The sequence below is a fragment of the Callionymus lyra genome, chromosome 5 (genome assembly GCF_982586985.1).
Source record: "Callionymus lyra chromosome 5, fCalLyr1.hap1.1, whole genome shotgun sequence".
Lineage (NCBI taxonomy): Eukaryota > Metazoa > Chordata > Actinopteri > Syngnathiformes > Callionymidae > Callionymus > Callionymus lyra.
The window spans coordinates 23,451,926-23,505,944 of NC_141822.1; the positions used below are offsets into that span (position 1 = coordinate 23,451,926).

Below are 54,019 nucleotides of genomic sequence, written 5' to 3' on the forward strand. Positions count from 1 at the left end.
TGCTTTAGGGCAGGAAATAAACAAAACGTACAGTAATTCATCCTTCATCATATGACTTTTATAAAATAAAACGTATTGAAGTTTTTGTATGTCGTCTAACTTTTCTTTATGGCTTTACTATTTTCACTCTTAAATCTCACTTTCCTAGGTCTGACACTCGAACAAAATGTAAAAACAGAAGGATCCTTCAAAACCTCCATCGATTTCGACCCACAGAGAGCTTGGCAGGAAAGATCACTGCTTAAAATAGATAAATACATTTCCGGATCAAATTTGTATCATCATCATTTTTACATGGATGTTACAGTGACTGTTGCGATGGCGATGGCGCCCTCTGGCGGAGAGATGGAGTAAACCGTATGAAACGCGTTGACAAAAGACCAAACCGCAATAATGTTTAACATAATTTATATTTATTTTCTTTTGAACAAAATGTTAATAAATGTATTTATTTTACGTCCAAAAAAGATTCATGACTTGTGGGACGCAGTTTTATAAATAATTTCATCCAAGTCTTCTTGTAGAAAAAAAGAAAGTAAATTAGCAAACTAAAGCATCTCTAGTATGACAATATGACAACTTTATCACATTTTTTTCTCTATATTTGAACCCTTTTTCTCATTTCAAGCGTCATTTTGTACATTTTCTTTAAGACCTCTGCGTCTCATCTTTTGAACATCCAACTTAGTCCTACTCTTCGACTCACACCAGCTTCAGACAACCGAAAAATGCTGCAAAAACTCTCAAAAAACAGACAAAAACCAAGGATGCAAACGGAAAACACAGTGAGGTTCCAACAGTGGCAGAGTAGGAAGGGGAGGTCTGGGAGGGGCCAGGGCTTGCAATTTTTGGGATCGTCGGTACTTATTTACACAAGGAGGTGAGGTCGTGGGCGATGTTGGAAGTTGTCGGGTGGGGTTCATCTGCATAGATCCACAGAACACAAGAGATCATAGATACAAGAGTGGCCCCAATACATCCGCAGCTGCTGTCTTCAAGGGAACGAAAATGACACATTACCAGGATAGATGGACTCCAGGGACAATGGACGGCCAATGCAACATGATGTGAAGTTGTGATGACATCATATTCTTTCAACAACTATTTAAAGGAAATACTATTTTAACTCAGATGATGAGAGCAGTGATCCTCAAACAAGGATGACCCTTGAACCGTGATGTTGTGACCGAAGTACTGTTTTAGGCAGAATCATCATGCTTGTAAATTGAAAAAAAAAAAAATGTCCAAATTTTCTCCAGAGTCATGTGTCAAGATGCTTTTTAAAGTTTATTTTAAAAAAAAGTAGTGGTTTTGGCAGGCCGTGCCATTTTTTTTACTAAACTATCTGAAGGACTTGAAAACAAAGCCAAAATGAATCCAGTCCACGTGAAAAAAAAAGTCCTCCTGCTGTCCTTCAGATGTTCTTCTAAAGTTTTCCTTTTGTTCAGTTGCACTTTGAAGCAACAACTGTGCAAACTAAAAGTTGAGAAATGTTCTTTTGAGAGGCATCCAAAATAAGATGTCTTTCGTATTGAGGTTTGGAAATAACCAGTTAGAGACTTGATAAAATATAAAGGACCAGACACTGCCATCTAGTGGGCTTGGAAAGTGAGGACACTATTGCTCCAGATTCTTTGTTTACTAATAACAGTATTATAGAGCAGATTTATACAAGTATTAAAACAGTATTAAATGTGTTTCACAATCACTTAATTAAACTGAATACGTTAGAGTACTTTAAGAAGCTGCCATGGATAATGTTGGAGATTCTGTCGTCAACCGGTACAATAATTTACTCAGTTAAATAAAGAGTAAAAACTTTGGAAATGGACGTGTTTTTGGATCACTGCTCTACAACGCCATGGAATGAACCAGTCAGATGATTCGGTTTTTTTCAGTTCACTTCAGGATAAAAGAAGAGGTTTGAGGGGGAGCGAGACCAACCCGTCCTAGTGCAACCGTGCAGTCTTCTAGCAGCAGACGGGGAAACGAACAAAAACTGAAAACTGAAAAGGATCAGCCCTTGAAACCACTGCCAACTGCACCAGGACGCCAACTCAGCCCTTTTCTCGCGTGGAAGTGACTGCGGTTCACCAGCTTATCGAAGGCCCAGTTTAGGAAATAGTCTACAGACGGATGAGCAGACTGACAACCTGCTTTTACTGTGAAGAAGAGACGCCTTTTTACTTCAATGCAACGCTCCACCTGCAGATCCCATCCTCAGGGCAGAGAGGCACTCCAGATCAGAGGTCTCATTTATCAACCAGCACAAATGTTTGTTGATCTATGAGAGAACGCAGGTGCGGCTGAGGGACACAGAGAGACTTGAACCTCTTCTGAGGGTCGCAGTATTACCTGTTTTACTCAAAGATTTTAATTTAATTAGGGATGTATACAATTATCATTACACTGATTTATCAAGTAATTTTTTGGAGGATACTTTAAACTCCAAGCTTGTAAAAAACTATATTATTCTTGTGTTGCAAATTAAACCTTCGGTCGCTAGATGGCAGCAGTCTTTGCATCCTCTGCAGCTAAATAAACAATTAAATCCAGCGAGATCCTGGTAATGACGGAATGAGGACGAGAGGATACAGTCAACTTCAGGAACTTTTAAAGCTTATTTTGGTGAATTTTGGTCTAAAAAAAAAAAATGAAAGTAGTTTTGACTGAATCGAGAAATTGTGCAACACCAGAGTAATCGGACAATACTACAAATACCGTAAATCGTTTTCCTAAAGTATCACAATATATCGTATTGTTGCCCCTGTATTATGACAAGAATTTGTATCGCCAGATTATTGCCAATACACACCCCTACATTTAATTAAGCTCATAACTTATCATGGCTTTATGTGTCATTATTTCTTTTGAGCTGATAAAAAATAAAATATTCCTACAAAAAATAAGCAATGAAATAAAAATAATTAATCTAAACTTGTGTTATTGACTTGATAAAATATTCCTGAACAATCATTGCAGGAAATTATGAAAAATAAATTTTGAACAACTTTTTGGAGGTACCTTATGATACTGAATTGAATTTGGTGGATAAATGAGACCCCGAACTTTGGTTTATTACTCCTTCATCTCGGCAGCAGGTTGCCTGGTATCACCTGCGCTTCCTCACAGCTCTGACTACACCGAACCATCTCCAGATCTGTGACTTCCCAGACGACATCTTGAGGTAAACTTAACCTTTCAGAAAGACTTCCTGTCTGTTCGTGCTACTCGGCATCTAAATCCCAAACACCTCTGCAGCTTCATCGCCTGCTTAATGGTCCAATAAGAGAGAAGAGAACGTGAGCCAGTCTCAGAGCACTTAAGGTCCTTAAATGTAGGCATGTACTGTTAGAAGGGGATAAGAAAACGCTGAACATGTGGAAACCACAAACATTTTGCCGAAAGAGACCTCGAGGGATGATGGACGGGCCTGACCAGCAACAGTACACATGAGGAAGGAGGGTTTGTCTGGGGTGACGGAGGGGGGAACACGGCTGATATGTCAAACAGATTCTGACACCTGGAAAAGAGAGTGGGATAAATCTAAAGGTAACAATGAGTGAGAGCGCAAACTGTAGTCAAGCTTCCCTCCAAACACACACTGAAACGCTGGGAAAGAGGGCCAGGGGGACAGGGGGGGGTCAGTGGGGACAAGTATGCTAGAAAACATGAGACGAAATAGAAATAAGGAGCAGATTTCAAGTGGCAAGAGGTCAATCCTTTTTAGAGGGGGAGTTTCAAACATCCCGGTTCTGTCTCATGTCCAAGTCCTAGCACCCAAAACCTGCCGCTCTCTCGGTTGGTCGACGGCTTATTGGCGGCAGGTAACGGAGGCCTTCTCCTGCAGGTCAGAGCCAGATGTGTCCCCGGCCGCCGTGACATTGTAAAAACGCCTCATCCTTTCCGTTACAACATCGATTTTCAACCCCCAAGGTTCACTCCTCGTTAGAAGCGCTTTCCTCCGGCGAGAAAATGGCAGCCACGCCGACCAAGGTAGAGTTATGGGAGGCTGAGATGATGATGACAGTGTGTAGAAGGACGAGGGCCAGCAGGCAGATCTTCAGTCGCCCGCTGCACAGTCTGGGGTTTGCAGCTGAGGTGACCGAAGCCCCTTCTGGCTGGCAGGAAGAAGCAGTCCTTTGTAGCGTCTCGCCTGAGGGGTTGTCCAATATGGAGTCCCATCGGACATCACAGCACTTGGCCTTGCTATCTGAAGAATGGTCTCCCAAGAGCCCTGAGAAGAAATACGTCACAATAGTTCAAATCCCTGAAATTTGCATTAAGCAATTCCTTATTACAGTAGAAACAAATAAATGTATATTTACCAAATAGGAAGTATAATAGTGATATTGTCTTTATCTCTGTGTTAGTCTTCCTTTACCAAAATAATTCATAATCCGTCTCTCATCTTATAGTAAACATTGACATCTTTGTACGTCACAATAATATAATAATAACATGAATAATGAAGGTTTATTTTTGAGCCCAACATTCTGTGGGCCACATAAAATGACTAAATGGGCAGGATTGGCCCCGTCTTTTAGTTTGACTCATGTTCGTTTCTAGTATAACTACTTTGAGTCTGACGCGTCCCCTTTTCTTCATGTATTAATTTACCTTATAAATATAAATTACTTACTTACTTACTTACTTGGACAAAAGGACATGGTATTGCAGTGTGTTCTTATTTATATTGGTGGTCAAAAGATTAATAAAACAATGGTAAGAAGAAGTAGTAACTTCCATCAGTGGCAGGAGTTGAAAACTTGTTTTTTTATTTTGGTTGACAATGACATATTTAGCATGTTAGCATATTGAAGCTAGCTACACTTAACTACTTAAATTGATCAAAAAATGAGAGTTGAATTCTACAATTTCTTGCTAATTTCATGCTTTTGTAAGGTTATTAGATCCCAGTGGGCCCAGCATTAAATGTGTTTCCTAAAATACTCTCAAAAGTAACAATAAAAACGTTTTCATCCGTGTGTTCAAACAATCGGATTTCATAAGATTTATTTCCTGGTTGTGTCTGCTGAGCTGTGATTGGACACTGGTTGTAGGTTCAGCTCAAGTATGTGTGCGTTTATCAAAATAACAAATACATGACAGACACACTATTTTAATGTTTTTTGGTGCGTTACAGAAGCGGTGATTTGTGTTGGTTATTATTTTATCAGGAAATGTTCTATGAGGAAAAAAGATAATCTGAATAATTATACATTGTTGTGCCCCTCAATTAATACAATAAAGGACTGGTTTCATACATATTCCTTAAGAGTTAACTCTTTATTTTGGAAAAATAAAACACATTCCTCCAGGAGAAGAAAACTCTCTGAGTAAATTGTTTTCGTTTGTTAAAGCGCTTTGTGACTCTGGTCTAGGAAGGCGCTTTACGAATTACCTTTACTTTACTTTACTTACATACTGTATTACTAATGTAAAATACAGAGCTGGGCTGTTCCCAACATCGCCACTAGATGTCATCAGAAAGCCTTCGGGAGGCTGTGAGACAACCACATGCAGCTTTAAACTTACATTCCCCTCGTAAGAATTGAAAAGTGTTAAACAATGTATACACATATGCTTAAAAATTCTTTAATAAGAGTACCTAAATGTTAAGTTATAAATTAATTATCATCATCATTATTATTATTTCGATTGTTCTTCTTAATTAGATTTCTCAACATCATATTCATCTCCAACACCGTTTAAGAACATCTTTGTTTTACTTATGAACTGGTTATTAACCAACTACCTGTGCAGATAAAGCTTGGGCTGCCTCCATGGATCAGGTCGTCATTGTCTGGCAGGATGAACGGACAGCTCTGCTGGACCTCCAGGCAGTACTGGTGGCACGGTACCTTCCTCCGACATGACTGCTGGGTGGTGGGGAAATACTGTGCACACAGCCAGGGCTTGTAGGCCGTCTGAGGAGGAGGAGGGGAGAGGATGGGTAAGTATTTCATTCACATAAAACATCCTTCTCAAATTGTCTTTTCGTTTTCTGTGAGGGATAACACATTATAGAGAACATGACATACGAGTTCAAAAGGCATGCATTTTGCAAACTAAATTGTCCTGTTAAATGTTGAATTGTAATTTAAAAAAATGTCTAATTGGGTCATTTATATATTCATATATATAATATATAGATGCATCTATTATTAGACAATTAATACATTCATAATTAACAGGTGTTTGCACAACACAAATAGTCATTAAGGAAAACATTAATCCAACAGATTGGTATTATGTCCCTAAAATCTTCTGCTGCTCTGCTTCACTTTGCACTTCTTGTTCTCTGGGAGGCAAAATAAAATCCACAGACTGGTACATAAGGAGGCAGATGGTGATATCTAATAGCCAAAGCCTCCGGTCAGGAGAAGAAAAAAAAAAAGAAAGAAAGAGGAAAACAAATTTAACCAGGAGCAAACACAGTAACTGATCCATTCTCATTTTTAGCAACTCAATGGCTTCTTATGGAGATAAAGTGAAATAAAATGTAGAAACCCAGCTTAACAATGTTCACCTTGTTCTAAGACATCGTCAAGCAAAAGAAGTCAAAGTTGAAAGCGGCCAAAACCCTTACAGACTTGTCGAAGCAAAAAAAAACAAAAAAACGAATGGCGATTGTAAAATTATACATATATTAATACATGTAACAAGTTATAAATAGAATAGAGAAGTGTACACGTTCCTATATTATATTAAATTGAGCTCGAATAACTCATATGGTGTACATTTCCATCAAAATGTAACATATTTTTATTTTAATTTAATACAACGAGCAGTAATTAAGTATTTTTATGCATCAATAAATATATATTTATGGTAAACATGTAATCGAAATTAGATTTTTTATGGGGGGGGGGGTTACCCCCTTCTGCCCCCTTTCCCATGACCTGATCAAGTATCCCCTATAAAAACTTTACTGAAAGGTCAATATTCTAAATGCCTAGTTTCTAGCATTTTTTTGGAGAGATATTGTAACAGATGTATACAGAAAAAGTCTAGTCAATAAAAGGTAAAATAGGCAGATTGTTGCATTGCAAGATTCTTGGCAGCGCAGACAAACTAGCATACTAACAAAAAAATATGAAAAGCTGTGAAAGGGTCAATTGGTAAATCCAATTTATTAGAAACACTTCATAGAGACAAAGTCCAACAATGTGTAACAAAACTTTGTCTAAAAAAAAGTGGAACACATTCCTCAGCAAAAATTAGGTAAACATAATATTGCGATTTCCAGGAGAAAATTCTACCCCAACTTCAGCAACCGCTCTAGAAATGTTTGAGACCTTTAAAGAAGGATGTTGGAAATCACAGAAACCATGAACCAACACGCATTTTGTAGCCATGCTGCTGGTCACATGTAGGGCGGGTTATGGTGCGCATGTGTTCGCCGTCAGGTGTGCGTCATCATCGCGGCTCATTGTGTGCTTCCATGGCAAGGTTGCACCATTGTACGTTTCAGCACCATCAGCTATTCACGTCAGACACTCTCGGTCCTCAATGGAGGAACAGGATGTTGTATTAGTGAGGAAGTCTCTCTCAATGAAATCACTGGAAGCAAGACAATAATTGATCGTTCAAAACCAATATTATCCAATCCTTCCACTGGATTAACCTCTCGTGACTAGTCCTGGTGAGATCGGAGAAGATACTACTTTCACAGAAATCTCTAACCAAGATCTTCCTGAATCCTTTTCCCAGTCAACATGTCCTGACCAGAAATCAGAACCACCATGTCATCTACCTGTTTCCAATGTTCCCCATCTTATCTATACATGACAGTCCAGACATGTATTGTCGGGGTTTCTTTCTGGAAAAAAAACCCCTTGATTTAAGGCATTGGGTGAAGTAGTAACATTTCATTTTTGCTTGTTAAGATTATATAATTAATTTAATAACATTCATGTGAACTGTCAAACTCAACATTACATTAAAGGTGTCATCCCTCTCAAAAAAACCCTCTTCAATGGTGAACTGAACAACTCCTATATTGCATTGTCGCCCAGCCAACCAGTCACAGCTGTCAATCACTTTGTGACATAGCAACATGGACGTCGATAAGAAATACAGTATTGTAGCGACCAATCTGCTTTCACTTATTATAGCTAAATAGAGTATGTAGAAAGGAGGAGTTCACCATTTTGATGGCACCATAAGTAAAATGGGTGATGTAAGTAGTGCTCTCAACTAAGTAATGTTGTCGGTATATAATATAGTATAGTATATTAATAATTAATTGCCTCCTAAAGTGGTCAGTGTGCCACTATTTTAACATGTCACCACGCTCCTCAGTTACATTAAAGAGGTGCCTCATTCATAATATCAAGTTAAATTGGTATCCATTGGTGTCCAAGTCTCTTCTTCTGTGTCAAACACCATCTAAAGCAGCTGGAAAATACCATAATCAGAAAGCGATATTTATCCCAACATGGAATCATGACACATGGAAACGGAAATAAATCTTAAAAAAATGCTTTAACCTCCGATACACTTCATCACGATATCACATGCGGGTCTGATTGGCTTCCTGCTTAGAGCCAACATCCAACGCAGATAACAAACACTGTACATGTAATTTTCATAATTATAATAATTTGATTATGGTGATGAGGATGATAATGATGTGAACAGCATGGACCGGCATGCTTTGTCGGATGGGAAATATTCGTGGTGTGTTCCCGTATTACACCCATGTGTCTGGAAAAGTGGCCCAATAGGAAATGATAATTATACTTAAAGATAAATGATTTACACTTTTCTTTTGTCCACACAATCAGAAACTGACCACAAATGATATGAAATGATCATTACATGGTGGTAACAGTGAAATTGAACTAGCAGAATTTCAGGAGTTGGATTTCTTTGGGGGGTTTTTTTCCAAGAAAATAAAGAGTCATATTTCTAGTTTCAGGATGATTAAGTCATTTCTTTCTTTGGAGAAATAAGAGTTACGACCTAAGCGTATTTATGACGCAAGAGTTTATGTAAGAATATTTTGTGGATGAGTAGACGATTATAACTTGCTGAATAGATTTGAAATTAACATTTTGTGATGCTCCTCAGAAACACTCCCTAATCTCTATGGTACCATTGGTTGGATCAAAATCAGAGTAGATCAATGAGAACAAACCCATATATATATTAATGTCACTTAAATATATGTACTTACTTTTGAAGACAACGGTCTGCAAAAAGATTTTGGCTCCTTTTGCGATCAACACCCCTGGTTTAAATCACGTGCATTTCGTTTTTACGTCTTGTTGTGAAATGTAACATCTGTAGGGTTTGTTTTTTGGGCACTCTTACACCGTCTGTAAATGGTGGTGATCTTAAATTCCGGTCGGCGATGAGATCATCCGTCATGGGATGCCCCAGCTTTCAAAAGAGAAGCCAAACAATACGTTCTCAGTCCGACAGCAAACCTGGGTCCTCCTGCAAATGTTTGCTGGCAGCTGCGAGGGCTAAAGCTTCCTTGGCTTTTCAATAAAGCTCAAAGGGTGCTGCCCCGCTTTCTGCTTGTTTTCAGTTTGTGTGCACATGCCTGAGTGTAGATCCTAGTGTGCGCATGCCAATGAGTGTGTTTGTGCTCAGCGTGAAAAGGGAAGCGTATAAGGACAAATTGAGTTAGTCAGGAAGCAGGCCTGGGGTCTGATTTGATCAGTCTAATGTGTGATCAGTGTGAATGGGAACGTGGCGCTCACACAGGCTCCTTCACCATGCAGCTCAGACTGGTTCAAACCTCTCAGGAAGGAGGCCATGATAACCAAAAGGAACGACTCAAGAACCCAGACAGCCCTTTTTGCCTACAAACACTCGCGCACTGGATGGAGATTTGATTTCTCTTTGAGATTGCGAGTGAAATTTCCATCCTCCTACATCCTGACCAATCAAAGATTGAACATTAGAATTGAACAATTTGGCAGACGAGCGTCAGCAGCGATGCTATCTGGAATCAACCACCCTGATAAAAGTTTTGCAAGAGACTGGCAGTGGAACAAATGAGGGATGTAGTCAGATCGTACGAGTGCTGCACCAGCAAGATCGCACTACTATCAACTTTATCTACCAAGTCGTTTTCTTTCCTTTCATTTCCTTTGATCCTTCAACTTGAATACAAATCATGTTTGAGATGTAGGAAGTTAAAGGGATAGTTCACCCGAAAATTCAAATTTAATTTTCTACTCACCCTCAAGTCGACTAAGGGTTGGGGTTCTTTCTAGAGTTATAGGCAGAAATGTATGTACATTTGTCTGTCGCGAATGAGCCCCCATTTTCTCTGTCTTTGTTTCTTAGTCTTAAAAACATCCAAATGCCTCCATACTGCTCATCTGTAATGTCCATCTTGTAATGACACTAAGACAACAGTAATTGTTCGGAAAAAAAAGGAAACAAGTCAATATTTTAAGCTATTTTGTAGCAGAAGCTAAAAAGCTATCATGCTACACAGACTAAATGCAGCGCGAATCCCAGTGTCTACTGTCTACACTACAAGCTCTCGCTGCCACGTCTTTTTTAAAGCACTCTTTTTAAGTCCATGCAAGCATGCGAAAGGGACAATAAAGTATTTAAAATAAATTAAATGACATGACCTTGACATGCTTGTTTTGTTTAGTAAGTTAAGTACTATCCTTTCAGTAGTCGCAGTAATTTTCTACGAAAGTAAGTAAGTAAGTACGTAATTTGTATAGCGCTTTTCCAGACCAGGGTCACAAAGCGCTTAAACAATCAAAACAATATTCAATAAAGTATATACTTTGAAGGTCAAGATAAAACTGAAAACACAACAGGAGTTCCAGAAAATCAAGGAAAAGCCTGAACAAATAAAAACATCTTAAGATGTTTCTTAAAGGAGTCAGTAGATCCATCAAACACAGAGGGAGAGAAAGATCGTTCCAAAGCTTAGGAGCAACAGCCTGGAAGGATTTCTCTCCTCTGGTCCTGAACCGTGTTCAGGAACCATCAGTAGATTCTGATCCACAGACCTCAGAGCCCGAGCTGGGGTGTAAAGCTGGATCAGATCAGTGATGTAAGGAGGAGCCTGACCATGAATAGTTCTGAAAGTAAGAACCAGAATTTTAAAGTTGATCCTGAAAGAAACTGGAAGCCAGTGAAGAGTTTTTGTCTAATCCTGGTAGATTAGATCTTCATCTCTTGAAGATATGTTTCTTATCAAGTGTTACATACTTTAAGTAAATCTGCTGCTTCTCAATGGAAGTAGAAACTTGAGAAAAAGGTGTCGCTATCCTGTCATTGACAGTGTAAGTTGACCCGAGCCTGGCTTTGATGTAATGTAACTGTCTTCAGTTCGGTGGGATTCGCTTCTCAAGGTTTTTTAGTTTTTTTTCCCAACAGGTCAATTTTGTCCATTTCACCATCAACCAGTGCCTCACAAGAAGTGTCTGTCGGGGTCTGACAGCGCCTGTAAATGTGAGCGCAGAGCAGTGTTTCCTCAGCAGCAGAGGGCTTCCCCTCACCGCTCGGCTGCCTGTCAGAGCTGTGGGAGAGCAGACAGGAGGGAAGGAAGCACCACAGACGGAGGTGGACATCCATTTGCATTTCATCGGGTGAATTTTCAAAGGTGAAACCTAAACCTTTAACTACAATATAATCAGTTCAACATTGTGTGCGTGTGTAAACAGTTGTTTATCTTTCACATCTTTACTCCAAGACATCTTTTTTTTTATCTTGCAATAAGCCAACTATATATGACAGATATTATGATTCCAACAATGTCTTCTAAATGAATGCTCAGAAAACTTAATTTCCTTCTTTTATTAACAGTGAACCCGTCCCTCTGCATTCCAGTAAATTGTCTTCGCTGGATTGGTTTGCTCTGGTCGCAAATCATCTCCCGCTGCATTAAAGAGAGGATTCTTGACTAAATTAGGTTTGGTAGCATAAATATGAGACAGACCATGTAACTTGAAGCCTAAAGTTTAGACGAGAAATCCAGCAAGACACTATGAATAAATAGGAAATCCATTACTGCAGTCCAGATTGTAGATGAATAAGAAAGAGAAGGAAATACTCGTCTGAATTGGCAAGAAGTGGCGATACCCATCACAATACAGGTGCCAATATATATAACACTACAATATACTTGTAATACTGACCGAGTACTTGACTCAGGTGTTCCAAAAATGTACAGAACGCATGACTTGTATCGGTCATTTGTTTTGAAACCAAAATATGCCCAATTGCTGCAGTCGAATGTATCCTCTCGTCCTCAGGCATCGCCGAGACCTCACAGGATTTCAGTGTTTCTTTAGTTCCGGAGGATTACAAGTTAAATTGCAACACAACAATTAACAAACGCAGTGAATACTTGCATGTTAATTGTAAATTTTTAAAAAAGATACAATTTATCGAAACATAAACCACAGAATTACTATGCTTTAAAAAATGAAAAAATGATTGAACCCAATATAACAATATCATATAGTGGGAAAAAAACATGACCATATTTAAGTGTAACTATATTTTCTTACACCCCTAGAAGGAAAAGACAAAAATAATAGCTATAGAATAAAACATTATTTTTTTCCATTTTGAGCAATAGTTGTGGATAAAAATAAAAAAGATTTAAAGAAATGAAGGCAATATCAAAATTACTAAGTAAAACATAATTAACTTGAAAATTGGATCAATGAAATACAATTGTAATTTGTCCGCAAACAAGATCATTGTTGAGCTCTTATAATAAATAATGTACCTTTTAATAATAACCTCAAAAGCCGGGATAGTTGGAGAGTTAAGAGGCCGAATTTGATGTCCCTGGTATTCCTGACAAAAGGAATTCCACTGCTTCTCTGCAATATACAAGTACTTTACGTTTTGTTTTAATAAACATGAAGCTTTATACCTTAAAATGTGTAAGACTCAATAGATGGTTTCAAGGTGAAGAGTAATTTAAGTTCAAATTTCTCCCAGCAAGATAGTGACATAAACACTCAGCGGCTGCGAAGAGGAACGACAGAAGCAGCTATAAAAAGAGTATGAGTCAGCGACAGAGTGAGATCCCACTGAATGACAGATTATTACCAATCACATAAATCACTGCTCCGTTAGATCGTACGGCGGCTTTAGTTTTTGAGTTATTTTCTGTTTTGTTTTCCTCTGCTGTAAATAAGATCTGTTGCTTAAAGTGAACCAAGACACAATCCCTCGGCTCTCGTTCAGAGAAATAATCCTTGAAGACACACACGGGACAAAAACCTGGAGAAATGTTGATAGAATTGATGAGTTCAATCCCAAACAGCCACCTTGGGTCACTGATGTCCTTCTTACTGCACCACTTCTCCTGTGATTTAGTGTTTCCAAACCAGCTTTAGCTGGTGCAAACTTAAAATAAAGCACCCGCTACATGTGCCTGTTCTGTCGATTGTTTCTTTACTATTTAAACTGATCAAAACAATAAAGTTACTGATCTGGTTGTTTTATCTGATAGCGTATCGAGGGGATTGGACACAATATCTGCTACACAACAGCTACTTTCACTCGCTTCTTCTTTCTGGTTTTTAATGTCTATCAATTCAAATTACACCAACATAATTTTTATAATATTATATTTATTTGATGGCCCGAAGAAAATCAGAAAGGAGTACAATAGTTGCGAAATTTAGGGAGGTTTTATATTTAACATTATTTAACATTTAAAACTGTAACTTCTCTTTTAACAACAAAAGGTTAGGAGCTGAACATCAGTCACATACTGTAATCTTGGCATCAATGGATCGATGGTGAGATGTTAAAAATGGCAGTGTAAGAACGGATTTAAAGAAAAAAAGACATAAAAAAAGGAAATGTAATAGAAGCAGTTGAGCCAAAATGCAGCTGCTTCTTTTGTTATCTACAGGAACAAGACACAGCAACTACCTGTCTGACCATAGGCTACTCAGGCTACCATTACCACATAAACAAACATGCATACACAGCTATCTGCTGTAATTATCATTTCATTAGCAAGTCTGTAGTTGATAAACATCATCCTCTCTTGGGAAGTCAACATGGCCACATTCACGGCCTGTTGCCAATTTACAGAGTCGTGTCCGCCTGACATACACTGTTGACTCGAATCGTTCTTCATCAAATGCATAATCGAGTACGTATGAGGATGGATGGAGGCTGGGCATTTTTTTTTAAACTGTAATCACAATTATTAATTACGATTGTACATGATCTTAGGTATGAACCATGTGGTGGATCCCTCAAGGAAGGCTGACAGCTGGTTGAATCAAGGCTTCATCACATTGAAGCGAAGCTGCATTTCAAATTAAACTGCGATCCATCAATGTATTCTGATCTTGGAACAACCATAACTATATTTAAATAATCGAATAGAGCTTTGGATCCAAGCTAACAAGTGTTTTCAAGATACTTACTTACTCTGTCCAATAAACATATATACACTTGCTGACTGTAAAGTCAACTTCTCTACAGAGTGACTTTAAAATGACCACATCTTGTGAATTATACCATTTAGTGTAATTGACGTAATGATCCGAGCTACTAACAGGAGGAACAAACAGGAAGCCCTCGATTCTTCATCGGCACTTAAGTCACTTTCTAGGGGAGTGCAGGGGTGATATTGAAAGGTGAAAACGGTAAACAAAAGGCCTTGATTAGTGATCAATCATATCGAATGGATCCCCGAGGCTTCCAGAAAACCTGAATCTCTTTCACCGGAACTGCCCAACAGAGCCAACCTGCACGTTTGCATGAGCACAGAGGTGGCGTCCATTTCCCTGAAGCGCGGTTTGTAGTTGAGTTCCGAGAAAGCATGATCATGAATGTGGATGGCGGGATTGGTTTTCCGCCTGGTTTAGCACGCAGATGCGGGCGCCGTGCTCTGAATCGGTCGGAACCAAAAATGTGTTTTCAAACAGGTTGCTCGTGTTGCAGTACATAATATTTAAAGATACAACCTGATTTAAACGAGTGCGCTCTAATGTGCGACGCTGTGATCACGGTGCTCCGGCAGCGTTGAACTCAAAACCTTTTTTTGCAGAGAGTATTTCGAGCAGGATCAGATCGGTGCGAGGATTGCGAGCAGGTCTGTGCGGTAGTATCGACGTGACACGGTGCTTCAAATCAATGATAAATGCTGAACAAATGACAAAGAACACATCAATCCATAAGTGGGTTGCTGGGTTTAGCAAACCAACATACAGTACAAACAGCCATTCACTCAACACTGCCTCTTGTTGGCCTGAGTTAGTGTATAGTAAAGACCTTAAGCTCCACCTACAGGCCATTTATCCTCTGGCGGACTAAAAATAGAAGCAGATCAATATCCGTGCACATCCCGCATAGTAAGTTGGGAGTCAATCATGTTTCCATGTGATATTTTAAAAGAGACATGCTGGGATGTTTTGGAGGCCTAAGAGAAATTGTTAAGGTATGAGCTAAAGTTGAAGGCTCTGTCGCACGAGCCGTTTCAGAAACAAATTTAAAATATTTTTTTCTGTTTGTGTGTTTTTTTAAAGCATATTAAGAAGATAAACTGTCGGTGAGTCTTTTTTTTCTACATCTGAACATTTTTTTTCCAAAAGTAAAGCAAATCGACCAGAATCAGAAATGGCTGTATTGCCAGTAATGTTAAAAAACAAACAGATTAACAGTTTATTAATTATTCTGGATGAAAGAACGGTAACATTTGAACCTGGTGTCTTAAACTCTCACTTCCACAGTGTCATAAGCAGAATCACATTTGGACTAGATGGACGCCAACAACAACATGGGATAATACTAAAAGATTTAATGAAGGAAGGATTCAAACGCTTTCATAATGCATTGTATATAAAAAAAAAATTATGAACTAGAGTGCAACTTATTAAAAGATGCACCAAGTAAAGTAAAAATGAAAGAAGAAGAATAATATTCAGGCCATTTGTCTATGAGCCGCAGTTGTTGTAATGTTGTAATATAAGATAATAACCCAGAACATTTCTCTCTCTCAAAAGTGCTTTTAATACAGCAGTATTAAATAAAAAGTAAACAATAACAAAACACAACCACAATATTAAAACAATCATTGTAAATCATTGTAGGCCACCTGCTTTTAATACCTTAGAAAAGTGTGTTGTATTCTTTACAAGGAAAAAAGGTAAGATAGTTAAAAAGACAGCTTGGTTTAGATTGCCAGGTGTTGGAAGCAGGTTCATATTTGAAATCTTCAATTCCCTTATATTTATTTTCTTATGCATTAGGATACATTCTTAAAGTGCATTTCCAAGACAACTGTGATGCCAGTTTAAGGTAATTCAATAGAGCTGCTACATTTTCAAGCAAGATTGTGAGTCTAATAGGTTCAATCTGAATGAGTTGGAAGGAAACATTAACGTACATATGTAAATATATTTTAGGAGTGGAAAAGACTTTCAGTTCGAAGTACTAATAGCATCGTCACTTAACGGTTGAGTGACGTGTCAGTCCACAGCATAAATTGCAACTGTACCAATGCACTTATTTCACGTTACAATAATCTATATTCAGTTCACAATATGATTTAATATCATATATTCAGCTCACGGTACAATATTTTGATTCTCTTGCGTAATCTTTCTTTGTGATTCTTCAACTCTCTTTTGGTTGACTTATGCATATGTCCAAACATCTACTTTAAAAGCAGCTGGAGACAACTGTAAAGTATCCTCTCGTCCTCAGTCATCTCCGGGATGTCGCAGTATTTCATCGTTCATTTCGCTGCGGATGAAGACTGCCGCCATCCAGCGACCAGACGTTTATTTGAAACACTAAAATGAACAAACGCTGTGAACATTTGCAATCAAAATATTTTATCTTAAACACACTTCATCGAATATGAATAACACCAAAAAGTTGATCTATGAAATACATTTAGCCTATTGAGGAAACAACTAAACACAGATACAGTATACGTGTATATAGACTATGTATTTTGAATGAAGTCAAAGACAGGAACGAGACCATAACTCGGTCTCGTGAGCAGTGACAGTAAAGCGTGTTCGGGAGAATGAGAGGAAGCTGAAATTGCATTTAGCTTAAATGGATCAATGAGGCCTTAATGGCATGAACATGTAACAACAGCAACTACTGTCCATTTTGCAAGAATCTTGTGGTCATTCTCATCATGCCCTGCAGCTCAGTCACCCAAACACAGCAGATGTTGATACTTGAAGAAGAAACAAAAGCTTGATCGATTAAAACTTTTTTTTTTTTTTAATCATATTTTACAACTACTAATGCTTGACGTTAAAGCAACCAGCCCAGTCTAAACAAGTTGGTTTAACCACCAATAGCCCTGTAAAATGAGATGAAAATATCAACCGTATTATGTGATTTTATTTTAACACACTGAGAATGAGCTATACATCTATGAACAGAGTGCCCGTCCCATCCCAAATAGGGATCCGTCCAGCCTAGCTCAATCGTACTTTAGGTAGGACACATAGGGCCACATCCAGGTGTTGATAGTCACCCAAACTTTTTTTCTCATTTGATGGAAATTGGAGTTCATGAGTTAAAGAGGTGGCTGGATCGAGCAACTCCAAGTGCTACAAACACCACTTTTCCATCCACCCCTGCAGTACGAACTTTAGCCTTGTCACATAAACTGCTCTCCTCAGTGTAAAAAAAATAAATAAATATATAAAAATGGGTCACAAAAGTGTGGCACTCGAATTTCACATCCAGCCCTGGGATGAAGGGCTGAGCACTTGTGAAGAGTTGAGGATGGGTCTCTCCGAGGTGGCAGCGAGGCTCTTAAAAAGCCCTTAACTCAGGTGGCCACTTGACAGACGAGTTTGAGGGTATGGAGGGCAGGTCAGAGCAAAACCTCGGCAATGGGGATCAAGTAATTACGGGTCATCCACATTTTCTTCTGAGCAAGTTTCCTGTAATGGTGACTCACCATTCTTGTTGCTAACGTATGACAAGAGCGAGTAGGAAAAGTTGAATTGGACTTCACTAGAACAACAGAAGATAATGTGTTGAAAGTGTTAGCAATGTTGCTTCAGATATGTACGACTTGAACTCTCATAAAAAAAATAATGATGGGAAGTGGAAGAATAAAAATGATATACGTTTTTTTGTTTTGTTACAAAGATTGACATCGGTATGTTTTGTTATTTTCTGAAGAAGTTTAGAGTTATACTATATATATATTTTAGTGTTTAAACCTTGTTTTGTCAAGGTCACCTAAGGGCCCGAAAAAACAAATGTTTTCGCGGTATCCGTTCCCTTGTGTGGTCTCTGGGTCAACTGCATATGTATTTATAGAAGCCGGGGAGGTCGCTCACATTTGTTTCCAGGCCTTCGGGTCACCTTGACCCAGAGACAACACAAGGGTTAGTTATTCCGTTCTTTAAATGAAGAGAGGGTGGTCCCACACATACAGGCATGACCGACAGCTTTCTAGGTCCATCCCTTACATGCAACAAAATTATGTGTTACAAAAAAAAAATCATATGGTTTCAGAATCACAGATAAAAAGCTGCACAAACCATTATTTTAACTTGTAACAAGGAAGTTGAAAAAAGGTTGATTGCCATTTTAAAAATAAAAACAATGATACTATGAAAGAAAGTTAAAAAAAAACAAACAAATGTAATTATGTTATTATCAATATTTCACTCTATTGTAACTGTTGTTCTGAACTGAAATTGCGAACTTTTTTCTCCATCTAAAAAGACAACGACAACGGATAAATCCACTGAACAGTGCCTATGTTTTTAAATTGAACTCTGACCAAAACTCCTGCACTATGTTTGTGTAGTTACACTCTCGATTTCATTGTTATTTTTTGTAATTTTGCCTTGCTTTTGTTCAACTATGACGTGTGCTGCTGCCTTTCTTCCAGGTCACCCTTTTTAAAGAGATCTTGATCTCAACGGAGCTTTTACCAGGTTAAATGAAGGTTAAATAGAATGAATGCATTCAAGTAAAATGGGGTGTGACACAATTACTGTGTTATTACTTGGTAAAAATATTTGTCAGCCGAAAAAGATGAGTTAATTTATTAATTGAGAATCTAAGCACATGTCACGCAGCCCTGTAAGAGATGGAATAGTGACGTTCGGGTTGCAACCGATGACTCAATTAACCCGAATGAGTTGATTAAAAAAAGTTCCCTTGACTAATCGTTTGAAACGGTCGTGAGCAAATTCTGATAGACATGGACGGTAATTTCTGCTGCACGTATGGAGTAAGGAGGAGTTAAACATTCAAAATTATCAGGCAGTAAGTGTTTTGAATGACTTGACAAATTGACTGATTTCATTCTCAAACACTAAGATGATTGATGGCTGCCATCTTATTGGAGTATTCCACTGAATACGTCAGCAAATGGATTCTGTTAAACATGAGGATAGTAATTCGCCCACAAAGAACACCCACTTCTCAACAGACGAGTCATTGCATCACACATTTAAATGGTCGTTTTACTTACGAACCTTCAAGTGACTATTGATATATTCAACAATACATGCGACAATTCTTATTGCCCATCTCTTCTGTAAATCAGAGATAGTATCAGAAAAAAAAAACACTAGCTTTTGTGGAGAGCACATCTCTTAAAGCATTCAGAAAAAATGAGGAGCTCCGACCGACTCTGTTTTTTAGTTTTTAAATTCCGTCTTAGAAGTTCTTATGTATTCAAACTTCTGATTGGTTTGCTTAACATATTTCATGTTTATATATTTAATGTTTTAGCCAAAATTAACATGGATATACAGTATTTTAACAAAAAAAGTTTTAGATTTTATTTCCTGGGACCACTGACTTGAGCACCTTCGGGCAATGAACATGTGGTTTTATTTTCAACTCACAAGAGTGTCAAAACTAAATTATATTTTATTTATTTGATTAATTTGAGTCAGCCAAGCAAAGCTAGTCACAATACACCCTTGTCATTTTTGTTTTTTGCTGTAGGAATGCAACAAAAAAAAAGGTCAGTATATAGCAGGTGTCAGCAAACGGAGTTCCTTCTCTAAATCCGGTAACTAACAACACATTTATCAGGACAAACATCAGCCTCAATCATCCTAATGGGCCACACGGAGCTTAACTGGGACTCAAAGATAACCCTTAACCTAGTCTACTGTCCACACGCAGCTCTGGTCTGTGAAGCTTTCAGTAAATGACACATGCAGAGCCTTGGAGCAAAATAAGGTAATATGAGATAATCCCATTATCAGTGAGTGGTGGAGAATTCAGATCTGGACGAATGCTAGCGCGGCGCAAAAGCTACACAGTCATTACTCCTTCGATGTCAGTTGAATACTACGACGTATACGTGTGCATACAGTACACAGATGCCATAAGGCTTAAACACTCCCTCGAATTAATCCATTTATATACAGAAAGTATGAGCAATGGACTAATTGATGTCAGGCCCGTAAATGAATGGACATATAAGTCTGACCCCGGAGGTGTTTCACTGCCAGAAAATCCTGCATTTTCACCGCATCCTCATTGACTTATATTACTTATTTAATGAATTAAACTACTCTCCTTTTTGCTCTAATTAAATCTGGTTGTAAAGCTTTCTTCTTTTTTTTCATTAAAACAAAATGGAACAGAGTTGTTCAATTCATAAAAACGGGAAAAACAAAGTATAATTCCTCATTTTATGTTATCGAGTCTATGCTGATAATGTTGATGGGAAAATACAAGTAACTGTTTTGTTCTAAATTGGACCCGTTAGGCATGAGAGACCTGATAATAATCATTAGCCACTGACAATACAGCTCTTAAGATTACTTGGAAACCTTCCGGTGCCTGGATGTGGGTCACGTCGGACCGATTCTATAGCCAAAGCTGGCAGCTTATATGCACAGGGCCGCGTCATAGAAGGAGTGAGAGCTACACAGCTCTGTCTTGTCGTGTCCAAAGTGTATCAGTGAACACACTTAGACATTAGAGTCCTACAGTAGATGGATAAACTAGCTGGTCTCAGTCTTAAATTGTTGTGTGAAGTTGATTGATGTGTTTAACATCAATAGAAATGGAGAAAAATGTGTTTTACAAGGGAATGTTTTGGTTTATTAAAGTGATAGTTCAGCCAAAATTCAAACTACTCATTTTCTACTCACTCTCAAGTCAACTGAGGGTTGGATTTATTTTCAGAGTAATCCTTTCATTTTAAGAGTTATAGGCAAAAATGCAAGTTCATTATAACGAAACAACAGATCTTCGTCTTCATCTTTCTCCAAATTACGCACTTTAACATACAAATACCTCCATGGTGCTTATCTGTAATGTTCCTCTTGTATTGCAGCCTTGACATAAGGAATTGCACTAGTAAAAATGTAAACAAGACTATATATTATTATTTTGTTATAGTTTGTTTTTGGCGGACATTTCCAGCCTACTGTCTACACTGGAAGCGCTTGCAATAGGACGAGTAGTTCTCGTCTTTGGGACATAGCAGCAGCCTCTAAAAACAACCTTAAAATATAAACGTGTTTTCCTGAAAAATTCCTCTTTGAGGTTTTAATACATTTTTTTTGTTTGTTTTTGTCATTTTGGAGGAATATGAAGACGCAGTTGCTACATTCAAATACATTTTTGTCTATACCTATAAAAAGGAACAGATTACTCTGAAAATAATCTCTACCGTTAGTTGACATGAGGGTGAGAAGAAGAAGAAATTTCAATTTTGGGTGAACTATTACTTTAAGCGCCAATTGAAGTCTGTACACAATCCATGTTTGGCATGTCGTATAAACCATTATCTATTCAACAGATACGACACACTCACATTTTTGTTGTAATTGAAGGAGACATAACTTGGCAAAGACAAACAACTTTGCTGAAATCAATAAAATATTTTGCTGAAAGATCTTTACCAATATATTTCGGTTTGCCACATTATAACTGCTGTTTGAGTCTGACTCACTAGGCCTTGCTGCCTCGAGATCCCTCCAAACACACGTCTGAACTCAAACCCTTTGAAGACGGGAGAACACAAACTAATTCCAGACTACGTTTTTTACCTCTTCCATCATGCCGACCGCAATGCGTCTCCTGCTGATGTCACAATATAGCCGGGGTTTTTTCTAGGCACCGACTGTGGCCTTTTGTTAATGTCAGATATCTGTATGAAAACAAGCATGTTTGACTTAACAGACTCACAAATTTCATAATTTTATAGAACTGTATTGCATGTGGTCAAAATCCTGTCGTGAGCGTTAAAACGGGAAGATCCTCACTGGTCCAAACAGCGATTCTGATAACCCTATAATGAGTCATTAAGTGGTTAGTGGATTTCCTTCTTCCGGTGACTTAATCGCCATGAAGGCAGATTTCTACTTTGCAGGGAAACATGCGTTATCAGGGGTTGGAAGGGTTATTGCTGAGCAGTACACTGGCTCTAACACACGCACTTCATTCAGTCCTGACGTCAGACACTTTCTGGAGTCAAGTAGGTGACCTACAACAGAACATTCACGAGGATTCAAAGCGGGTTTAAATGAAGCCCAGCAAGCAAAGCAACCCATGATGTGACACTTAAACGTGGTGTAGAAGAAGAGCCCCACATTACTTCCATCACAAACTTTACACTATAATCTTTGGATTATATGGGTTCGCAGCCACCAGGAGGCGCCCTAGCAGGAAGAGCAAGAACAGGAAAGGGATAATAAGATAATTTCCGGAACAAAAGGCAGGGATACTGGCGAGAACAAGCACTGTTGATTATGTTTTAACAGATCGTTTGCCCATCACCCAGACGTCCCCGCAACTGAAAACAAAAATATATGTCTATAAAGGTAAGGTAAGGTAAGGTAAAACTTTATTGATCCCTCAGGACACATGTATATACACATGTATATACAGTATATACACATGTATAGATATAAACGCAGCTTTTATGTTAACTCTTGTGTTAACTCTGGGTCAAGGTGACCCGAAGGCCAGAAAACAAACATAATAGTTGTATCCCTTGTGTTGCTTTTGGGTCAAGGTGAATGACCTCCACCACTGCATGTGTATTTATGGAAACCAGGGACACCAAGGATAAAACAATTACATTTTCTTTCTGGCCTTTGGGTCACCTTGACCCTGAGATAACACAAAGCTTAGACTGTTGAAAAAAGAAATAGATATGCTGCATGTCATCTTGCCATCAATTAATAGATGGTGAGACATTGGAGACGGCAGCGTAATGGAAACTTAATAAACCAGACTCAAACTTCATGAACTACTTTGCAACAGAATGACTGAATGAAAAGTATATATTTACAGGCAAGTTGCAGTACTAGAAAACGGGAACACAACCGTTGCACAAATAAAGGACATCAACATTTCTCAGCCAGTAGCTTTAGGAATAACATGAAATAGAAAAAAAAAAAGACAAGTTTTTGTGGGGTTTTTTGCCCGCTCGGAGCTGGCAGAGAGCTTTGAGAAGTACTGCAGTGTAAGTCGGTCTGCAGCTGGCGGCTGACTGCTCCGAGTCTGTGATCTCAGGGTGATGCCTCGCAATATGAGCCTGCGCATGTGTTGTGTTGCTGAGGTGCTTGATGTTAGTTTTGCAATGTTTACACACTGTGTGCATCATGTCCAGCTCGGTGCTTTATGGCAATTGGTATAATTCACCCGACATTAAGCCAAATCATAGTTACAAAAGGAGGCGGATAGCCAGCTGATTTTTAATTAAAACATTTTTTTTTAAGTTTTATAAAAATCCATTTAGGGACAATCTACACCAATTCTGAATATTAGCAAATGATAATCATGATTCTTGAAAATCCATTTATTTTGTATCTTTTTCTCCAGCTGTGAAATGATATGAAATAAATAAATGGCACCGTTTTTCAGGACAGCGACCACATTTTTGACACTCAAAGAATAGCTAGTGCGGTAAACATAACTGCAACCACAGAGTTTTGTTTGAGAAGGCATAGAAAAGCGAACAATAATAGTTACATGTCTATACCTTCTAATGGAGGTACACCTCCAGGTTAAATGAGTTCACTCTAATCTTTGCAGCCCTGATAGTAAACTGTAGTTTTCCTCCCTTTACCAAACATGAAGCCACATGTGACGTGATCTTCTCTCCATGTGGCGGATTCATCTATGAGGCGTATGAAAGCACCACTGTGCCGTGCAGCGGTTAAGCCTTTCCTCTCTTCCTTATTGTCATGCAGCACAGGGATGCACCCATTCATAAAAGGGTTGCAGTGGAGTGGGCATCCTGAGGGTACAAACACCTTCTCCAAGGCAACAGCTGCACAACATCCCTGCAAGGCAGCCCTCATAAATGTGGCTTGGAAAACAGGTGAACAATTGTCAAACAGCAAAGCCATGAGCAGCTCATGCATACACCATTTTTTTTATTAAATAACTTGAAAAAAACTGATCAGCAGTAAGAGTGTGTTCTTTAAAGTTAAAGATTTTAGCTTCAGAAGTGTAGGTTAGCCCCTGCATGTTTGGTGGAAACCAGGTGTGAAGCTTCCCAGGAGCACAATGGTGAAGCGCTTCGCTAAAATAGACCACTTTTCCTTTTTTTTCTGACCTTTTGAGAACACGTATTGAGAGAAGCGGATCGTTCGGAAAGGAAATGAGACAAGTTGGATCCAGTAAACTTTCAAAAAACTTTGAGCAAACATTGCATTTTACACTCAAACAACCGATAATAATAACAATTATGTTCTTCTTAACCCTAAATTGTATTATTGTCGTGAATCACTTCATCAGTAAATGTATAGTACAGTATAGGGGTGTAAGAAAATATTAACACACTTAAATGCTTTTTTTTTTTTTCAGTCAATATTCTAGGTTTTTTAACGTTTGTTCATTTTTGTGCTGCAATTAAACTTCAGGCCACTAGATGGCAGCAGTAATTACTCACTCCGCAGCTAAAGGAACAATAAAATCCCGCAAGATTTGAGACCAAGTACCAGGGGATACAGCCGACATAAGCAAAACTGATGATGACCATATGTTTTACTAATGCACAGTTACAAATTCCGCAACATTATAGTCAAGTACTCTGGCAATACTGTTGTTCCCGCAGTAACGCAATATATTGCTTTGTTGCCCCTGTATCGTTAAATATACTGGCACCATTTAGAACTAAAACAACAACTACATACTCAAAATCTGATTATTATTATATCTGCATAACTTCTTCATAATGTCTGCATTAGAGAACTGTGTTGGAAAAATAATATTCTACTTTCACTAAAGTGTTTTTTTGGAATATTTCAAAATTTACATTCACAGCTAGAAGATGTTTAGAGACAAAACAAATTGTCCATTAGAGTTTCCCTCGAGCTCATTCATCAAGAAAAATGAAATAAATAATATTCGTACTACAACTAGATTATTTAAAGCTACAAATATTCATAAATAAACAAATACATTGAATGGAAGCGATTGGAAATAATTCAACAATACATGTATATTGTAAACAAGGCAAGAGAGGGATATGCAAGTTTATTTTAATAAAGTTATCTCCAGATCTAAAGACATAAACATGTATCCACCTGCATGAAGTTGCTGATATGGCCTACATGAATTAATACAAATCAGTCAGTACGTCTTTTTTAACTCACTGGCCGGGTCCATATGTCCAATCCTGCCACTTCTGTCCAGATAAGCAGTTTGTTTACAGGCAAGCCTGTGATGTTCCACCTCGGGCTACAAGCATCAAAGCAGCCCCTGGAGCTGCTTTGCTGCTATGACCACCAACAGTATTTCTATCAAATATCATCAGCAGGAATGTGTTCCTGAAGGTCCTCCTACTGACAGGGAAACAATACATCGAGTGTATATTTCCGCAGTCTATAATCAAAGATGATTATATAGATCAGTGTGAGTCAGCAAACATACAGTAGATTGTGTGACCTCTTAAGGCAACAGACCATTCATTCAACCGAAAGCTGCCATTATCAGGAGGACTTTACTGTAGTGCCTTTTTGAACAGAAACCTTCAGCAAACCAGTAGTTCCTGATGTGGCACTGGGGGCTCAATGCTAGAAATTAGTATAATAAGAAATGAACAAGGAAACTAGAGCACTATGTCTGACACGTTTAAATGACTTTCACGGTCATCATTGTCATTATATAACAAGCCTTTTCACCACAACAAACAAGTTCAGATGAAAATAATGTATTTTATCCATTTACATACAATAGTAGGTGTTTTTAGTATCACCCAGTTAATAACATAATAAACATAAAAAAACATCAAAACTCAAAATAAAGTAAGACCAGAGTTTTGTGGTGATCGTGGATAGTAAGTGTTGAAGTTAACAACAATGTCTTGATGTGTGGAATGCAATTGATGTGAAAGTGGGGAAACATGGCTTGCATTATCTTGAGCAGATATGAATAAAAAAACAATAAGAATCATGATTATCACAAAAATAACAATAAAAGAAACCATATAAAATAATAACTATCTTACCTATTATTTTTTTGACCACAAGTACCTTTGTTTGGTTCGACACAAAATACATCAAAAGAAAGAGACTATAAATTATTTTAAAAGTGGAGGTACATGTTGATGTCAGATCCCCTCATGCAGGCTGCTTTAAAAAATCTAGTGGCCCAGGAGGAGAAGGCTCTGTTACTCTCAGATTTAAGTCTCAACTGCTGGCAACCAGGAAGGAAAAGTTCAGTTGTAAAATTTGACCTCACTCTTAAAACGGCTTTAAGACAACATTTCTTTTTGGAGGATCTTACCTTACACTCTATTATCTTAATAAAAATAACTGACCTGTGCATATGAAAAAAACATTTAATATTAGGCATAAAATGTAAGTATTATAGTTCCCTGCAGCCTTTACAATTGCCATCTTAAACTTTTATCATTACTGCAGTTACTAAGCAGGGGCAATAGTTGTTTTACCACGGCAAAGATTTGATGGTATCGTTATGTATTTTACCTGTTAAGCTGTCAATCATCTTCTACATGTCAACAATGGACAAGCAGACGAGATGTTTGAGCGCTGCACACTTGCTGGTGTAACTCTGAAAGAAACTTATCCGACTTTATAAGAACACAACATAGACTCAAATCAATGTAACAACTTCCAATAAAAGTTAATGCTGAAACTCAAAACCAACCCAAATCCAGATTAAACTACAGAACGCCACAAAAAATCGAATTACGTCCTACACAATTCAATCCAAACCAAATTATTTTTCAGTTATGAATTTTAAAAGCACAAACCAATGCCAGCTAAAAAAAAATCTCCTTAGAGTAGTTTATTATTATTTCTTTACAGATGAAGTATCGGTTTAGTTTTTAAAACAAAAAGGAAAAGGCCACCATGTTGCATTAACCATTTTTGTTTTCATTATCATGTTGTTGAAAGTTTCACAAATATATAAATTTAATAAAATAACCATTTTTTCAGTTAAAGTTAAATCATTTTAAAAAGTCAATTTTCGTGTTGAAGTATTCAAAAAAATGTAGAAATTACATAATTTTTTCCATACTGTTCAAAATGAGATCATTTCTATTGGCGGCGTGAACCAGCGAACGTCGCTCGTACGTCGTTACATCACCGCTTCTGTTAAACAAAGATGTGTAGACGGGACATAAAGGGGGAAACAAGACAATGACCTCCTGGTGGATGTTACATCACACATGGGTCCTCTACTGTGGATGTTGACGGCCTCTCTCTCTGACAGCGTTGGGTTGAATGGAGCCCATCTGGGATTGGCCAGAGCTTCTGTGAATGAAGCTGGGGGAGCGTCATTCAGCACCGCGGACAGCTCCGGTTCTGCTGTGGAGCTCTCCGTGGTGCTGAAGAACAGACGCACACACCGGCGTGTGCATGTATGTATGTGTGTGTATGTGTGTGTATGCGTGTGTGGCGAGCAAACAAGGAGCTTGGGCCCCGTCTAAGGCGTGGTGCTGAGCAAACACGGGAAAATAAAAAGCTTCCGCCACATTAGTCAGGGAAACCACCTCTTGACTTGAATGAAAAGCTCTCGATATGGAGTAGGGCAGCCATTATGAACACCTGGCAGACTGCGACAACACACACACACACACACACACACACACACACTAGAGTTGTTTGCAGATACCATCACCCTCCTCGACACGACATATACCCCGCTATAAAGACAAAAAAAAAACCCTGCGCTCAGCAGCTCGAGCGACCCTCATCTTCTAGATGGTGACCGGAAGTTCTTCTCGTGTGTCCCAGCTCGCAAGGGGTTGGACGAGCAGGAGCTTCCCCCCAACATTAGCATGAAGGCCTTAACTCAAGGAGGAGATGAATGAACATGAGGGCCCTAAAAAAAAAACTAAAAAAAAAACGGGAGTCTCCTTGAATCTGTCATTCGTCTCCATGGCGACAGGAGGAGGAGGAGAACCACAAAAAAAAAAAAACTGGCATCTATCAGGGCCCCAAAAAATCAACAGATGGCCACCAAATCATCACCCCCCTACACACACACACACCCACCCCCTTTTTTCGCAGCCTACCTTGCACTGCTCCATGCACGTCCTCACCGAATAAGCCCCCGGCTCGTACTTCTGAGTCAGGAGCTCGAAGTCCTCGTACTTCTCATGGGCGTGCTGGTCGTAGCGCTGGTACGCCTGCACGCACAGGCTGCACCGGCTCGCGTCCCCGTCCGCGAGCACGTCCAGGCTGCAGTTCAAACCGTCCGGGCTCGTGGCGCCGCTGAACAGGTCCAGCAGCGAGTAGGAGTTACAAAAGGAAAGGTAGAAATCGCTCATGTTGACGGCCCCGTGAGTCCCGTCGTCCCGGCGGCTGGACAGGCCCCCGCACAGGTGGTCCGCATCCGCGAAAGTGAAGCAGTTCCGGGACAAACTCTCCCGGTCCCGGCAAGTTTGGAGGCGCCACGCGCGCCGCTCGGTTGTGTTTCCTATAAAAATAGCATCTGGGTTTTCTCTGAGGCTGCTGTGTGCTAAGTGGGTCTGTGGGGAGAGGAGATGGTGGGGAGGGGGGGAGAACTTGTCCCGGGTCCGAGCCAGCTTGGCCTCGGCGCAGAACCACAGGTGATCAGAGAGGAGGATGGTGAGGAACAAGAGGGATGCCAAGGACAATCGCCATCTCTGCGCCCTCTCGGAGTCGGTGAATGGCTTTTGGTTGTCGCGCGGGGGCTCGAGCCAGATCTGGAAGCCGTCGTCGTCTTCTTGCTGCCAACACGTCCCAGCACCCCTGGTCATATTTTGGGAACCGGCCGACTCCACCGTGGGGGATCCTCTGCCGCAACAGTCATTGACGTGGGGTCCGCGAAGCGTCTTCCTCCCCTCAGGTGGCGGCTGCTCTTGGCGTGTCCCGGCTTCCGTTCAGCGGTGATTCCCATTAAAATACGCGGTGGTCGGATGGGAAATCAGACGCTGGCGACCACGGGCCGCATCCTCCATGGCTTGTCCTCCCGCCCGACCCGAGCACCGCTTCCTCTGCGTAGCCTGGACTCCTTCTCCGCGGAATGCCTCGCCGACGCGTTTTTACGTTTCCCCCGGCCTCGGTCGTGCAGGGACAAGGGTAGTGCTTTCCTCTTCCAACATGGCGACGCGCGTCCTGTCTCGGTGTGTCGGCGGTTTTTGGGCCCCGCAGCCCCCCGTGTGTACAGACGTGTGGTGTTCTTGTTTCTCAAGCCCTCAACGTCTCCATCTCGCTGCCGTTGTCAAGTTGCCGCCATGTTCGCCAAGAGACGGTGTGTTTGCAGGAAGCTGCATCAAGTTCGACGCGGGTCACGGGTGTGTTTCCGCCGTCACTTTTCAAAACAAGACATCCGACGCGCCACGATCGACCGTTAAAATTCGAACACAATGACAAAATGATCCTTCGTAGTTGAACAACTTCTTCTTCTTAAGAACTCAAATACGTGTTTAGATCAATAAAACGTATTTTGACGAGTATGAAGCGGGGATTACCCGAACACACATTTTACTGCGAAGGGATGAAACGTACCGCCGCCAGTACGAATAACAACATGACACAACTTCTCCAGCAAGGCTAGGGTGCGTTTCTCAACACTGAGGTCAGTCAAGTTAGAAAATACTAGAAAAACATCTTAAAGGGTACATTTTAAAGAACAATATAAAACATAAATAAACATTTTTTATTATTATCATTTTTTAAAGCCTAAATTAATTAAAGTAATAGTCTTTCAAATATTATTTTATTCTGTGTGAACGTACTTGGCCAAAAGGGGGCAGCCAAGAGTCACCTGCTGTCATCCGTCAAGGGAAATTCTTTCCAAAAAAAAAAAAATACCAGGCTAAAAATATAACAGGCTAGTTTGTGGGAATATTATATTTGTATTATTATTCTCCAATACAATTGTTATATGATATACAAAAAAATCATATCTTATTTATACATTAAATTAATATGAATATATAATTTCATGTCAGCTGTGTTTACTTGATAAAAGTAGTTTGTGATGATATCGGTAATATTTGACATCAAGAGGATGTTTATATGAGATCCTGGATCCCTTTAATGTCACCTGTAATGCTCTCAGCATTCTCTCTGTTCTCTCTGTTTGAGTTTAAATATATTAATACTAATAGTTTAAAGTGCCTGGAAGTTATTAACTTACTTCAATAAATGCTCAATTAGATCAGTTAGAAAAATATATAGTTTATTATTTTTTAATATGTCAGGAGCTAAGCTATAATAGTTGTGTAGACTATTAAAGCTAATTATATTAACAATTACATTATTTTAATACATAAGATTAATATTTCTGTTTTTCTGTTCAACCTTTATTTTGTTAACTAGGTCAGTAAAGAACAAAAAGAGAAATATTACACACAAATTGCCTCTTATTATTGCTATCTATACATTATTAATGCATAATATTCATATTTGTATTTATTTTCTTCATCCTATATTGTTTCAAGTAGGTCAGTATAGGACCATCAGAGAAATATTCCACACAAATAAACAGTTATTCTCACACAGAACTCCACTGAACCATGATTTACTCTGAGAGCTGTGAGTATAAAAGCTCTCGCAGGTTTTTCTTTTGTCAGTTTTTGAGCAATGCTGCGGGTTAATCGTTGAGTGAAAGAAAAAAATGTATTTATGAATGAGAGAAAGACTGTGGATCATCCTGATATGGACGTGTCGTCCCTGGCTAATGAATACTGTGTCAAATGAATTTCCTGGATGTGAATAAGAATTAATATCACTGCTGTAGAAGAAAACAACGAGCTCTATTTAGTCCCAATAATACAAGTCGAATGGCTAATTGTAGCTGCCTGGAGCTTCTGTTTGTCTCTGCAGGAGCTTGTTTATCTCAGTGGAGTTAGCCGCTGGTCGTCCCACTGCTCACACAAGCGTGATTTGACTTCTCTTTAAAACGATCAATTATCCCATCTGAGGTTTTGAAGTATAATGTAAATGTAAATATAAGTGGACGTTTGGCTGCTGGCTGTGCCTCTTTACCGTGCTGCCATAGCAAGACAGATAGAGCGGCTCATTGCACAGGAATAAGCACCGGTTCAGCACATTTAATGAAGGCCTGTCAAACACTCCGCATCACCTGGAAATAGTCCCGTGTGGGCGACTGCTGACTGCGGCTCGATCAACTTCATCACAACATCAATCTTGAGGATCAAAAATGTTTAACTTTTGGATCCCTCTGATGGAAACTAGTGTATCACACACACACACAAGTCCAGTTTAAGGTGTTAAAAATCCAGTGCTGTGATGGAAGGGTCAGATGCTTTGATTGACATGTCAGTCATAGTCAGGCCTGCGACAGGAACTGTTGGCTGAACACATGAGATCTTCATGAGAAGTATATCAGTGCCATCAGAATATTCAATGGTTTTAAGCATAGAATCTGTTTGTTTTTTTCTAAAATGAAAATGTCTATATTTGATTAATTTTATTTTTCTATATTCAAAGGTTGAATTAGTCTTTATTTAATGATTGATTTTTTATATTACATTTTTGAACTTTTTTGTTTTTTTACCGTATCGTGTGGCTCTACTTTATGCTGTGATCCTATGTTTGATCAAGTAGCTGGGTACTCTTTTGGTAATGTCTAGGTCTGGTAGTACTATTATACCAGCATTTTAAATATCAAAGACTACAAATGAAAAAAATATTGAATTTCGAAAAATGAATGAAAGGAATTACAATATCAAACTCAATGTGCAACATCATTTTGAAAATATTCAAACTTTTTAATTGAATTATATTTAAAAACGAACCCTTCAATATACAAATAATTGAATTTTAAATATCAAATTCAACCTTCAATATTCTGATGATACTGATATACTTTTCGTAGAAACGCTGTTTCAGGTGCAAAGGTCAAACCAACCAATGGAAGCAGATATACATTATATCACAATATTTAATCAAAGTGTTTCCCTCTATTAGAGTTTTTAGTCCAAACCCAAGGGATCTCAAACATGCGGCCAAACAGTTGCTATTCCACAGCTGTCAAGATGTAGCTCTGGTAAAAGCCACTAGAACAAATTCAGATATTTCACCTTTACCCCCCCCACCCCCCAGGTCAATTGATTTGTTCTTAAACACAAACAAATCTGTTGAGGGAAGAATCACCAATAGAACGAAAGATGAGTCAACAGCATGTCCACCAATGCTGTCTGATGAAGTGCCTCATCATTTGCGCCGTGAAAATGTATTCACGCGGCATTTACCTGCAACAATGCCCAGGATGCCACTGACAGCTCCTCGCACCCAGGAGGACCAACTTAGGAAGGTTAGAACACATCCAGACGTCCCGAGATACACACTTGACATTCAATAAAGACAAGAGAACTTTGTGACTTGTTTATTGGAAGGATTTGCAACTGTTGGATTCGAGTAAGATAATCTGATTTAAGGTTATTTAGTTGAATGAGTCAATAAGAATCAATCACTCCTTCTGTCACAATAGGTTTGTTTATTGATCCAGGAGGTCAAAGTTTAAACCAGTACCATTGTTGGTGATACCAAATATGACTTTTCTGCGTAAAAATTAAATCATTTCCAATGTAATGTTTCTAATTAACCTTTATATTTTGTATTTTGTTTCCATTTGGGGGGGAAATAATGTATTCTTTAGATATTTCAGTTTGTTTTTTTTATTTATTTTTAACCTTATATTAAAAAACAAAACAGTAAATGAGTGTAATTTTGTGCATTTGTTTTTCCGTTTTCACTAGTGCTAAAACCTTCCATTAAAATCTGTTTTGAAAAAAGGAGGAATAAATGCTGAAATTTAATTTGAATTTTAATACACATTGCCATATACATACATACATTAATCCCTTTATTTATCTTTTAAAAAATCTCATCCAGTGTTTACAAAAATGCTTCATGTATTAAAATCATCATTATCTATAATGTGTCCTTAAAATGTCCAAGATGAGAAGGTTGGCTGAGAAAGTTGATTTCAATTAAAACATGTTTTTAAAGTGATTAAAAGCAGCAGTTGATTGTTTTAAAGCAGGTAGTCGTTGTCGTTCATCAGGTGTCCAGCCTGGATCGAGTCGATCACCCAAGAGTCTCTCACAATCTTAAACTTCTCTGTAAAACGCCGCCTCAGCGCCTTCAAATTTAAAAGTCGAGTTTCCTCAATAATAATTACGTGTGACACTCCTTCCTCCAGACGCTTCACCACTGTTCCACCATGATAGCGGAACTCCAGAGCCCGCAGGTCTAAAGGACTTGCCTCCGTGGCAGAGCGAGGGTCTGCGATGTTGGTGTAGATGTCCATGTAAGCTGTGAAAGGTCTGAAAATGCTGGTGGGGAGCTGCCAGCCGTACTTCTCCTCCACTTTGCCGATGTTAACGTCCGTGTCTGCGTCTGCGATCCGAGCGAACACCTCCTGCAGCTGCTGCTGGTCCGTGTCCTCGTAGTAGCTGTCGCCGTGGCTGTCGTACTCTTTCGCAAAGTGCTCTTTAGTGGATGGTGACATGTGGATCATGTGACGCGGTTGCCACGGGAGCACTTGCTTCTGATCCAGACACTCCAGGAGCCACGTGGCCCAGACCACGTCGTGCTGGTTGGAGGAGATCAGGTTCTTCACACGCATGTTCTCCAAACCTGTGATCACACAGTAGGTGTCGCTGCCAGGGTTCTGCACCGCGATGCCGCCGCACCTGCCATGAGGACGACAATAGAAAGAAATAATGATCATTATCATGAGACTTATAAGCCTGACATCACATATTAGCAGACTGTAAACCCTGATCTAATAAAAAACGTAACACTTGTGTTATCTTGTCTCTGGGTCAAGGTGAACGACCTCCACCACTGCATATGTATTTCTGGAAGCAAGGAAGGTCGTTACCTTTAAAACATTAAGCCAAGTTTATTGTTAACATATAACAAAAATAATTGTCCTATTTCGGACCTTCAAGTGAAGTAGATCTAATAACCTAAAGATTTATTTTTCTATTATATATGTATACATCCTTCATTCAGATGTAGCACATGATGAATCAGAGCAACACTTGGCTGACGGTATTTATTTGTCCTTCATGAAGTAAAAAATAAATAAATGTGCAAAACTGTTTCATTCTTTACTTGTTTTTTCTATTTGTTGCTAGTTTAACTTACTTTAAATTGACAAAGGTCACTAGACCTTTTTGACCCACAAAATTATATAAACTAGTAGGTTAAGGATGAAAAGAAAGAAAAGAAAAGTAAATTGTTTACATAAATGTTTTGTCCATATGTTATGATTTTTATTTAAATAAAATTGGTATAAAATTCAAATTCCTTACTTGTAATGCTTTGCTATCTTTGAACACTAGGTGTCACCAATACTATAGTAATTTAGAATGGACCAGAAGCCCTTTTTGTTGTTTATAACGGGATGTCTACTGAGCTGGTTTAGAAGGGTTCAGTCCTTAGTTTGTTGTGTTTGTGGGTGTGTGTATCTGAATACAGTGCATTAAATCTTAATGCGTAGAAAATGTCTGAGATTAATAAAAAAAAAGTTTTACCTGACCACACCCCTTTCTAGCTCTGCCTTCGAGTGGTCCTCCGTACCATTGAGAATGCAAAACTCCACATCCTCAAACATGTCCGTTTCCTTGGTGACCCCCGAGAGGTCTTGACTCTTAAAGTGCTCGATGATCCCGACTACTTTTTGGGGTTTGGCCTGCTGCCTCCGCTTCTTCTTCTGCGGTTGATCCGAGTCGATGTGAAGGTGACGCGAGTACAGTTTTCCAGAAGCTTTGCCACGGAACTGCTCCAGCTCGGCCAGAGTCATGCACTGGTGCCACTCCTTGTCCTCGCGGATCTCCTCGATTCTGGGGAAGCGCAGCGTGCAGCCGGTCTTGTACATGTCGCTGGAGACGATCTCTGCCGCCTTGACTTTAAGGATCACGGAGTTACACGGCTCGATGTAGACTTCGGGCTTCTCGGTCGAACACTGGATGCAGGCCGGGGGATTATTTTTGCGGTAGACTTTCCAATGCTTGGCCAGCTTTAAGCCGAGGTCGTAGAGCTCCTTCATGGTGTAGCCAGAGCCCACACGACAGAGGGTGTGGAAGACAGAGGGTTTCTCTCCAGGCGTTGGAGCTTCAGCTACAGCACAAAGAAAGTGAGACATCATCCCGCCTCGTCGACCTTTCCCCAAGTAGCCACCGACGATCAGCAGGTCAAGCTCGTCCATCAATCCATCCACATACTCTGGCTTTATTTTCAGCCAGCCTTCCCCTCGCTTGTCTGGCTTGTAGATGGATAGTGGATCCTTCACCATGATCCCTTCCTCTCTGTTGTCGATGGCATCGTTAAGAGAATTCACCACTGCCTGCATAGTTCTGGCCTCCGTCTTCGTCACCCACTGAATCCTGCCCTTCACCTCGGTGAAAACTGTCTGCAGCATCTCGTATCGCTTCTTCAGCGTCTCTTTGCCCAACTTCTGGTTATTGATGAGCAGCACGTCGAAGACACAGAAGCACGTTTGCAACTCTGAGTCTTCCATCAGCCTCTTGATGTCAAATTTGCTTCCCTTCTGCATGAAGGTGTCCGTGCTGGAGTTGTAGGCCATCATCTCTCCGTCAAGGATGCAACTGACGACGTGGCTCTTGAAGACATTGTGGATGTGCGGGGTCAGCGAGCCCTCTAAAGGTGAGCTTCCGAACTGCTGCGTGTACTCGAAAGCATTTCTGCTAAAGTACTTGTACACGTCACCGTCTTTGTGGAGCTGTATGCGTTCACCGTCCAACTTGGTTTCGATGTAGAACGGACTGTTGCCCATCTGCTTCTCAACATTTCGGATGTTAGCAACAGCCGCTAACATGGGCTTGAAGGCCGAGAACAGCCCGATGGAGACGTCGCTTAAAGAAACTGAGGGGTCGTGGAGCTGCTGACACACATTATTCAAGTCTGTGTTGACATTGTACAGCTCCGCAGCTTCAGGGTGAAATACTTGAAGTACGGTTTCCTTGCTGATCCCAACCTTCATGTCCTTCAGGATCATCCGGATGAGCCATTTTTGCTCCAGAGCCGTGCTCTGTGTTATGAGGTGGAGCAAACTCTTTTTCACAAGATCCTTTTTCTTGCCGGCGTTGTTGATGGCAACCGAATCCAGGAAGTCGTTGACATCCTTTATAGAGAGGTCCCCCTGGTTGGTGCAGCGTTTCTTCAGGACAAAGTACGCCATGCTGGCAAAGTCTCCGGCGTCACCCTGAGACGTGGTCGGCGCTCTGTAGTTTAAAAGTTTATTTGCCTCCGGGCCGTTCTTCGGCAGACCTAATACATCTATGTAGAGTTTAGCCAACATGCTTTCCTTGATGCCATAAGCCATTCGCTCTCGTTCGAAAGAAGGAACAATGAGACGCATTGCAGGATAAAAAGAGTCTTTTGTTTTTTGGCCGTTGCTGTGCAGAGCAGAATGGAACTTCCTCCACGACGCAATGAAATCCCCAAGGATTTTAGACTTCTCCGGGCGGAGTTTAGACTTTTGTATTTTCTCTAAAACGGTGCATAAGTCAACAAAGGGAACCTGGGCAGCGACAGACGACTGACCAGCAGCCTTCTGACTCGACCCTTCATCCATGGTGGGATCTGTCAAGATAAGAGTTCAAATGAATTGCTGACTTTCAACATGGTCTTAACAGAAAATGTTCTATATTTAATGCATACTTATTAATAAAATTTACTAAAATTAAATTAAATCATACTAAGCATTAAAATTACCAATGGAAAATTGCCAAACTAAAAATAAATGTATAAAACGAAAAGCATTATGAATATAATGAGTTTATACAAGTATAAATCATATGAAGTGAACTCGAATTTAGCAGGAATGCTTCCACTGTGATAGTTTAACTATATCGATCCAGACATAAACATGCCTGAACATGTACACATATACACTTCCTGTATAATAAAACAAACTCAAAAACTGGTGTACTACTGTATTCTCAATGTAACCTTCAAGTCTGAAGAATTAAACAAGTCTGTTGTACGTTTAAATTATGTTAAATAAAAATAATATTTCGCGAAATTAAGTTTGTGTACACTCGTAACAATAAGCGAACAAATCTAATAAACATGAAATACAGCTATCGTGTGAACCAACAGTTTAAAACTATTTCAAGAACTATCACGAATAACTCTAGCATTAATCACGAGAGTGAAATATTATATTTACAGTTTCTTTAAATCCCCAAGTGAAAGTTGACAGCGTCCAAAGACCGCTTCCTGGCCGGCACATAAACAGTCCTACTGAAAACAAGATTACAAAACTATAGTTCCGCTCACGCAACGTCACACTAAAATGTACAATTAAAAAGACTCAATTCAAGTATGCGCGTTAAAACACTTATATCGTTATAATACAAACACGGTTGTTAATTATTTTGGATTGTGATGTATGGAAGTAATGATTTAATAATATATATATTTGTAAATTGTCTTTTTTATTCGCAAAGATGTGTTCCTGTTTAGCGCACATGCACGCACAGATATTATACATCGAATGTATGGAATTATGACTTTAATGTTTCTGGAAGATTTAAATTAAAAAACAAAAACAATCATAAATATTCCTGCTGGTATCCGTATCACCACCTGAGGGCGCTCATAGTGTGCAAAAGACCCGTGCAGATTGTTTACCGCACATCGTGGGCCTGGAGCCAACGAGTGACTCAGGAGTCTGAAAACACAAGGATGTAAAGCTGTTTACTACAAAAGAGAGCCCCTCTTCCCTGCAGCCATTATGATATGAGAACCAGCATCCCTGTACAATACATATTAGATTATTCTGTTAAAGGCTTATAAAGGGTGTTGAATGTTTTAATTGAATTGTGCTGATAATAATGAAAAATGTGTTTCATTAAAATGCAAATGTACTGTATGTCTGACCTGGAAAAACAAATATGTTAAACCGGTTATTTTAAAGTTTGGAATCTTTCTCCTATTTTCATTTAAATAGGGTGGTTTCTTTCTATTACACTCTTGTTTTGACTCTTAAGTGTTAGCACATAATGTTCCAGATACGTGCCATTCCTGTTAAGTCATGTGAAATTGCTGGCACGAAAAAAAAACACAATCCTCATTTGATTGTGCCCTACTTTTCCTGTAAAGAAGAGCCAAAACAATAACATCAAGGACATAGTAACAAGAAACATTGACAACATATTGTTCATTGTCAGAATCAGATTGTTTTTCATAAGTAGATTTACTGGAAAGTGCATGCAGGAAACATTGTGTTTTTCAGCACAAATAACAAAAAACATGTGTGTCTAAGTAACAGGAGAACAAGTACAGTATTTGTTGTTCAGAACAAAATCAAAGTTGTTTATGAGGTCTTCAATGCAACAAAAGGAACTTGGTATATTGTCGTAAAATATTTGGTCCAAAAAAAAGAACGGTTGGATGAGTTCAGCCAAGGTCCTGCAGGGAATAACCTGAGATGCTGAGGACAATATACTGTTATAGCAAATACATTTGAAATATGATAACAAGCTCAAGCTTCTCATGTAATTATGTAGGTGAGCAGTGTTTTTCATTTACACAATAAACATGTTTACGTTACCTGTTTAACCTATTATTAGATAATCAACACATAATAGTTTATCTGAAGCAGTAGTTCAGTCTTAAGATCATATCCAGAGAGTTGTAAATAATGGAAACTACTATAGTTTTGGAAACTCTCTGGATAACCCTGAGTTTGATGAACAATAACTATGCTATGAGTCAGAAATATTTACTCCAGCTATTTTAGAACTTCCAGGTATGAGGCGTAACACTGATCCAGGTCATGTACCCATGAACAGTGGGAAGACCTGTTGTGTCAGCTAAGATATTTCTTATAACACTGATGCATAGCTTAAAGTCTCCTGAATGTTTTCTATCCTCTGATTTACAATATATAAGTAAGTACAGTAAATATGCACAATGGTATTAAAAGAACAAAAGTATGATCATACATCCAAGTAGGTTTCTTCAGAAGACTGTGGTAAATCCGAACCAGAAGCTCCCACCAAAACAATGGTTTCATCCCCTTGGCAACAAGACCTTATAGTAACTTATGCTTACAAACTTTTAATTTCTTAATCTGCAGAGTATTAATAGTTTAACTGAATTTTTTATGTGTGTTTAACATTTTATTTCATGTTAAATGTTCCACAAATGTATTAAAAAACATTTCTTATTAGTGGAACCCTTCACTGATAATGGAACTGAACATTATTCTGATTCTGAAGACGGGGAGCTCAATAATAACTACTGTCACATAGCCTGTTTATTTTCTAATTGAACTATTCTCTATTTCATTATTTAATGCTGCTTTGCCTCCCAACAACACGCACACAGAATTAATCCTTGTATTGTGTATCATTAAACGGAGTTAATTTGATCATATGAAAACATACATCTGATTTAAATTATATACGTTTATTATTTTTAATATTAATTTTAATAGTATTATGTTTAACCTTATTTGCAGGTTATATATTTTAATTTATACTTAATTTTGTCTGGTGAAGCCTTCAACATCAAAAGCCAGTGTGAAAATAATTTTAGACTAAAACGAATTGTTAAGACTTTCGGTTCAAACGACAACGGCATCACTTCCTGCGCTGCCTATATATGGTGTTCCGCGTTACCTCGTGTCGGCGGTAGGGGGCGACAAGTCTCTGTGTGTCACCGCATGAGCTCTGAGTCACAGGGTTGTTTACTTCTCCGCTGCTGCAGAGGAGGATCACGGGAAACGTGTGTGTGTGACTGTGTGTGTGATGGTGAGTGGAAGGAGAGAGGGAGGGAGGGAGGGAGGGAGAGAGGGAGGTAAAGTTCAATCGAATCGGCGAGCTTTCAAGTTACAAGCGTGCAGAACATATTATCTGTTTATACTGTATTTATACTGTACGTTAAATGTGTGTGTGGGGGGGGGGGGGCAAGGGGGGATGCATTGGTGTGCGTGGGTGATAGTGGACAGTGGTCTCCATCCACCCACCCACTCACCCCTGCAGTAGAGGCTGTCGCACTGTCATGCAGCAGCGGTTACGTAACCCCCTGCTGGACGCGCCGCTGCACTGCAAGCGAAGCTGCGACTTCCAAGACAGTAAACAAGTGACGTCACGCCTCCAACGTGCATGCGTCAGCTCTCGCAGCGGAGGGAGAGGAACTCTGGCGTGAGCCCACCAGGATGATGATGCCAGAGATGAACACGCATCCGAGGTGCTGCTGAACACTTCCTGTCCCTCTGCTGACTCACAGAAGTGTCTGTTTAGTTTGACCTTTCAACTCTCTGGAGGTGCAGCACTGGATTATTTTTAGGGTTCATATCACAGTCAGTGTCGTGTCCACTGATCTAGTACATTACTGTAGCGAAAACACAAATAGTTTATTTTAAAATGTTCAATTTTGTCATAAAAATAATGAATAATTAATTCTAGATTTATATTCTGACCAATAAAGATCTCGCTGGCTTGAGATCTTGGCTCCTGAAAGTATTTTTTTAATGGACATAACATAACTTGTTTAAATTCAAGACTTTTTAACTCTCATTCCCTGGCTTTTGAGGTAATTATTGTACCTCTAAAAACAAATGGATCTTACTTATGTAGCACTTTTCTATGCTTATTTAGCACCCAAAGTAAAAATCTATGTTTTTAATTTATGTTGTGTTAAAAATTATTTATGTCATCCCTCAAAACCTATTTTTTATTATTTATAGTTAATCTAAATATATAGATATTCCAACTTTGACATTATAATTATGGGGAAATTCTCATTTTCATGTGACTATGACATAATAAGATAGATAGACAAACTGTATTAATCCCTCACTTTGTAAAAGGCTTACTTGCAGCACACACTGATTCTCTTTGTTCCGACTTAAGTATTTCTTCTTCTTTTTTTTTTATTTTGCAGCTCCTTTTCTTTCTCCTTTCTCTCTTTCTTTTATTTGACTTGTTTTATCTTGCCTGTCACAACAGTCACAGTGTATAATATGACCGCTCCAGGAGATTAATCTGCTCTGCAGCACAGGCATAATTCATTTATCTATATTAATTTTGTTACATGAATATAAAACTAAATAAAGAAACACAAGGTTCAAGTGAAATCATCCATGTGATTCCACGATGACAGAACGAGAACTGAAGAGTGTCATAAATGAATCAATTATAATAATTACATAATTACATAATTAATTCAGCCACAATGCTTACATATGTCCTGCAGATTTGTGAACCTGACTGACTTTGGTTCACTTCCCTATTTTACATGTGTTTATAATAATCCCTTTCATTTGTAGGGCCCTTCACGTCAGAGGATCACATATGGTTGCATGTTAAAACCAGAAAACACTAAAAAATAAAAATTCCATCTATTAAAAATCTAATTGAAGGTCAAATAAAAAACAAAAGTGTTTTAAGATAAGACAAAAGGTTAAAAAAAGGGAATGTAATCTGGAGTTTTGCTCAATAGAACATTTTAAGATAAAATCTGTGTTCATGTACAGTATATCAGCACTTATATTGACGTTCTCCCACTTATGATGTGTACTCTGACAACATGCTTGAACTTTGAATGATGTCAGAGTGTTTCCTGAGAACACGTTGTCACCATGACTCAACGTTATTGTATAATGTTGTTGTTTGTTTCGAGAAAATATTCTAAAATACACATATTTCTTATCGTTGTAGAGCAACTTAGACGTCAGGTTGATTCTTTTGCTGTGTGAGATAAAGGTAATATCTAACGTCAGCTGCAGCCATCATACGTCTGCTCGTAAACACACACAGACGTGGTGTTTTTAGAACTGAGTGTACCAACCTGCTGTCTGACCCAAGTTTGCTGCTTCAGCTATTTGGTCAACAGAGAAAGGAAGAAAAATAACATGTACTCTCGCCAAAGCTGCATTTGATTGCCGCCACCTCAGGGCACGAGAGGACACTCAGGGTCATCTACCTCCATAACTCAAAACATTGTTCCAGTTACAGCTGGCACAATAGACCAGATGGTACCCGGGGACCTTCAACCAGAATCAGACCCTGCTTCACGCTCACTTCACCTGTCCGTCTGTCACTCGCTCGTTGTAGGGATAGAATTTAATTTCCAATGTAATCCCAGTCTGTCTGGACAGTGAGTGACCTCTGCTCTTATATCACGCGGCGCAACGTTCAGGACTCACGCAGCGGGGAAATGACTTCCTTGTGGTGACCTCTCAGTGACTTTGGGTGGCTTAAGTCACAAGATAATGGGGGAAAAAAAGATGTAGATAATCTCACAAAAGATCTGTGTTTGATTTAATGTTTAAGATCACACAACTGCATAAAAAAAGATAGCATACTAGCTAACTAGTAGAAAAAAAGGTTAGTAACAGATGCAAACAACAAGAAATAAGCATCATATTTGATGGTATTTGTTCGTGACGCGAATACAACACATATATGAATGCCATTGTAGTATTTTCTAGGGGTGTAAGAAAACATCGATGTAGCGATATATCGCGTTATTTTTATTCATGATACACAAAAAAAAATGTTTTCGCTGACGTCAGCGGCAGTGAAGATGTGAGCGAAGGAGAAAACACAAAAGGTTCAACAGCACTAACTTTAATAAACATCTAAAGTAGCATCAGGTCAAAGACTATGAGCAGATCGAAGAAGCAAAGAAAAAGACGAAACAAAAACGAAGCAGTTAACTTTGCTGTTCTGTAGAGACGAGAGAAACTTTCAGTCGACGCATGAAAGTTAACAATAACAAACATTCTTGTTAGTGTTAATGTTGATTCATCATTGGAATCTGCCTCATACTATAAATAGAGAGTTTGTGTTTAATACTGGTTGAATAAAGACTGATAACACTGAGTTTCGTGTGTGTGACGTCGGAGTTAAATTTAAATTCCACTAACTTCAGGACGAACAATTATGACACAAAAACACATTTAACAAGTTTAGTTTAGTCATAATACTAGTTACCTGCTTTACTAACTTACTTTTTAATCTAGTTGATCACAAATCAAATGATTATTTTTTTATTACAAAAAATAATATTTAACATAACTTTGAATTGAAGTTAAATGTTATTCCAATGGTTTGGCTGGATATTACATGTTACTCCAGGTTGTTTGAGATGTTAATGCACTTCATTGTTTATTGTTAATATAAGTTTACATTTTTGTTAATATCTTGAGAAGCACTTTCCTACAAACACTTTCACATTTGATTAGAGAAAGTATTTGCTCATTTCTTTGCTGTAAAAGCGAAAGAAAGTGTTCTAATAAAACAATATATCATTGTTACTACAGTATAAACAATATATCATATCGTTCCGTGTCGTGATACGTATGATATCGTCAGATTCTTGCCAATACACAATCCTAGTATTTTCATCCTCTGTGACTATCAGTTTAATTCTCTCAGTAGAGCCGCTGTGTTGTTTTGTTGTCATCCCCATATCTACTCATTCCAGAGTGATGGTGCATTTAACAACATACCTGCTAAGTCACTCCTTGAATTTGAATCTTTACTCACTGTAAGTGTGAAGTATGAATACATTTTAATCAACAAGGTGAATTAAAAATAATGGTGTTTATTTTCATCACACAGGTGTAATTTATTCTATTTATAAACGTATTATTAAAAATACTTAATAGGGCCTCTGAAAATCGCACAATTATGGTCATAATATCTGAGAAGAAGACTTGGTTTAGTCTTTCCTGCTTGTTTCATCTTGCCAGGGAAAGCTTTGCTCAATGAGATTAGAACCAATAAAACTTGAATAAAGATACTCTGATCAAGAGTGAAATGTAATCTGTATTAATACAGACAGTCGAGAAAAAATAAATGGCCCTTTGCTACATGATTTATTATGTTTATATTTTTAATCTTTAATTATAATCTTAAACACATCAATCAATAAATCCAATTAAGAACAAATCTATATGCTTATCGGTATTTTCACGAGTAACAGGGAATAAAAAACATGATAATGTAGGAAAATTATGTCACAAAACGATTTGAATCTTAACATCGATGTATTTGTGTCTTCTGGTTTAGACTATTGTAACAGTTTATTTTCGTGCCTAAACAAGAAAGAGCTGTCTCGCCTGCAGTTAACACAAAACTCTGCAGCGAGAATTCTGACCTGCTCTAGTAGAAGAACTCACATTTCCTTAAAATTCTTCACTGGCCGCAAGTTTCTTTCAGGATCTATTTTGAAATTCTGGTTCTTACTTTCAGATCTATTCATGGTCAGGCTCCTCCTTACATCAGTGATCTGATCCAGCTTTACACCCCAGCTCGGGCTCTGAGGTCTGTGGATCAGAATCTGCTGATGGTTCTTCAACACGGTTCAGGACCAGAGGAGAGAAATCCTTCCAGGCTGTTGCTCCGATATTCCTCTCCCTCTGAGTTTGATGGATCTACTGACTCCTTCAAGAAACATCTCAAGACTTTCTTATTCGTGCAGACTTTTCACTGATTTTCTGGGACTCCTGTGTTTGGCTTATGTGTCTTGACCTTTTAAAGTATGTATTTTAAGTGCGTATTGTTTTTGATTGAAGTGCTTTGTGACCCTGGTCTAGAAAGGCTCTTTACAAATAACCTTTTCTTTACTTACTTTAATGACATGAATTTACACGATGTATATACTAAAATGATAAGACGCCACATATGCTAAAAGTTAAAGCTATTTTGCTAATAGAATGAAAAAATATTGAGGAATATGGCTAAAATATGGCTAAAATATGAGCAAATATGAGCAAATATAGACCAGAGGATTGGTGTCACTATAAAAATATAAATCTTAGTGGGTGTTATGTCACAGGTGTCGTGCCACGGTGTCAAAGTTATGTTCTAATTAGTGTTGGGAGTTTTCTCTGCACTCAGTGACTGATAAAGCGTCATTAGATAAGAGTCATTGACCTTCACCCCAATCCCAGCACGCCTTCTCGACTTACCTGGAACTTAATATCTCGCTTCTGTGCGGTAGCGTACGTTGCATAATGACTTGTATGAGCATCTGCTGCAAAACAACGTTTTACATAACACACACACACAAAAAAAAACGGTGACGGACTTCCGCCGATTTTGTTTCCCCCCCTCTTGACACTTGAAGATTCATCCATTATTCAGTCCAGTCCAGTTGAATTGTGACCCAGAAAGCAACCGCACGAGGATTTGTATACAGACGTACACGTCTCACCGGGAGTTACGAGAAAAATAAATCACCGCGTTGGAAATGTTTACGATCAGCTACCATTGATTTCTCTTCGCGAGGTTTATCACTGGAGTAAATCACCTCCATGCTGGCTCGCAGGCTTGCTTCTGTGTTATTGACATTTGTCGTCCCCAGACCTGGACGCAGGCCCAGAGTGTGTGGCGCCAATTCGAGGCACTTGGCACATTTCACTATAATCCAATGAGCAAATGGAGCAACTACAATCTGGTCATGTGCTCGTTTCCTCTCTGGCTGTTTTTTTTTTTTTTTTTATCGTCTCATGAACCTTTTCGGTTTGTTTTGATGTGACTGTCGATTGTATTGATGCTGTCAACAGACCGTGATGTCAAGGTTTATTCACAACCTTCAGGAAAGTGATCATGAATACATAAATGTTCATTGAAAACATTTGTGCTTAATAACTTAATAGTTTTAAAAGAATGACCTTTAGAAATAGTATAAAAGAAAATCTTATAAAGAAACTAGACTTATTACCATAGCAACACAGATTTGGGTTGTTAAGAAGCTTAAACTAAAAATCACTTGAACTTGAGAATATTTTCATTGTTTGCTGTAGTTTAATATGGAATTAAAAAGCCATTCTAAAGGTTCTACTGGGGCTGCAAGCTACTCCGGCTGCCACATGTATTGGTGACTGTGGGAGTAAACCAGGAGAAAACTCCTGCAAACGCACGGGCTATATATTTGCCACAAGCTGGAATCAAACCCATGACCTACTTTAATTTAGAGAACACAGCCAACGGTCGAGTCAATATTCCCGCTCTGATTTTTGCTGTGGAAACACGGACCTCGCTCTACTGGTTTGTCTTATGATGTGTTATCATTAGGTTATTGTAAATAAGCTCCTTGGCAGAGGTATGTGTTGTCTTGGTGATTTTGTAACTGATTGAAAACAATTAAATTTCAACCTTAAACAGTTGATTTTTGAGTATTAAAAAAGAGTGAAAATACTTTTTCTCATACTAAAGATTTCTCAAGAGAAAATTCAAAGTTCATGGGTTTCATTGGTGCAAAATTGAGAGTTTTTTGGGGGGAGGATTCAAAAGAATATACTAACCACATGTGCAGTTATAGTTGTGATGTAGTTACTGTCTAATAGAAGCTTGATAATGTTATTAGATGTGAATGGTGTCGCCAAAACACAGTCTGTGATGTTTAAAAACAAGATGTGCTTTTCAAAGTCCTGTGTTTGTGCTTTTTTTCGGACAATATTTTCCATAGGCAGGTCCACTTAAAACAGTCACGGCTGAGCACAAACACGAGTGTTTGCTGGAAAGAGAGGACAAACTTCAGCTGTTGACTGCAAAACAGGCGTCACAGGTAGGTGAAAGTACGTCTGAGAGGTCACACGTTGTTTCCAGAACATTCGGCACGTACACTTTGTCCGTCACCGCTGATGTTTCACCAAAGCAGTCCCTGATAACGGTCGTATATTTAGCGCGCATTAATGCTTCCTGTGTTCATCGGCAAACTTTTCCAAGTATGCCATCTTCGCGTGCTCTGGCTCCACGTAAAGCCCCTCCGGATCGTTCTTGTCTCGACCCCGTCCCGCTCGGTAAGCTTTAGCCACGAGGCTGACATGTTTAACGGATGATTTAGTTGGCCGCCGCACACGCAAACATGCCCCCGGTGTGACCTCCATGTTAGTGTGTGACAGTGAGCGCTGACTAAGATTCCTATAGGCACTAATTCACTGCTGTTAAATGGATTTGGATCGGCTTATAACTTTCTGCAGACAGCTGGTGGTGAAAGGTTCATAAGGTGCTACGTGGACCCTTTAAATGAAGAGACCGCGCCGGTCTTAAGTAGGCGATGAAAGATCTCATGTGGGGAAAAATATCGGAACATCAGTCACGATGTCGCCACGATGTCCAATGAATGGAGCCGGTACTTACTGGTGACACCTTTTTCTTTAATCCACTTAAGTCAAGTCCAGAAAAAAAAAAAGGGTAGATCCGCATGAAAACTTAGGTGAACATGTTGGCTACGTTAGCATTTAAGAACAGACCGAATCCTGTACATCGTGTGTCCATTAAAACCCTCACAAAAACAACCAGTTGAGGGGGTTTATGACCCACTTCTCCGTCGCCACTCTATCAAAAACTGATGCTGCGTTTCTATCAATAGCGTCCTTCGGAAAGAAATATTGACAGTTTCCACGACAAAATTGTTGCGAACGCGTCATGGGAACACATCACCGGTCACTTTTCTGTAAACACACAGGAACTGTTTCCATGGCGGGGGCAGGGTGGGGGCGAGGTACAGTGTACAAAACAAGCGGAGGGGTTGGTGACGCCCGAGATGTACGCATGTTTTTACTCGACTAGGGTTTGTTCTTAAGCTCGGTTTTCCAGTGTGGCCGTAAAACCCCTATCATGGGTCATAAAGAGCACACGGCAGGTTCCATACACACGCATGTCAAGTGTATGTTTTAAAGGAGGTTGTCGTGGGAGCAGCGGGAAGATGTAATTAGCCTGAATGTGGGGACAGTGTGTTAACAAGCGTGTGTGTGTGTGAGTGTGTGTGTGTGTGCGTACAGTGGCCTAGGTAACACAGCAATGATCCCTCAAAGATTAGAGCTTACATAACACTGTGTTTTACTCAGCAGGTAAACAAGCTGCAGGACGGAGGAACTGTTTCCATAAAGCAGGTCCAAGAACACTTACCAAAAGAGAACAGTTTGTCAATAATAAGATCTATTTTTTTGTTGACAAAAATGAATCGACAATTCATTGTTTGTGAACGAGTTGACTGAGTTTGACGGACTTGTTTTAAAACGATCGGAAGAAGGATGATGAAGAAAAATGAGAATATTAGACGACATGCAATATTGCCTTTTTATATATTTGACCTATTTATAGATATAGAAGATATGAAATGACAGACATGTTTTGAATTCTAAATGTCAAAGTGTAAACCATATAATAATAAAATCATGCAGCATGGTCCGTAATAAAAGCTACCAACAAAATAAAAACGGAGACTAAATTGCTTACGTAAACCAACACATCTGGAAGAGTCTCAATGGAGTTAAAGTCTGTACTACTACATGTCTAAAGATAATGTTTCCTTAAGGGCACCTTATGTGTAGATTTAAGTGTCTCTCAAATAGATGTTGGACCTCTATTGTACTCATCAGCATGTGTCTGTTTGTACAAAACTCTCTTTTCATTGAAAAAAAATTACATTAGAAAATGTACTCAAGCCCCGCCCACTGAAAATGCTTTGTTTTTTCTGGAGATTAAATCTTGTTTACCATAACCTCACCCACTCTCTTGATTGGTCAAACATCAAGGTTTTTCACCCAGTGTCATCAATCCCAGAAGTCTCCACCTCCAATGGACTCATTGCATAAACAAAGGGGGCATGATTACAGCTGGATGAGTGATTACGTCATGATAAGCTTTACTCTTGTAACCTCTAGTTCGCCAAGATTTCAGACGGGGGAGAACTTTATAAAGTAATTACTTTGAAACATGATCAAAGGACTTGGTGCATCTTGGAGAGGAAGACTTCAACTTTTGAAACATGTCAGGCTAGGAAAGTCACATTGGTTGCCCTTTAACCACTTTCAGAATTTGACCACACTGATAAACGACATTAACACCTCAGTTACCAATGTCATGAAAATCTGTTGTCAGAATGACCTGGTCGTTCAGTGTATTACATACACTGCATTCTTTGGGCACATGTAGTTACATCTAAATGGCACATTTGTTGGGCTATAAATCTTCTTATTTGTTTTTTACAATCCACGGTTGGAAAAAAAAGTTTAGTTAATTCCACTAGTTTTTATCTGCCTGTCTGTTTACAGAATAATCTACACACAATTTTTAGGACATGATGATAATGAGCTAGAGTATTTGTGATTTTATTTTGGTTGTGATCCGAAATAAGCATCTGGAATTATGAATCATTTAAATACAGTATATGCCACTCTCTCTTCTTCTCATGTGGAATGTGTTCCAGAACACTTCTATTTGTTGCTATAAATGATATTGCAAATTCAAAAAATATATTTAAAGTAGATAAGGAGATACTTCTGAAATTGAAATTCTCGTGTTAATAACTGACATTGACTGTAATGACACCTTGCCAATGGTATAGTTGCTTCCCGAACAGACGCACTTCTATCCTAACAAGATTACATTCATGTTAACCACACACGATGTTCTTATAGCGGTCAGTTGCTCCTCACTCCTTCATTAAAGCACAAGTCCAACTAATGGATTTACAGACAAGATTAGGGTAATGGCATGAAGAAGAATACGATCTGGTCTCGAGAGAGGTGATACCAAGAAACCTATTTACAGTCCAGTGGAAATTAGCATCAGTGTCTTTCTGACGTCCAAGCGTCTCTAGCGCTCTCTCTCTCCACCGCAGGAACTGTTAGCATGACTGCCAACCACACCGAGCTTCAGGTGAAGAGAAGGAAACACGTGAAGCACGGAGGTCTCTCCGTAGACTTTTTAGACCTTTTGCTCACGTGTTTGTGCCGAGATTTAATAGAATTTAACTCATTTCTCGACCACACGAGGGGGCAATTTTCTAATTTCCTTTTTATTTCTCAAAGTCCACAATTGGTATAGAAAATTGAAAAGGTTCATAAAACAGGTTCACAACAATTGCAGGCCATATATGTTTGACTATTCCATCTTGAGATCTATGGTCAAACCCAACAAAGGTTTCTTGTCAAGTTCCAATCCAATTTGGAAATAATTGACCCAAAAAAGGGTGATACTCACCAGGCTGAAAAAGTTAAAATAATTTCAGATTTTGGGGTTTTAAAGGGGTTTTGTTTAAACAAAAAGATGGTAGAATGGAAGTAACATAAGCATTTGACTCTTGACAAGTTTCAGTTAAGTTTACTCAAAGAAAAAACCTGAAAACTAGTGAGAATTAGTGAAACACTATTTAATCTAACTGTTTTTACCTGAAGGTGAATATAATGCTGTCATCTAAAAGAAACGAAGACCACAAAAAAGGGGTAAATAATTTTTATTCCCTTGAGGAAAGATTTTTTTTGTATAGTTACATTTGGGATTCAAAACCTGCAAATATTTTTTATTTTATTTAAACTTTAAGAACTGTGTAGTGTTTGATTCAGTGCTCATGTACTACTCAAAGCATTATTAGCGTATGTTGGAAAAAAACCTGCTTGCTTACGTTCAGACATGCTTCAGCTCAGTGTACACGACAGCAAGAGTCGGTCACCATGAGTAATCTGGACGTTCGTGAGCGATGCAGGATGTCGTGCTAATAAACTGGGATGTCCGCGGCTGATGACATGTGAGGATTATGATTTAATGTAAATACTGGGAATTTCGAACAGCTTTTCCATGAATCTACAGAGTTTATAGGAAGCTTCCGTTCTATATGGTTTTATCTTCAAAGGATTATATGGAGTGAAAACTGGCAGAACATTCGATTTTAAAGTTATTTAATGACACAGATTACATCAAAATGACTTTGTTTCGTGACATTGTTTGTCTTAAAAGCATAAATATTATCTTTGTTTCGTCGCGTGGATTAGCGAACAACGCCATGGTTTTAATCATACGTTCGCTATATGAATTATAATCCCCCAAAGGACAAATACATTTGTAAAACACTAACATTAAACAAACAATGCATAAGATTGAGCTATTTTTTTTCTGGCTCCCCCCTAGTGTCGAAACAGTGCAACTCCAATATGGTGAAACCATTGCCCAACAGACTACATGTTCATTAAAGAAGAGAACCTTTTTGGTTCTGGTTTTATCTTCCTGATGAATTCAAAAAGGCTTGCACTACTTTAATAAATAAGATATTTAACACAAAAAAATCAAACGTTGCCTTTAGCGAGACCACCATTGAGCAATTTGAAATCCAGATACGTTATGGTTTTGGGGATTTGTTCAGGCTTTTCCTTGATTTTCTGGAACTCCTGTGTTGTTCTCTGTGTTATCATGACTTTTTAAGTATATATTTAATTGGGCATCATTTTGATTGTTAAGGGGTTTGTGACCCTGGTCTGGAAAAGCGCTCTATAAATATAATTTACTAACTTACTTACTAATATTTTTACAATGTGATCTGGTGCATTGTAGTTTTTTTCGGTGACCAAAGTGAATAGTAAGGTGCAGGCAATAGAACTAAAACATGGTTTTAATAACAATTAGGAAACAGCCCAACATTGAAAACCAGAACAAAAAGCACCTGTCAATAGAGCGATGATGGAAAGTGTAAGAGTCAAAAGTCAAGATGATAAACAATGACAGGCCATGTATGATCACGAAAAACTAGAACACACCCAAAAAAAACAGAATTAGGATGAGGAAGAGGAAATAACGGTAAGAAAAGGCATGTGGCAGAAAAAGAGGCTGATCAGGAGAAAAACAGAAAAAACATATATTCCTAAAATATACAGTACATGTGAGCACAAAGAGGTACTGAAGGTGACGTTCTTGCACCTGGCGCGAGCATGAGCAGGAGGAAGCAGTCAGTGGAGATTGCTAAGAGGAAGTGGAGAGAAACAGACCAGTAGGGGGGAAGTGAACTGTCAGAATAAAACAGGAAGTTGGGGGAACTGTGGTATTGTGTACTGTTTCATTGTCATTACTTTATAATACCTATATTTAAAGGTTATACAGGTAAATAACACTGATGAAAGCTTGAACAGAAACTTCTAGTCTCTCCACGAAAACGTATCAAATCCATATTTTGTGTGTTAAAAACAATAACAGATCAGGTGTAAGTAAGTAAGTAAGTAATTTGTATTTATAGATCACTTTTCTAGGGTTTTTCCTCGCTGTAATCTTGATCTTTTTAGTATATATTTTTTCTTTGCTTTGTGGCCCTGGTCTAGAAAAGTGCTCTATAAATACAAATTACTTACTTACTTACTTACACCTATATATGTTATTGTGACATATTGTATCATGCTGGCAAGGAATAGCAAATATTAGAGACACAAGTATAGTTATAAACTTCTCCTTTTTCCTTAATGTACTTTTTAATAAACATTCATTTAGAAGTCCAATTGATGCTTGAACTTAAAGTCTCATTTGAGCTATAGCTATAGCTATAAATTGTTAAGTGTTTTAGTATCTTAACTCTTATCAGATACATCAGTAACTGTTTCCAACTGGCTACTTGTTTCCGTATTTGTACGTCTACTGAGGTCGATATAATTGCAATTTCCATTAGGCTTAATAAAGCATTACTTTGGATTAGATGTCAATGACTGTGTGAAACAGAAGCTCGGATGAACAAGTCTCCACCATGTGAATGCAGGACCTCTGAGTCCCTGAGGCTGAGGCGGAGAACAGCTCATCATGTAAACATTTAAAGGTTGTTCAAACTCTCCAACATGCAAAGCAGATAAGAGTCGACACCCTTGTTGTCAGAGCGAGCATTTTCATTCAAAGTATTAGTGAGAGTGATGTGTGCTCACACGCTGAGCCCTGGGCTGCAGTGACTCACGGAGATGATCCAGCATCTGAGCAGGAATGTTTGTCTCGTCCTCTGCGTCGACCTCACGGCTAGAAATTAAAGTTCAGCGTTGATGGTGCGTCGTATCGTACCAGTGGATAATTCAAGGGAACACCACACCTATCAAGTAGAATCAAGTATTTGAATGATTTATTTTATCGTTGGTTATGGGCAGAACTAAAAGATTCAATTCAATTTTAAAAAAAATTCCATTCAAAACCATTTTCTTAGACATCTTAAAAAATGATCAGTACTGTGAAACCCCATCTGATCACTTTAAGGGGACACGAAATGATTGGATAATTGTATGTCAATGAATGGGATTCAATTATTAAGACAAAAATATACGGCCAAAATGCACCAAAAACTTAAATCAAAGAAAACTGTTATAAAAGGTAATGAATATTTTTATATTTTATTGAACAAAGAAACTTTTGATTGAAAATATTATTTTTTTGAAGCAACCTTTTTTTTATAAATATATTATTTTCATTGAGGAATGAGGCATTTTTTTTAATTAAAACTATTTTTATTGAAGCAATTTTTGTAGTGTGTGAAGCAAATGTATTTTATTTTTATTTTTATTTTATTTTATTTTTTCGATTAAAGCCGATTCGATTTTTAATTGCATTTCTTTATGATTAAAACTTTTTTTTTTTTTTATCGAAGCTACTTTTTTTTATTTTTGGATGAAGCAACTATTTTTGTCTTTAATAAAAGCCATCCTCCATAACTTGATTCGGGGGGAAACATTCTGTTTGTTTGCTCACAAAAGATTAAAAGATATAATCTTATTTTGAGGAAAGTGGCCCACAATGTTCTAGCAACATAATTATAATATATATAATAAGTTCATTGACCCCTAACTACATTTTTGTTTTGACATCAGAGTTATTTTACATTTCTTATAAACAGGAATACTATCTGTACTCGAC

At 38.6% G+C, this 54,019-nt stretch overlaps 2 protein-coding genes across 2 annotated transcripts; both read right to left on the reverse strand.

The window, feature by feature from the left end:
- Positions 1–391: 391 nt before the first annotated feature.
- On the reverse strand, positions 392–29,618 carry LOC148079817 (NALCN channel auxiliary factor 1-like). Its single transcript, XM_087791515.1, has 3 exons — positions 28,442–29,618; positions 5,759–5,930; positions 392–4,237 (listed from the first exon to the last, which is right to left on the reverse strand). Exons 1-3 carry the CDS (start codon positions 29,147–29,149, stop codon positions 3,939–3,941), a joined length of 1,179 nt encoding a protein of 392 aa, XP_087647641.1. The 5' UTR covers positions 29,150–29,618; the 3' UTR covers positions 392–3,938.
- Positions 29,619–32,973: 3,355 nt separating this feature from the next.
- lig4 (ligase IV, DNA, ATP-dependent) lies at positions 32,974–37,628 on the reverse strand. The gene is made up of 3 exons (XM_087791500.1): positions 37,570–37,628; positions 34,910–36,980; positions 32,974–34,060 (listed from the first exon to the last, which is right to left on the reverse strand). Exons 2-3 carry the CDS (start codon positions 36,970–36,972, stop codon positions 33,400–33,402), a joined length of 2,724 nt encoding a protein of 907 aa, XP_087647626.1. The 5' UTR covers positions 36,973–36,980; positions 37,570–37,628; the 3' UTR covers positions 32,974–33,399.
- Positions 37,629–54,019: the final 16,391 nt, after the last annotated feature.

Coding starts and splice junctions, on each gene's coding strand:
- LOC148079817 (XM_087791515.1), bottom strand. CDS start 29,149: ATGACCAGGGGTGCTGGGACGTGTTGGCAGCAAGAAGACGACGACGGC. Junction 5,931..28,441: donor CGTGCATGGAGCAGTGCAAG/GTAGGCTGCGAA, acceptor CCTCCTCCTCAG/ACGGCCTACAAGCCCTGGCT. Junction 4,238..5,758: donor CCCAAGCTTTATCTGCACAG/GTAGTTGGTTAA, acceptor ATTTCTTCTCAG/GGCTCTTGGGAGACCATTCT.
- lig4 (XM_087791500.1), bottom strand. CDS start 36,972: ATGGATGAAGGGTCGAGTCAGAAGGCTGCTGGTCAGTCGTCTGTCGCT. Junction 34,061..34,909: donor CTAGAAAGGGGTGTGGTCAG/GTAAAACTTTTT, acceptor TCCTCATGGCAG/GTGCGGCGGCATCGCGGTGC.